The sequence below is a fragment of the Dama dama genome, chromosome 28 (assembly GCF_033118175.1).
Source record: "Dama dama isolate Ldn47 chromosome 28, ASM3311817v1, whole genome shotgun sequence".
In the NCBI taxonomy this organism is placed as follows: Eukaryota; Metazoa; Chordata; class Mammalia; order Artiodactyla; family Cervidae; genus Dama; species Dama dama.
The window spans coordinates 34,787,389-34,859,477 of record NC_083708.1 but is presented as its reverse complement, the minus strand read 5'-3'; positions in this window follow the sequence as shown (position 1 = coordinate 34,859,477).

Below are 72,089 nucleotides of genomic sequence, written 5' to 3'. Positions count from 1 at the left end.
AGACAAGGGATATATCTTTTCTAACTTTGCTCTTCTACATACTGGCACACCCTAAAGAGTCTCAGAAATATATAAGTTCAATAAATACACAAGTGAGTAGTAAATTTGATTTAGTTTAGGGGAAACAAAGTTTCAAGCCAGAGGAGAGTGAGAAATCTCAAGGAGATGTGGCAGAAACCAGAGGAACTAGACAGGAGCATTCCCTGAATCCTTCACCTCCTATTTTCCATCTCTGTATCGCTGTCTTATTTCTTAAATGGACCACTGGTCTAATAGTAGCTACTCAAGAAATATGTGACAGTTTACTGAAAAAAATATGTCAAATTTCCTATAAGATTATGATAGAAGGAGCAGTGTGGACAGGAAAGCCAAATATGCTGAGAACTGGGGGAGTTCTCCAGCATTTCTCCTGTAGTTTGATTAGCTCTCTTCCTTTTTTTCTGCTTTGACTTCCAAACCAAAATGAGCCTCTTGCAGGAGAAGACAATATGGAAAAATCCTCTCAAAAACAACATGTGATCTAAAGGTTAATATTAAGCTCCTAAATGTTAGTGGGTGACTTCTATCAATAAATAAAGTAATATTACTGAGACTGATTGAATTACTGTAATGTTCAAGATTCAACGTGAACTGAGTTTGACTTTTCTAGACTGGGAGCAATTGATTTTATACAGATTCTCTGCAATCAGTGGATTTATCCTCCATCCACACTTTGTTCCCCAGCTGGCTTGGTCAGTGACCATTTTTGTAGACCCTGGGCCAGCCTCACTCAGAACGAGAGAGAAATACAGCTAGTTTTGAGGCAGCCAGAGCAACAGGTGAGCCAATATTTGAACCAACAGAAAGTCCTGCATCAGTTAATTCTTTTTGCTCTTGTCCTGCTTTCCCCAAAGTAGAAAATCTCTGTTAATACTTTTAGCTTAGTTTCTAGTCCAACCTACCTATCCGACCTTTTGATACTGTGTTTATCAGTCTCTGATCTGTTCATCTGGCTTTCTTTCCTGTCTTGCCTTTACCTAAATGCTTATGTGTGTTCTTCATCAGACTGGCTAGCTTACCATTGCCCTTCAGTATGACACTGATTTAGAGTGGCACACTTCTATAGACCCTTTCTTGGTTTTGGCTCTTTAACCCATCTTTACTGCCTATAGATTCTGGTGCCAAAGTAGAAAAACAAATCATATGCATAATCTTGATTGAAAACTAAAACAATGCTACTGACATATGTTAAGATGCAAAGGAAATAAACATTTCTGGATTAGGTATTTTATTTTTTCACTAATTAGAAACAAGCTCATTTAAAAAGATAATTGTCTTTCTGTCTTGGGATTCTATTATAATGGATGACTGCCTAAGTGCTAATATAAGAGAAATATACCCCGAGGGGTGGGGGTTGTGAAAATGGATATTAGCTGATCCTGAGTCAGCAGTAAAGCCTTTTATTTTTAAAGGAAACATAATATTAAGAACTCCAGAAACTATTACAATCTGGAATTATGAAGTAATCTTTCCATTAAATGCTGAATGTTTGTGCTCTTATTAGAGCAGAGTGAACAGTTCTGGACTATTTTACTAGAAAAGTTGGGCGGTGGGAATTAAAAGGGTAAATAAACTTTCCCTGAAAAAAGAACAAGAAAAAGGTAAAAAAAATTAAAGAACATTTTCAGATTGAAGAAAATAGTCCTCAAGACCAATGACTGATTGAATCAATAGTTTAAAATGTAGAGGGTACTTATGAAGTGCTGGATACATTATGAAAGGTAGCATTAAATAAGAACTAATCTGGCTCTTAGGAATGTTGTGATTTAGCAAACTGTTGAATAAACTTGTAAGGAGAGAAAGCACTCTTGGACTGAGAATGGTTGATCAGGTCTTCATTTTCCCACTGAGGACAAATAATATCAAGGAAACCCCTAGGTATCTAGATGAGAAGGAAGATAACTGAGACTTATATCTGAATTCTTACATGTTAGAATGGTAGAGTAGGATATTGAGGTCTTTCTTTTATGAAGGTCAAGTTAAGTGTAATCTATTCTTGTGAGGTTTTGATATGACCTTGTCTGGGAAAAGTGGACAATATGAGAAATTTGATGTATTCTTGCAACCCTGTAGCCCTTTGCTTCTATTTATTAGGCATAGAGTCAAACTACATTTGTTGTGTCTAAGGTATGGATGATCCTGTGCGACAGAAACATTTTATCTTAAAAACAAATTAGTTGAAGCCCATGATCCACAACAATTTATTTTGGATTGAGACATGGAAAGTGCATAAAGATAGAAATTCTTTTTCCAGGAATAGTGCACATGTGTGTTGCTTTAGGCATGCATTTAATCCCTTTTGCATCTTAACTTCTTTCAGCTTTAAAATCTGAGGGTCATCTATAAGATCTTTTCCAATTCTGTGATTATGAATTTTTAATTACTTTTATGTCGGTGTCTGGAGACAAAAGATAATATTTGTCATGGTATTTATTATTTTTTCCTCTTCAGTATGAGGCATTAACAAAATCAAATACTATAATATCCCTATATAAAACTTTCTATTTTTAATTTTCTTTAAAATAATTAAATGATTTGGGGTGTTATAGTACAGCTGAATAGAAAATGAGATGAAATTACAAAATTTTGCCTCAATTCTTAATAATCCCTCTCTTTTGTTTCTATGCACAGGATTTTTTTTCTGAGAGTTTATTTTTTTTTTAATTTTTTTTTTTATTATTATCTTTTTTTTTTTTTTTTCTTAGTTGGAGGCTAATTACTTCACAACATTTCAGTGGGTTTTGTCATACATTGATATGAATCAGCCATAGATTTACACGTATTCCCCATCCCGATCCCCCCTCCCACCTCCCTCTCCACCTGATTCCTCTGGGTCTTCCCAGTGCACCAGGCCCGAGCACTTGTCTCATGCATCCCACCTGGGCTGGTGATCTGTTTCACCATAGATAGTATACATGCTGTTCTTTTGAAATATCCCATCCTCACCTTCTCCCACAGAGTTCAAAAGTCTGTTCTGTATATCTGTGTCTCTTTTTCTGTTTTGCATATAGGGTTATCGTTACCATCTTTCTAAATTTTCTGAGTTTATAGTAGCAATTATATGCTAGTACATTATAAAAGTTTTTAGATATGATTAATTTTGCAAAAGAGAGATGAAGTTATATTAACTATTCTTCATTATATAAATGTATTTCTATGTCCATTATTGGTTTTTAATCTCTCAGAGAATGAGAGAGATTTCTGATCTGGCAGATTGTAACAATTCTGTCAGCCCACTTGCCACATATGAACCACAATTTGCCATAAGTCATTTTCAGTTAATTGCTAATTTACCTCTAAATTATTTAGTAGTTTTGATTTTAATTCTGCAGCACCTAGAGGCAATGATCTGTGCTCGAAACTAACAGCATGTAAAAATTTTAGTTTTAATAACCATTGTTTGCTCTTAGAAGTTAAGCAATGACAATGTTATATAAATTTTGTGTAAGAAGGAAAATGTTTAAGAAGTACTCAAGAAATTTGAGTACAGAATTTGCTGAATGCAAATTAATTATAGAAGAAACTTGTTTGGCCATTATAATCCCTACCTTTTCTACAAATTAGTGAAAAAAATAATATTTGAAAAAAGGAAGATTAAAAACCTAGGAGAGTTATTTCATAATTAGAAAACATGGGACATGCATAATTTAAGTAAAAAAGAAATACTGTAGTCAATTGCCTCATAGTAGGCTTAATGTAAATTTTTAAGAATGACCGCTATATAGATAGATATTAGCTTCCTGATAAAATTATAGGATCTAAATTAAGAACATCATGTATGCATAATTATTATGAGAGCTAATAATTACTGTGTGTGCTTATGTGCCAGGCTCTGTTCTTATTAGTCTATAAATAGACTCATTTAAGCCTCACACAAACTTATGAAGTAGGTACTATTACTTATTTAATAGAAGTGACAACTGAAGCATTTAGTGCTGTTCGCCAGAGCTCACAATCTTACCTATAATCAACATTTTTATGCAGCTATGCAATATACAAATATGTACTCATTAGGAAAATATCATAAATATTAATGATCTATAAATACTCTGTGCATTGAAATATTTAATATAAGGTAAAAATAGCACATTGCTGGAAGAAAAATCAGTGATTGTAACAATGCTGTGTCTATAAGCAGGCACTGCAAAATTGGAAATCTATGGTCCATCATCTAAAATGTTTACTTTTTTCTTCTTTTATTGCTCTTGAGTATTTTAATTCACAGTGTGATTTTGAAGGTCAAATAAGATTATGGACATGGGATCATCTCACCTCCCTACCACCATGCATAACATTGCCATACACACATAAAGAAATTTTTAAAATACTATATTTTTGCATGTCCCTAACATACTCTTAATGTTATAAATGCATTATTTTCTGTATTTGCAAATATTCCCCTCATACAGAGTTTGTATTAATTTATTGATTCTCCAGATAAGTATTTACTGAGCTACTATCATTGTCAGATACTGTTAGGTAAATAAGAGTAAAATGATGGACAAAATCCAGAGACCGTCCTTAGGAAGACTTTGGTTAAGTAACTAGGTAATTATTGTGTGATACCATCAGCTCCATGTTGGGTAGCATATATTGGGAAGAAAAGGGTGTTATTAAGTTTTGTAAGCAGGAAAATGAGATGCATTTTAGGAAGACTACTCCTTCCACAGTATAAAGAATGAATTGCGTTGGAGGCAATGATGGAGAAACAGAAGCTAAGAGGGGTTGGGAGAGGGACTATTTTAGTAAATCAGGAGACAAGTGCTGGTGGCTAAGACAAGAACAGTAGAGGAGAGAATATACAAAATCTTTAGAATTTTTGAGATCTAATTAGCAGAATTTGGAAAATATTTGATATCATGGAAAAAATAATACTTTCCTGTTTTATGGGATGGGTAAGTGGCTCAGATGGTTAAGAATCCATCTGCAATGCAGGAGACTCAGGTTCAATCCATGGGTCGGGAAGATCCCCTGGAGAAGGGAATGGCTGCCTACTCCAGTATTCTTGCCTCGGAGATCTCATGGACATAAGATCCTGGCAGGCTACAGTCCATGGGATCGTAAAGGGTTGGACACAACTAAGCAACTGACACTTTCACTTTTCATGGGATGGGCAAATGGTTGAGTGACGGAGGATCAGGATCTTCCCAGGACACTTTTTGCCAGGTGAATTTTAAGGTCATTATAGAACATCCAAGCAAACAAATTTATAGTATATACTGGTTCTCATGAAACCATGAAAGGAGAGGTGTCAGAGTGAAAGGAAGCAATGACTGATGATATTAAATGTATTTGTATTACATGTATGCAACCACAAATAACCAAAATACCTAATTAAAAAGATAATTAGAAAAGGGCTTCCTGTAATAAACATACAGTATCCTGTAAGAACATCAGACTTCCCTTAATTTTATTATGTAGATGTTATGATATTCACAAATTAACTAATAATAGAAATTTCTTGATTTATTTTGAATAAATCTATGTTTCTCAAAGGCATTCTTAGCAAAGCAACATTATTACTTTATTAAATACAAATTTTGCCTACTTGAGCTTAACAAACAAATCTAATGGTATGAAAGAATTTAATTTCAGAGCTGAATGATAATTTGTTAGGCACTGTTAATTCACATAATTCAAAGTTAATTATGTTTGCAACATTAGGAGTGTGGTGATTTTGTTCTGTTGAGCTGTAGCTTTTATAAAATTTTATATTCTGATTAAGCAAATCCAATTAACAAGAATATATCACAAATTGTAATATTTGCAGGAGATATTTTGTGTGTACATATGTATGTCTAATCAAATAATATTTTAGTCTGATTCAGTCACACTTTGGACTCTACTTCATGAAGACTTATGTTTTATTTTTCAAGACATTCATTCTTCTCTGGTTATTACTGAAGCTAAAATTCTCAAGCATCATTTGTTCTTCTTGTTTTTCTTCTTCATTATATAAAAGTTTAGTGTTTTACCTTTTCCCTTGAAATTCTACTGGAGCTGCAAAAACAGTGTAATAAGTTATACTTCTAAAAAACATTAAAATTACCTTTCCCAAATATAAATTTATGGTTCATTCTCCCATAATATTGTCTCTCCTAGTGAAGTTTTAAACAATAATGGTGAGTATTACTTTTAGTATGCTGTAAACAGAGGCGTCACAGAAACTATTTCAGCTTCAGAAAACAGAGGAAAGCATATCATAACTATTACTTTTTCAAAGATGATCTTATGACAAGGGTTTCAGATTTGTTAACATATCACTATATCTTAAGTGATCAAAGCCACCTTAATATGTGTTAAGTATGGAAGGCAGGCAAAACAAAAGGACACATCCTATAGAGTAAGTTTATCATAGCTACAAAATTTTGCATGTTATTATCTTGAACCTTTAGTAGAATTTAGAGAATGAGTTAGAAATTTCAAGTTAATTTTTCAGTCTCTTTGTTTATCCTCACATCATTTATCGCTATGAACTGAATTATCAGTTTTCAAAGCAGTTAGATCCTTTCATTAATTTCTTTCTAATCATTACACCTTCTCTAGATGTCTACCTGTCCCATTTCAAAACTTCCATAGTTAGCAACTTTCTAAAAGAGTACTTTTAGCTGAATAATGAAAGTGGTCATTAAGTAGCTTTGTCAACAGAATAGAATAAATATATAGATTTATATACTTTTAAAAAAAACTATAAACTGACTATATTTTAAAATTTAATGTTTATTAAATTCTTTGATTTCTTAATGCTTATTTTTTTTTCTGTCTTAACAAGATAAACCAAACTTGTTTCATAAACACTAAAATTTTTCTTGATGAAATTCTTATATTTTGGTTTATTAAGACTTTTCTGCTTTTAATCAAATCTTCTGGTTAATTACATTATAGATTTTAATTTGCATCCTTTTCCATCAGTTAGTTTTGAAGGTTGGAGAGGGATGGTTAAAGCTAAGTACATGGACCTCTTGTTTTCACTGATGAGTATTAAATTTTTTTACAGGCCCTCCTAGCATGCATTCATTTCTTACTGAATAGTTAAACTTCTCCAATTCAAACTCTAATGTTACTGCTCATAAAATACCAGAACTCTCCTACCTGGGATACTCCACAACTGAAGTTGTCCCTTTGAATTGAAATGAAGGTTCTGGAAGTATTTAAAATTTAAATCCAGAAATGGCTGCTGGCCAGAAAGGAGGTTGAAGCAATAAAGGGTATAAAAAATTCAAATATAAGCTAGTAAAAGAAAATTTCTTTGGGTAAAAAGGACTATCACTTGAATTATAGGATAAGAGAAGTAGAATGAACCTTATAATTTAATTCAATTTGCACTTTTACAGATGAGGAAACTGAAGCCCTGAGAGGTGATAGGGCATGATTATGGATTTTATATTATTTCTGGAGTCTATACAGAAATGGAATTCTGGGAAATGAGACTGTCACTTTGCCTCTCTATTCCCAGGACCCTCAGTCTAGGAACTGTCAAACAAGTATTTTTACTTCTCATTTTGGAAATGTATCTGACTTCTTCATTTTTATTTTGTAAAATATTATTGATGAATCTTTGGGATAACTGTATGAAGCAGAAAGCAGTAGAAGTCAATACTGCCTTGCCTCTTTTTTCCTTGCTAAAATACTGGACATTTTTTTGGGTGTTAGTTCCAGAAGGTTTGTATTTCTTCCTAGAACCATTCAACTTCTGCTTCTTCAGCATTACTGGTCGGGGCATAGGCTTGAATTACTGTGATATTGAATGGTCTGCCTTGGAAATGAACAGAGATCATTCTGTTGTTTTTCAGATTGCATCCAAGTACTGCATTTCCAACACTTTTGTTGATGATGATAGTTACTCCATTTCTTCTAAGGGATTCTTGCCCACAGTAGTAGATATAATGGTCGTCTGAGTTAAATTCACCCATTCCAGTCCATTTTAGTTCACTGATTCCTAAAATGTCAATGTTCACGCTTGCCATCTCCTATTTGACCACTTCCAGTTTGCCTTGATTTCATGGACCTAACATTCCAGGTTCATGTGCAATATCCCTCTTTACAGCATCAAACTTTACTTCCATCAGCAGTCACATTCACAACTGGGTGTTGTGTTTGCTTTGGCTCCGTCTCTTCATTCCTTCTGGAGTTATTTCTCTACTGATCTCCAGTAGCATATTGGGCACCTACCGACCTGGGGAGTTCATCTTTCAGTGTCCTATCATTTTGCCTTTTCATACTGTTCATGGGGTTCTCAAGACAAGAATACTGAAGTGGTTTGCCATTCCCTTCTCCAGGGGAACAAGTTTTTTCAGAACTCTCCACCATGACTGTTCCTTCTTGGGTGGCCCTACATGGCGTGACTCATAGTTTCGTTGAGTTACACAAGGCTGTGGTCCATGTGATCAGATTGGTTAGTTTTCTGTGATTGTGGTTTTTAGTCTGTCCACCCTCTGATAGAGAATGATAAGAGGCTTATGGAAGCTTCCTGATGGGAGAGACTGACTGAGGGGAAAACTGGGTCTTGTTCTGATGAGCAGGGCCATGCTCAGTAAATCTTTCATCCAATTTTCTGCTGATGGGTGGGGCTGTATTCCTTCCCTGTTATTTAACATACAATTACAATATTAATTGAAGGCAGGCGGAGAAGGGAACAATAGAGGATGAGATGGTTGTATGGCATCACCAACTCAATGGACATGAGTTTGAGTAAACTCCAGGAGTTGTTGATGGACAGGGAGGCCTTCCATGCTGCAGTGTGTGGGGTTGCAAAGAATCTGACATGACTGAGCGAGTGGACTGAACTGAAAATACTGGAATATAGATAGTTACTGCCCCAGTAAGACCATTGGAGGGGAAAAATCAAATTTAGAATCAAGCCCCATAACCTACAGAGACACTGGAAGGGCTCAAACAAAATCTTGTGCACACCAGGACCCAGGAGAAAGGAGCAGTGACCACACAAGAGGCTGACTCAGACAGGCCTATGACTGTCCAAGTGAGTGAGTGAAGTCGCCCAGTCGTCTCCGACTCTTTGTGACCCCATGGACACCAGGCTTCTCTGTCCATGGGATTTTCTAGGCATGAGTACTGGAGTGGGTTGTCATTTCCTTCTCCAGGGAATCTTCCCGACCCAGGGACTGAACCCAGGTCTCCCGCATTGTAGACAGACACGTTACCGTCTGAGCCACCAGGGAAGATTAAGTCTAGGTTGGTCATAGCTTTTCTTCCAAATAGCAACCATCTTTTAATTTCATGGCTGTAGTCACCATCGGCTGTCATTTTGGAGCCCCAAAAATAAAGTGTGTCACTGTTTCCATTGTTTCCCCACTCATTTGCCTTGAAGTGATGGGGCCAGATGCCGTATTCTTAGTTTTTTAAATGTTGAGTTTTAGGCCAGCTTTTTCACTCTCTTCTTTCACTTTCATCAAGAGACTCTTCAGTTCCTCTTCACTTTCTGCCATAAAGGTGTTGTCATCTGTGTATCTGAGGTTATTGACATTTCTCCTGGCAATCTTGATTCCAGCTTGTACTTCATCCAGCCATCATTTCCAATGATGTACTCTGCATAGAAGTTAAATAAGCAGGGTGACAGAATACAACCTTGATGTATTCCTTTTCCAGTTTGGAACCAGTCTTTTGTTCCATGTCTGGTTCTAACAGTTGCTTCTTGACCTGCATACAGATTTCTCAGGAGGCAGGTCAAGTGATCTGTTATTCCCATCTCTTGAAGAATTTTCCAGTTTGTTGTGATCCACACAGTCAAAGGCTTTTGCATAGTCAATCAGGCAGATGTTTTTCTGGAACTCTCTTGCTTTTCTATAATCTAATGCTGCTGCTGCTGCTAAATCACTTCAGTCATGTCCGAGTCTGTGCGACCCCATGGACTGTAGCCCATCAGGCTCCTCCGTCCATGTGACTCTCCAGGCAAGAGTACTGGAGTGGATTGCCATTGCCTTCTCTGAGAAGAAGGTACAGAGTAGTTGGTTTAACACAATGAGGTGCCAGCGAACTTTTAGGATCTAATACATAGGGTAAAGGAGTGACCTAATGATATGCAAGTTAAAAAGTTCACTCTTAAAAAAAAAAAAAGTTCACTCTTAAAGTCTGAGAAATTGACAGAAGCAGCTTGTATGTGTATCTGCTGCTGCTGCTGCTGCCGCCAAGTCACGTCACTCGTGTCCGACTCTGTGAGACCCCATACATAGACAGCAGCCCACCGGGCTCCTCCATCCCTGGGATTCGCCAGGCAAGAATACTGGAGTGGGTTGCCATTTCCATCTCCAATGGATATTGTCAATTTATCTCTGGTTCCTCTGCATTTTCTAAATCCAGCTTGAACCTTTCGAAGTAGTTAGTTTGGGTACTGTTGACACCTAGCTGGGAGAATTTTGAGCCTTACTTTGCTAGCATGGGAGATGAGTGCAATTGTGCAGTAGTTTGAACATTCTCTGATATTGCCTTCCTTTGGGATTGGAGTGAAAACTGACCTTTTTGAGTTGTGGCCACTGCTGAATTTTCCAAATTTGCTTGCCTATTGTGTGCAGCACACTCACCGCATCATCTTTTAGGATTTGAAATAGCTCAACTGGAATTCTATCACCTCTACTAGCTTTGTTTGTAGCTATGCTTCCTAGGGCCCACTTGACTTTGCATTCCAGGATGTCTGGCTCTACATGAGTGGTCACATCATCATGATTATCTGGGTCATGAAGATCTTTTTTGTATAGTTCTTCTGTGTATTCTTGTTGTCTCTTCTTAATCTGCTTCTGTTAGGTCCATATCATTTCTCTCCTTTATTGTGCTCATCTTTGCATGAATGTTCCCTTGGTATCTCTAATTTTCTTGAAGAGATCTCTAGTCTTTCTCATTCTATTTTTTCCCTCAATTTCTTTGCATTGATCACTGAGGAAGGTTTTCTTATCTCTCCATGCTATTCTTAGGAACTTCACATTCAAATGGGTATATCTTTCCTCTTCTCCTTTGCCTTTAGCTTCTCTTATTTTGTCAGCTATTTGTAAGACCTCCTCAGATGACCATTTTGCCTTTTTGCATTTGTTTTTCTTGGGGGTGGTCTTGATCACTGCCTCCAGTACAGTGTCACAAACCTTGCCTTTTTGCATTTGTTTTTCTTGGGGGTGGTCTTGATCACTGCCTCCAGTACAGTGTCACAAACCTTTTCAGTCACTCTATCAGATCTAACCCCTTAAACCTATTTGTCACTTCCACTGTATAATCATAAGGGATTTGATTTAGGTCATACTCAATGGTCTAGTTGTTTTCCCTACTTCAATTTTAGTCTGAATTTTGCATTAAGGAGTTCATGATCTGAGCCACAGTGAGATCCCGGTCTTGTTTTTGCTAATTGTATAGAGCTTCTCCTTCTTTGGCTGCAAAGAATAAAATCAATGTGATTCAGTTTTGACCATCTGTAGAATCTTCTACACTTCCACACTGACTATGTATAGAGTCTCTTCTTGTGTTGCTGGAAGTGGGTGTTTGCTATGACCAGTGCATTTTCTTGACAAAACTGTTAGCCTTTACCCTGCTTCATTTTGTACTCCAAGGCCAAATTTGCCTGTTACTCCAGGTACCTCTTGACTTCCTACTTTTACATTACAGTCCCTTTTGATGAAAAGGACATCTTTTTTAGGTGTTCTAGAAGATCTGGTAGGTCTTCATAGAACCGTTCAACTTCAGTTTCTTCAGCATTACTGGTGGGGCATAGACTTGGATTTTGTGATATTGAGTAGCTTGCCTTGGAAATGAACAGAAATCTTTCTGTCGTTTTTGAGATTGCATCCAAGTACTGCATTTCGGACTCTTTTGTTGACCATGATGGCTACTCCATTTCTTCTAAGGGATTCTTGCCCATAGTAGTAGATATAATGGTCATCTAAGTTAAAGTCACCCATTCCAGTCCTTTTTAGTTCACTCATTCCTAAAATGTCAATGTTCACTCTTGCCATCTCCTGTTTGACCACTTTCAATTTTCTTGACTTCAGAGCCACTTGATCAGCTAGAACAGGCCATGCAATTTCAGGGTTCTCAATCATAAACATGCCTTCCCTTGGTATTTGGATCCTTTCTCTTCTCAAGACTCAGTCATCTGTCTTCAACATTTAAACATCATTGGCTCTCAAGTCTCCTAGGACACTTTAAGCATGGCATAGCCTTTTAAAAATCAAAATGTGATTTCCAACAAACTAAACTGCTCTCAATCATCAATCTAATTATGTAGCCAGGTGTTGTGTGTACACACCAGGGAAATAATTGCCAAAGTTTTCTGTAGTTTAATCACTAAGTCACGTCTGACTCTTGCTACCCCATGGACTATAGCCCGTGAGGCTCCTTTGACCATAGGATTTCCCAAGTAATATTACTGGAGTGGGTTTCTAGTTCCTTCTCCAGGGGATCTCCCTGACTTACAGATCAAGCCCAGTTTCTCCTGCAGGCAGTCTCCTGCATTGCAGGTAGATTCTTTACCTACTGAGCCACCAGGGAAGCCCCTAAACTTGTAAAAAGTCACCTGCATCTTCCAAATTGTTTGCTTAGGATTAGAAATTTTGCACAGAGGAGTAAATATTTCTTAAAGACAAAATCAGACCATAACTTAGAGGAAAAAAGGAGATTCTTGAGTCCCTAAAATGTAACTTCAATATTGTGATAGACTCTTGTAATATATATTCCCAATATTGCAATAATTATATCAGTAAGAATTTTTAAATGTGTTACAGTTTCATATGTATGATGTAGAGAGTATATAGACATGAATTTCCCCCTTAAATAAAATTATATGCCTTATTCAATTAAAGTAAGATTTTGAAAGTTTTACTAAAATTAGCACATCTCTTGAAAATGGTTACTGGAAGGTAAACCTCTCAAATCTTATTTACTTTGTTTGTTTGCCTTATTTAGGTCTTGTCCTGCGTCATCAGTAAGCAAATTTAACCTGATCAGCCAGCTGATGAAAATTAAGTTCTACTTCACCATTGGTTTTGCAGATGGCAGTTGTTACCCTAGACGTCAATAATGAAAACAAAAAAGGATGGCATAACACTTCCTAGATCAATTATACAAGAATTCTATTTTCTTCTCTTTTACTTCAGAGTAAAAGAAATTCAGCTCCAAAGGACACCAATTTTTATTTTCCAAGATTAAATATTTAGAGCAAATTCATCCACAGAAATAGAATGTATAGATATATGGCAGTAATTCATTTCTTTAAAGCTTTTGCACACCGTGCATTGGACTTTCCTGCAAGTGTTGATTACTACTTCTATCACTACCTCTGTTGTCATTATTAAATTATTTAATTTTGGTGCATAGCATCCCACCAGAAGCCTGTTAAGACTCTACTTGTCAAGGAATTCAATCACAGAGATTGTACAAAAGGCCACAGACATCCAGAAATGTGGGGATGAAACACTCAGATATCCAAGAGCATTTTTGTTCAGGCAGCCACTGGTGTTATGAAAAGCGAAGATTGCTTATTTACTTTGGTGATACAAATGCAGCACATTCAGGGGTGTTACTCAGTCATGGGCCAATTAGGCAGCAGCTGGAAGCAGCAAAGGTTGCTTAGATGAAAGCACAGTGTATTCACTTCAGCCAGACTGTTCTAGGAGCTCTAGCAAGACACCTTCCTCAGAGAAAATCTTTCTCTTCCATTCCCGCCTGTTCTTTAAAACTGAATTGGAATTTCTGTGGAACTTCCCCCTGCAGCACAATTATGGAGTCACATACTGAAAGCATTTGACTCTGTACAGCAACAGCAGTCTCAGAAGTTAGATAATGATCTGAAATTTGAGAGCGGGAAGTGTTTTTCTAGAAATGGGGTATAATGGATAGTAAACAGTGGCTTTAGATTATGTGAGACTTCTAGGGATCAATATCCTAAAATGTTTCTTAACATCAATGCTGTTTTTATTGACAGAACATGTATTGCTGTTTATGTTAATAGCAGCATGACAGCAGACTGCAGATATGCAAAACTAATTAAGGAAATTTGAGGATCTCAAATCTCCCCAACTTTTATACTTCAACATGCATTAGGAATGTGTAAAAGACCCAGAAATTGTAAACTTTACTGAAATATTCATACTTCAAACAGGTAATTCTATAATAGATGATGAGTTAGAAACAGTGGATAAACTTAAGTTAGGTGGTAGTAGAATATTTTACTGAACTTTCAAGCTTCTGTTTATTTTGAAAACATGTGCATCATGTATGTTTCAGTTGCATCTAAAAGTTAGCTGCCTATGACTTATTTATATATATTTTTTGATATTTATGAGATCTTGTTAGAAATATGGTGAGTGATAAAGGATAGATATACATTCTCTAAGATTAAATAAGTGCCTGTGGGTTCTTATTTTGTTTGGCTTCTGGATTATCTTACAGTTGAATACAAAATAATTCCTGACCCAATTAGAGAATTTTTTTCCCTTGGTATTAAATCATTTATTATATTAGATCACTAGACTTATCAATGTATGTCATGTATTACATTTATTTATTTATTTTTTTAATACTCTGGTACTCTTAATTTTTTACTTAGTTGGGGAGTAGGGAATGGAAGTATACAATCTTTGGCAAATATAATGAGCTCAGTAAACTGAATACTATGGAAAAATACAGGAAAACACTATAAGTTATATCTTCAGACTGTTGATGAATATATACTGTTGATGAATATATTCACCTTGCCCTCACCTTCTAATTCTTTCTCCTATTTTTAAGTCTCTAAAATAAAGTGTGTAATGAAGTGTGTAATGAAGATAATTTAAGGGGTAAGAGATTCTAGTCATATAAAATCTCCCAAGAAAATGGCCATGTATGAGAATTTGGAAGGATATTTTGGAAGTCCTACTAAAGAGTCCCTTCCTGGGCATGGACCTTATGGGTGGAGCCCTGCTATGCTCATTGCTATGTAAGAGTCAGTCAGCACTTACCTGATCAAATGCAGTAGTGTTATCTCATGCTTTGAGAAACCTGAGACAGCTATTTCAGAGTTGGACCTGCTTTTTGTTTTCTCTGTGTAAATGTAACCTGTGAAGAGGAAAGAGTTAACAAAACAACCAAGTGTTTCTGAGCCCTCTAGATAGGTTTGAAGAAATTCAGTCAAGCTTATATGTTTAACTGTGTTCTGTGTGTAGCATTTAATACCATGTGTTAGAGAAGCAACAGTGTAGACGTGTTCTAGGAGATTCTAATTTTGTTCCTGCTAATGATTTAAAGATTAAACCTATTTAAAAAAAACACCACAAAAACAAATATCTCCTTGTTGGAAGTGAAAATGAGATTTCAAGGCAACTGTATGTCTGATGTTGAATTAGGAACATGAAACTTTGGAAACTAAAGCATTTAGTAGATAGTCAGTTTCTAATCAACACTTTAATTCTGGATGTAAGAAAATACAAACTACCATAATTTGTGAACTGTGATTCTTTCTCAATGTTATTATTCTAAATTGATGAGTTTACAGCTAATAGAGTCTGAAAATGGAAATAATAATAGCATCTAGCACAAACAACTTTTAGGGGTTAGATTAATTAATATATGTATAGTGTTTAGATCAATTGCCTATTGTGTTCAAAAATGGTAAATTGTTATTATGACTTATGTACTCATTATTTTACCTACAAAGGAGCTCACATGATTGATTTAATTTTATTTACTTGTGAAGAGCTCTTGATATGAATGATAAAGAATAGAATAAAATCAACTAAGAAGAGGATGGAAATAAACCACTCTTTCTTGGATTTCTTACAGAAAAGTCTTCATGGATGGGGTGATTTTTGAAGAATAGATATAAGCTTGCCTAGTAGACAGATGTTCATTGCAAGCTGAATAACATTACTGTATGTTTAGAGGCATTCTAAGTACTTCTCTCATATTTGCTAGATCAATGTTTACCAATTTTTCTGTGTATACACATCACCTGAGGACCTTGTTAAAAATGCAGATTCTGACTTAGTGAGTCTAGGTCAGGACCTGAGAGTTTGCATTTCGACCAGGTTCTCAAGTGACTTGACCCACACTTTGAGTAGGAACGTGCTGGATTATTATAATCCCTGGAGTCTTGATAGTGCCTTTAGATAACTGAAGTTATTTTTTAAATAATATAGATCCTTCAAGTTAAGGAATGAAAAGAATGCTTCTCAGAAACCATCACTACTCGTGTAGGTCTTACTGAAAAACTTGAGTAACTCTCTCTTGTTAATTTTACGTTAGCAGTTATTAACTTGTGCTCTTTGAGGAGCACATTCATAACTCAGGGGCCTCAGAGTATACCAATATGGCAGCTTCTTTGGGAAGCACCATAATCAGAGGATGAGTGGGACAATAGCAAGGGCCCTCTCCTGGCTCCAAGTCTCATTTGTGAAGACTGAAAGCGTACAGCACAAACTGCAAAGCTGAAGGTCTCTGACATCCTTGACCTGAGCCGGGCAGATGCATACGCATGGACTCTGCGTGGGTGAGGGACAGGCAGCAGCAGGCCGTGCCAGGACTGGCAGGTGGTGGCGGCTCTGTGGCTTTTGTTTGCAGCTGGCAGCTGCAGGGAGAAGCGTGTCTTGCTCTTGGAGAGGGATGCTGGCAGGAACTGGATGGCATATCAGGATTCTTCTAGTTAAGCCAAATGACCTAAGGGTTGGGGGCTGCTTCAGTTCCAACTGAGGAAACTCAAGTATAAATCAGGACCCAGGATGAATATCTGGTCATACATATTTTATACATAGGCTAGAAGTCAGGGAGAAAGTCTGCAGTTTAGTGAGCATGCAAATGAATGTTGGTTTGTTCCAGATCTACTGGATGTCAGAATGAGGGCAGTAGGTAAATCTAGACCTCCAGTGCAAAGGGGCTAGACCTGCTGATTATGACCCGACTTGTTTATGACTGAGTTGAAGCTGAGACATGGCTGCATATGATGGCTGAGGAGCTTCAGTGCATATATTTAGTTGGAGCAAGAACAAGGTAGTTGCTAAGAAGTACGTATTTCTAGAAATAGTCCCTCATGTGTATTCAGAATAAGAACATGAACACTACCCAAGTACATTCTCTGTCTTAGTTGTATTCTGCACAGTTGCAGAATTTCCATTGCCTAAAATCAATTTCTGATTCTATAATCATGTATTCACTTGACTGAGGCTTTAGATCAGTCACCTTGAGTAGGTGCTAGAATCAGAGGAGTTAAGTATCACCAGAGATGTCTGGGCTCACATGTCCTGAGACTCTCAGAACATTTGAGGATAAGTTGCTAGTTTTGATGAAAGCAGCACAGAGCCTGATGTGAAAGTGTTCAACAAGTCAGTGATGCTCATATCTTTCATTTAGTGAGAATTTATTCAGTGCTCACTATGTTTGTAACACTATCCTAAATTTTGATAATAATAAAAAGATAAAAATAAACAAGATAGGCATGACCCTGGTTTCCATGGAGGTAGACAAGACCCACATTTCCAGACAATAAATATCATGACTGTATGTTGTAATAAGTGTCATAAAGGAAACACATACCCATACACAATACTGACCAGTGAGTCATTTTTGGAAGTCATCTTCTATAAACAGGGTGGCCAAAGAAGACCTGCTGAGGAAATGACCAAAAAGCACAAAGTGGTTCCTCTCTTTGATTTACAGTGTGATTTTGCATTCTGTGACAGGACACTTGTGAATAGACCAGAGATAGTGGAATAGAAGACTCGGGTCTGGGCCAGAGGACTAGCAGATGATGAGAGCTCCAGTTCTACAAAGAAGTGCTGAGAGGACAAAAACTGAGGATGGAAACTGAGATGGGACCTCTGGTCCATAACCCAGCCTTTTGGATGGGGCCTAAATGTGGGTGAGGATGGGAAAGTCTCCTTTGGGAGTTTAGGGGCACAGAGTCCAGTTTCTCAGCCAGTGGGGAGAAAGGTTTAGGTGGCACCTATGGAGGAACAAAGAAACTCAAGTCAGATGACTGTTTCAGCAAACATTTGTACAGTCCCCTGCTTGGACAGTACACCTGAAAAATCTGAGAGGCAGGTAGATAATCAAACGTGATCTTCCACAAGTTGTTGTCACCAGCAAAACTGGCACAAATTCATTAATCTAAAAATTCACATAAATTGTGTTTCTGAATTGATCCAAAGGATCTTGGACAAAGTTATTTAAGACCATTCTGTAAGTAATAAAATTCAACCCTGTTAACAAACGTCAAAAGAGAGAGAGAAAACAATGTAATTAAGTTTGTCCTTGATGGCTATAATTAATAGAATAAATCTACTGGGATAAGTCAAACTATTCTCTCAAATTTTAGTTTTATTTTACAAATAATTTTAAAAAAACCTCCTCAAAAACTTCTGTCAGAACATCAAAACTCCAAAGTCTATGAGAAATGACAGTTATTTTAAGACTAAAGTTTGATTAGAAATGAGATAAGAGAAAGGTGGTTTCTGAAGAACAATGGGGGGAATTTGAAAGCACTCCCTCGATTCCCGAAATAGAAATGCAAATCTGAAACTGTCTCTGAATGATTTAAAGAAGTTGAACAAACTTGAAGTGATCATATTTCAGAGCAGATAATTCTGAGGTGAAGTAAAGGATGAAAATCATATATGAAAGAGGAAAAGGTCAGAGAAAGGAACAAGAGTAGGGAAATAAAAGGCCAAAGAAATGACAGTGAAAAAGAGGCTGAACAAATACCATCTTGACCTTGCACGTGACTCAGATATTCCCTCCTGACCTGTGTGCTAGGATAGGGACAAGGAACTGATCTAGGAGGCAAATATCTCCTTTCTGTTTGTCTATACCATCCAATGGATTGATTCTCCGATGCTTCTTTCAGTTTTCCTCTGCCTTCTAGTTTTTATTTTCCAGTGACCCTTATTGGCTATATGACTTTTCTCTTTCTTCAGTTCAGTGCAGAAGATATGGCTTAGACTGTCAGAGCTGGATCATAAGAGTAAAATTCCATACTTCTGTGACAGTCTACATTTTTAAGTAAACCATGAGGTTCATTCAGTTTCATAGTTCAAATCAAGTGACACCATTATATGAGAGAAACTTTATGGAGAAGCTATTGAACTTTAAGCCCAGATGTCCTCAGCTTCATTAAACTGGGGTCTCCAACATACAACCCCTAAAAGCCTCCCTCACTAAAATACCTTCTGGATTCTGACCGCAGCAGGCTCAGATAGAATGCTCGTCCTGAACTATAGAGAAAGCTAGAATAAATGGTCTGGGGTCTGCTATGTCCTTGGAGAGCCCTGGGTACTCATCTCACTTGTCACCCTTTCTGGTACTATACTTGCCATGTCTTCGTGTCCGCACTTGGTTTCTGATGAGAACTTCACCTCTCCTTGATAAAGTTGACATACTGTGGGGAAGGTCAGTGGCTTGCAGAACTCTGAGTCTCAGCATGTCTCTGGTTTCTTAGTCTTTCTACTGGGGGAATGCATAAGACACTATTCTCTGACATACTCTTGAAGTCTTGTAAAAAATGAACACTCTATTCAAAGCCCCATTTGTCATGAAGTGGAGAAATTCCAGCTCAATGACTTTCCACCTTGATTTCATTAAAGAAAAAAAAAAAAAACCACTGAGAGAGCTTATAAAGTCATATAGATATTTCAGTCCCCATACTAAGCAACTTAATCTGAGTAACTTGGGTCTCAGTAGTTTTTAAGCTCTTCAGATGATCCTACTGTAGTGCTATTGCTGAGAATGATTTATAAGCTGCTATTATCTAACAATGTTAAATTCCTCTAGGTATCACCGTATTAAGACCAACTTCACCAATTGCACCATTTCTGTAGAAATCTAGATTTGAACATCCACTTTCAGGGACTCTGTAATTAGATAAGTTCATTCAACCCTTGCTTCCCCATTCAAGCCTCCCCTGCAGCTATGTCATAGTGGAAGCCAAGTCGAGACAGGTATGATACAAGGACAGCAAGTAAGAGGAAAGGAATTGTGTGTGTTGTTGTTGAAAGGAATTTTGTGTTGTTGTTTTCTTGGCAGTCTCTGGAAGGAAATGCATATTGAGAAAGGAAGTGTGTTTAGTACATTTGCAGATTTAAGTGTATTTGTTTGTTGAATGCAAAATAGGGCAACTAGCACTCCTAGAGATGGGTTTTCCTTATGTTGCCACAAGTGTACAGCCAGGATGGTAGGTACAAAATTTCTGCCTTAGGATCAGACAACTCTCCTTTTGATTTCCTGTCCATGCTGACTTACCTTGCCCCTGATTTTGGCATTAGAAGTTCTGAAGAGGCAAAATTTTAGAATACTCTGGAACGGATGCCTTCACAAAGCAAGTAAAATGGTGGGGGATCTTCATATTACTCAACTGGGAAAAAACCCAAGGGAAATATTTGAATACAAATTCAGTTTCCAAACATAAGAGTTCCAGTGTCATCATTAGCTCAGTAGAGACATTTGACTTTGTTCAGTTCAGTTCAGTTGCTCAGTCGTGTTCGAAACTTTGCAACCCCATGAACCGCAGCACACCAGGCCTCCCTGTCCATCACCAACTCCCGGAGTTTACTCAAACTCATGTCCATTGAGTCGGTGATGCCATCCAACCATCTTATCCTCTGTCATCCCCTTCTCCTCCTGCCCTCAATCTTTCCCAGCATCAGGGTCTTTTCAAATGAGTCAGCTCTTCGCATCAGGTGGCCAAAGTATTGGAGTTTCAGCTTCAACATCAGTCCTTCCAATGAACACCCAGGACTGATCTCCTTTAGGATGGACTGGTTGGATCTCCTTGCAGTCCAAGGGACTCTCCAGAGTCTTCTCCAACACCACAGTTCAAAAGCTCAATTCTTTGGTGCTCAGCTTTCTTTATGGTCCAACTCTCACATCCATAGATGACTACTAGAAAAACCATAGCCTTGACTAGGTGGACCTTTGTGGACAAAGTAATGTGTCTGCTTTTTAATATGCTCTCTAGGTTGGCCATAACTTTCCTTCCAAGGAGTAAGTTTCTTTTAATTTCACCTCTGCAGTCACCATCCACAGTGATTTTGGAGCCCAGAAAAATAAAGTCTGCCACTGTTCCCTCATCTATTTGCCATGAAGTGATGGGACCAGATGCCCTGATCTTAGTTTTCTGAATGTTGAGCTTTAAGCCAATATTTTCACTCTCCTCTTTTACTTTCACCAACAGACTCTTTAGTTCTTCTTCACTTTCTGCCATAAGGGTGGTGTCATCTGCATATCTGAGAATATTGATATTTCTCCCAGCAATCTTGATCCCAGCTTGTGCTTCATCCAGACTTACTCTGTACAACTTATTAAATACAACCCAAAAATCCAAGAGCTGATGGAAAATGGTTCCAGTAATTTTAGTAAAGAAGTTATTCCAAATGGCATTCTTTATTGTCTTCTGGAACAACAAAAAAAAGTAGGTATGAAACATTCCAACCTGGATTGTAGTGGTGCTGGCAAAATGGGAAAATGGTTGGTGTTTTATATTGAGGGGTATAAATTTGAGCAAGTTAGGTACCATTGAGCTTCCTTTTATTCAGTTTTAATGGAGTGGGACTTGGTAAAAGAACCTGTGATAGGTCCCTATAAATGACTTTTTCAGTGTAAAGTGAAGTCACTTTTCCCGTGTGAAGTGAAATCAAGAAAACAATGTCATTTTCAAAGAGTAAAACATCATGGTACCTAGACAGCCAGCCTTCTACCCTAATACTGGAAGTATTTCCCATCATTATAACACTTCGCTTTCTACTTCCCTGCTAGCTCAGGCAGTAAAGAATCTGCCTGCATTGCAGGAACCTGGGTTGGAAAGATCCCCTGGAGAAGGTAATGGCAACCCACTCCAGTATTCTTGCTTGGAGAATTCCATGGACAGACCTCGGGATCAGGAAGAGTCAAACACGACTGAGCAACTAACACACTTTCATAACAACAGCTTTAGGATCTTCTCAGAAAGAAGTAGATCCTAATTCTACAAATGTTTATAGAATTAATAAATTTGATGAGAGAATGAATAATGAACTGAAAAGGAATCATGAGGACACTTTAACCCTGCAAGATTATCAATATTAATCAAATGTCTTAAAGTAATTCTGACACTTTGATCTAGCAATTCCACTTCAGGAATGTCTTCTGAGGAAATAATCAGAAATACATGTTCATAACAGCATACTAATAATGTTAAAAAAATTAGAATATTAGATGAAATATAAATGTCCAATAAAATAGAGGATTATGTAAGTATGTGATCATGCTTCTGAAGGCTAATCAAGGTCATTATGAAAATATCCATGGTTGACTAGGTGGAAAAAATGAAATGGAAATACACATTTTCAGATAGTTAAATACAAGGATGTGGCTTTTCTATCTCTCCATCTGTAAAAGACTGGAAAGAAATATATTAACATACCAGTAGTAGATATTCTCTGAGTACTTGGAAAATGGAGATTATTGTTATAGTCTATATTTTGTGTGTATTTTATGCTATTTTTTAACTGGGGAAAAACTGGAGATGTTAATTTTGAAAAATGGTTTTATATCTTAAGATTATAGAAGATAAAATGTAATACAAAGTGATCACCAGCCCAGGTGGGATGCATGAGACAAGTGCTCCGGCCTGGTGCACTGGGAAGACCCAGAGGAATCAGGTGGAGAGGGAGGTGGGAGGGGGGATCGGGATTGGGAATACATGTAAATCCATGGCTGATTCATATCAATGTATGACAAAACCCACTGGAAAAAAAAAAAAAGAATATAAAAGTCAGCAATAATTCCACTACCCAGATAACACTGTTAACACCAAAAAAAAAAAAAAAAATGTAATACAAAGTGAAAATGTGAGTCGCTTAGTCATGTCTGACTCTTTCTGACCCCATGGACTTTAGCCTACCAGGCTCCTCTGTCCATGGAATTCTCCAGGCAAGAGTAATGGAGCAGGTTGCCACTTACAAAGTAGCCTATTAATAAAGGTAAATCAAAATGTTCACAGTGTGGGGACATTGATGGCATTAAGGCACCTTCAGGGAGAATGTTGCGCAGAGAGCTTGCTGTCTTGTTGGAACAGTACAAAAGTGTATTTAATGTGTCTTAGACTGTAAGACCTGATTGAAGTGCTGAGACGCCACAAAGGAGAGTAATAACATGGGCTAACTGTAGACAGGATGGCTTCAAGGACATGCAGTCAGAAAAAGGTGCCGGTTATCCATGGAAAGGACAAAGTGGTTCAGGCAAGCAGTAGAGGTAGAAATGAGCATAGGGTGTTCAGGGAAAAAGGAAGAGGCATCTGAATGAAGTGGAGATGGCTTGGTGAGGCGTAATGGAAATCAAACATACTCGATTTGGGGATGTCAGATTTTGAGCAAGGTTATGAACTGACCAGAAAACTAATAGGGCCATGTGCATTGGATATGGGAATGAAATAAAGAAGGCAACTAAATCACTGCAGTTACTTAATGAACTATTCTTCATTAATTAAGGATTGGGGGAAATAAATGATAAAAATGGGATCTACTCCATCGAAGGTACAGTAATTACAAATAGCACCTTCAAATGGACTATTTGATGGTTAACATTGCCACATTAGGGGCAAACACAACCTTCTAGGTAAAAAGTGGGCAATAGAAAGGGAAAGAATGTGCCTTTCAAGGTGTGAGCCAGAGGAAAAGAAGTAAACGAAGGCATAAATGAGCAAGGCAAGCACAGGCAGAAGCGTGCTCTTGGCAAGAAGCACAGAAATTCAAAATAGCAGAGAGACTCAATCTATTCATCTGAGTGCTTACCAGGAACAATAGGGCTGCTTTAAATATGGACACTGTCTATGGCCAAACGCAACAGCACCGCATGGTGTTGCCATCTGCTGTGAAACCAAGGCCCTGAAGGTTTTACCTACAGAGAAATATTTGACATGGGATGTTTGGGGAATTTTTCTCAAAGAAAAGAATAAATTATAAAATCTCAAGAGTTCCAAAGAATGGATAGTGACATGTAAACAAGGCAAAATTTAAAAAGAAAAACAGAAAAACTTTCAAAGTTACAGGGATATGTTATTGCAATTATTGAAAAAGGAGAGGGCATATTTGTCATGGCCTGAGTGAACTGAATGGAAATATGATTTACTTGATTCTTGGTGTCCCAGAGAAAAGAGGACTTGTTAATAACATGCATAATTTTTGTGGAAAATGCAGTAAACTCAGTACCTTGAGTTGGAAGAGAAAAGTGATGCCACAGGGATCAGACACCTGCCTCCTTTGTGACTGTTCATCACACTCTTCCACCAGATATTTCCAGGGGTCTAGGGAAATCGCAGTCTGGATCAATGTTGCCATCTGCCCAGGCTTAGTTTTGGCAAGCTGTTAACTTGTTGCCTCAGGTCATACATTGATTACTAGATTAAAGGATTAGAATGTGAATGTAAATATTCTGATGCAGCTACCAGCTCCACCAGGTAAAGAAAACTGGCCTCCAATGTTCAATTATGTTGCTTGTTATGGACATTTATCTATAGGGTTCTTGTGTCACATGTAATAAGCATTTCTAAAGAATCTGATGAGGTCAAGTCCTGTGAAGAGATCTGCATTTATAAAGAAAGAAAAACTACTGAGTGTGTGTGTATATGTTTAAATTCTACTGGGACCAAGTGAGACACAGTTACTAAAGCCTAGAAATATGATTCTGGAGGAGAAATAACAAAACATTGAATAAAAAATATACAAATTAGATAATAAAAGTTCATTAAATTTAACCATCAAAATTAAGTGGAAAGATAAAGTATGCTACTTACCAAAGGAAAATAAGAAAAAAACATAGGAATTATGTAGAGAACTATTTTATTTCTCTTGGTTTTCTTAGACGATTATGATGCATAATTTAGATGTGCATAATTTCTGGATGTCCCAATAAAGCATGTGAGTCTGTTGTGATCACTAATCATAATTAATTGTTGAGGATATTGATGGTCATTGATATCAGAATTAACCTATGTGATATCTTTAAAGATAGGAGTGTGCCCAAAGAAATACTGTTATTGAACTCCTGAGAATAACTTGTTAATATGTGTGTGGGTTAACTACAAGTTTATTACCAGGTACATTTTTCGGGAGAACATTTCTACTAATAGCACTCACTCAAACTGATCAGAAGAACATCAATAGAGAATTGTAACACTTCTGCAAAATGATGCATTGATAGACTTCGAACATATGTGACCTTATTAGCTAAGACAGAAAGATGTTGCCTGGAGTGACAGGAACTAATCACAGTCCTTGTAGAAATGGAAGGAGCTTTAGAAGGAAATCTTTGCCAATCCCTTCGTTGTACAAATGAGGAGCTAGGCCTAGACAGGTTGTCACTTGCCCAAGGTTATATCATTAACTGCTGTGGTAGTTGAGTCCAGACTGGAACCCAGGTCTCCAGAGAAAAGGTATCAGAGATCTGGATTGACTTTGGTGAGCCTTCCTAATAGCTCCCTGACTCTCTTCTACCCACTGAGTCAGGATTGTATAGGCTCTTACCACAGAAAGAACAGAACCAAGAGGCTCTGGATGGGAGGTTAATAGGTGTGAGGGAATAATAGTTTAGAATGCCTGAACAGTAGCATGTACCCATAAGTTTTTTTCCTACCAAATTTAACAGTTTAAAATTAAAGACTGAGGGGTGTATTTATGGCTTATGTGGTTTATAACAAAGCTACAAGTTATTCAGGGTATGAAGGTGACAACTAAATGCTCTTTATCATCACCAACATTACCATTATCACATCGTCACCATTTACTGAGCCCTAATAATGTGCATGACACTGCATTAGACACTTTACAAATATTATATCTTTGGCTTTTGAAAAGAGAATACTGTGTTATTTTATATGTCATGAAAGCTGGTCTAAAAAAGGTGAATAAGGCTGCTTATAGTATGTGTAATTAGTAAGTTATGGAACTGTATTCTGATCACTGATTTATATCAACCCACAGTGATTCTCTCCACTGTCAAAAATATTAACAGACGGCATAATTTGCCATTCTAGCTTTACTTATAGGTAAATATTTTAATATTAGGCAGCATTCTGGGGCACCTCTCATCTTTTCCACTCCCTCTTGCAGTACTTCACTTGAAATGTGTACCTTGTGTTAGAAAAATGCAAAATGGCAAGTGATAGAGGAGCGCCTGAAGGCAGTCACAGGTGCAGTGCTCAGAGGAGGATGGTCCCAGGATGGAATATGGACTTGGTTGGCCCTGGCTGCTCTGCCTGGCTCTAGGCCTAGACAGTTCATAAATGAATACATGGTGGTTTATTTTTAGAAGTTGGGTTTTCTGGATTTTTAGAAAAAAATTTCAAAAATTATAAACACTGCTGCTAAAATGGTTTCCTTAACATGTTAGTGATGACCTATAAATGCTATATTCCTAAATGGTAGCAATTTCAGCTATACATTTTCAAGTATTTTAAAGAACTGATGGCAACTTGTGGGTGTGATGCTGGTGACAAGTTTGATGTTCATCCTCTCCTGGTAGAGAAAGCTGGAAGACCTTGTCAGAATTTCAGGCCTGGGCTCTGCTTTGGACTCCTGGCCTTTGATGAACTCTCCACCTAAGTAATGTGGGTTTCCTCACTCAGTCAGTCATGGTCTGACTCCTTTGAGATTACCATTTTGCAGTCAAGAGGTGTTTGTCCAATGGCTGTCATGTGTCATGATACAGAGGTTGATAAAAAAGACGTGGCCTATAATTGCAGTTTTCAGTCTAATGGAAGGGGCAAACATTGAACAAATAAACATAGGAATAAACACATAATTGTTGATTTTACTAAGTATTATAAAGGAAACATCAATATGGGGAATGGAAAGGAAGCCCCTGGAGGCAAAGTTATAGGTGAGGTCAGTAGAAGAGAAGTGTCCCTTAGCTGGCCCCCTGCTGGGTCTGCTTCTCTTAAAGGGCCTGTCCTGGGAAGGAGGGTGGTGGAAATGCACATACCCTACAGAGAGAAATTGAGCTAAAATAAAAGTGAGGCTGATTCAACCTGAGTGAAGGAATATGACTTGGCAAACAATTACAAACACTGTACATATTGGCTGGCTATATGAAACAGTAAAAACAGAAGGAATTAAAGCTAGTATGAGAAGATAGTAAAAAGAAATGCCAAGGCGTTGGCTGCTAATGATGTAGAAAAGCTGCTTCATCAAGGTACATCATAATAGGAAATCTAGTGATCTGATTTTCATTAATAAAGAAATTCAATTACATCACAGTTTCAGAAGACAGTTTTTAAAAGAAAGGGCTGAATAAGGCATTGCTATTTATCTCATTCATGCTTTTTCCAAACTATATGCCTATTCCTTAAACTGATAGCAGAAAGTCTTCCTGATTTTTTGGTATCTGAGGAAAGGTGAATGTTGGTGGGTGAAATCAAACTCTCTCATTGAAGCAAAACTTTATGCAGCTGCTGTATTCCAACAAAAACACTCATTTAACTTATTATTCTTGAGGCACTGGCCTGACAGTGTTATTTCAACTAGTGATCTTAAGGGAAAACGGAGGGTGGATTTAAATTAGAAGGATGAGATCACCCTGTTAGCATTATCTGGATCTCATTAGGATTCCTCTTATATAGCAGTCACTTGTTTTTCTGTCTTTACATACTAGGAAGCATCTACTATGGGTCAGCACTTCCAAATGTTATTTTAAAAAGTTAAGAGAGCTATACTTACAGTGGAGGCAGGGACTCTGGACCACAAACTTCCTTCCGGTAGCCCATTCATTCAGTCATTTATTTATTTATTCAAACATATTCCATGTAGTCAATCAACATGTATTAAATAGTACATATATTTAGGTACTTTTGTTAGGTATTAAAAACAGGATTGAAACCCAGTATATGTGCATGCATGCTAGCTTTTAAGAACTTCAAAGAGCAGAGAGGCAGACTGCCAAATAAGTTGAAACATTTTAATACTGTAAGAGAAATACTGTACTTGACAGTGTTAAATAGAGAAGGAGTACTTTATTCAAGACTACTGTAACACAGGAGAGTGATTGAATTTTCCTCAGACAATAGATGGGAGAGCTTTCAAGTACTGGGGTCAGCTAGTGAAAAATACAGGACAATATTAAAGAGGAAGTGAAAGCTGGTCAATGAAATTGGGCCTTCTGTGTTTGCTAATTGGTGCTTATCTTCGGAAAGTTGGGCTGCTATCTTCACATGGACCCTGGAAAATAAAGGTGCTATCTTTCTTGATGATTACTTTTCAAAGGGATGTCTCCTAGGTCCTTGAGAAGGACCTTTCTGGTTTGTAAAACTGGCAAGAGGCTGGGAGAATGCTTACATCTCAAAGAGACAAAGACAGAATTTACCGTTGTTTTCTAAAGTAAATTCTCTAAGAAAAGGGACGTCTGGGGCCTTTGGGCAGGAAGAAATCTGACTCAAGTTTAGTTAAGCAGAGGCAACATTAAGGGTGTCTTGGTCAATTCAGTGTGATGAATGAAGTGATGGAGTTTATCTCAAGGAAAACATAGGAAGATAAGTGTTAAATTGCATTGGAGAGATAAATTAAGGTGACCCATGGGGCCTTTAAAAGTTAGAGTAAGTGGCAAGATAGTGTGCTCAAAAGAAAACTGGACTCTAAATTATTTGGGATTTTAACCTTAACTGCTGCCTGTTATACCCATGTGATATTGGACAAGTCAAGCCTGTTTGAGCTACTATTTTTATCTTTAATGGGGAAATGACTATATACACCTGATTCATAGTGTTGTAGTGAATATCAAATACAGTAAGATTTACCTAGAACCCTATTAAATAGCACAGCAGCAAATAAATACAATGTAAAATTTTTAGAAATTATTGACTAAGCCCATGAAAACCTGGAAATAAAAAGTCAAAGAATTACTTCCTAAAGACTATAAACCCAATCAGTTTAATGAATAGATTCTTTTCAGTTTTCAAATAACTGGTAATTCTCTTTCTGTATAATCCATTCTGTTCTCCTCCCCCACCCCCTGCAATCATATTTGAAAATATATCACTTTATTTTGTTAAGCCATGATAATCTACAAACTGAAATCTTTAGAAGAAAGCACAAAAACAAAACTATAGACTGTATTTCAGATCTTTTCATCAAACATATCCAGGTGGGGCTTATTATAGCAAAAAAAAGAAAAAAAAAAAGATTTTTGTTACAAAATCTACTAATATAATAATCAACAGGTCAGAGAGAAAAAAACACCATTTTCAGAAAGGAAATTTTACAGTTTATAGCAAATTTTTATTTTAAGTCTATAGAAAGATAGTAATGTAAAAATAATTATCATTTATAATAAAGGCTGTTTACTGAAATCAACAGACAACATTATACTTAACCTTGAAACTGTACTGGCATTCCCATTAAATTGAAAACAAGACCAGGAGGCACTGACATTACTATTAGCATTGTTCTGGAAGCAGGAATCAATCAATTGCAACCATCAGCAACTATAGAAGTACTGTCAAAAAAAAAAAAAAAGAAACACAATTATAGCATTCTCAGAAAAAATAAGTATAAATCAAGAGATTCTACTAAAAATAAATTAGAAATACTGTTTTTAAAACAAAATTTTTACAAGTAAATATACAAAACAATAGAGTTCAATATAGTAGCCAAAATAGTTGCAAAAGTAATTTTAAAATATTGCATTTCCAGTAACTTAACACTTGAATTATAAAACACACAGAAGGCTTTTGTGGACATTATTACAAACAATAATGAAGGTGAAATTAAATGGCTAAACAAAGAGACATGCATAGTATGTTCTCAAATGGGAAACTGAATATTATGAAAGTAGATCATTAATCATTTTCGTATTCATTAATATATGATTCTAAACGGAATAATGGTAGGAGTATTAAACCTCATGAAGTAGTTAAAAAGTGATAAAGCAGTAGAAAAGTAAAGTTATAAAAATAATCTGTTATTAAAATTAAAACCATACATAAGTGAATGAAGAAATTTAAAAGATTACTGTCCTCCTCCACACATTCTCCCAAAGTTTCCAAACAAACAGAATAGCTAGAGACATCTGAAGAGGATCTGCCTCTTTAAATATTACAGTGAGTTATAAATAGGCAATACTTAACATGGTCCGGGCACAAGAAGTGGTATAGGATGGTATAAAAACAGGGACTATGACCAGGGTGACAACAAGGAAGAATTCAGTGCCTTGATCCGAAGCTGGCTCACTCAGCAGGGAGCCCTTACTGAATGAAAATGTGGATTCACCCTCTAGTGCTGAAACAACTGTTGCAGAATAAAGAATAAAGTCAATCTTTTTATATACTCTGCATCAAATTATTTCAGATCGATTAAATAGCAAAATATAAGAAAGCAAAACTCCAACCAAAATGGACATTTAGATAAATATTTGTATAATTTCTGAATGGAGAATTTTCTAAGCATAAAAATAGAATAAGTGGCATGTGAAAAATTAAAAAAAAGTGAATAAAGATAATTTAAACTTTGAGTTTCAAAAAATCAATAAATAGGGGGACAGTCCCAAGATGGCGGAGGAATAGGATGGGAGACCACTTTCTGCCCCACCAATTCATCAAAAGATCACTTGAATGCTGAGCAACTTCCACAAAACAACTTCTGAACACTGGCAGAGGATACCAGGCACCCAGAAAGGCAGCCCATTCTCTTCGAAAGGAGGTGGGGCAAAATATAAAAGACAAAAAGAGAGACAAAAGAGTTAGGGACAGAGACCCATCCTGGGGAGGGAGTTGTGAAGGAGAAGTTTCCAGACAGTAGGAAACCCTCTCACAGGTGGGTCTGGGGGGAAGTTTGGAATCTGCGAGGGCAACATAACCAGGAGTCGGGGGCGGGGGGAACCAACCCACAGAGTATGTGCCTAACCGCTACTGCCAGCCAAGAAGTAGCCCGGATGCTTGTGACTGCCACCAGCCAGCGGGGCTGGACAGGGAGGCACGGCTGCATGATTGGTGCTTAGGGTAAGGGCCAGGCCTGAATGCCCAGAGGACAATCTGAGGGAGCTAACATGAGAGAGCAACCCAAACTGTGGGATCACCAGAGAGATGGAAAAAAAAAAGAACTTTCCTGCGAAAAGCTCTAACGCCCAGCCTGGCCTGCTCACAGAACAAAGGATTGAGCGAATAACAGAGGAGAGCTAGCAGCTGCGTACAGGCCCCTCCCCACTGCTGGAGGCAGAGAGGCAGGTGACCAACAGCCAGAGCCAGAAGGCATGGGGCTGCTGCAATCCCAGCCACAGAGACTGGCGTCCTCCACCAAACTGTGAGCAGGCTCCCAGCTGGGATCCTGGATGGTTGACATCTGCCAGGAGGGTCACAGCCTGAGATCAGCTCCCCAGAGGAGACACACGAACACCTGAGATGGGGTTCTCACGGTGCACCCAGGAAACCGAGGGGCCAGGAGCAGGGAGGTGATTAAGATGCAGGGTCCATCTGGGACAGTGCACTCCCCAAACACCTGGTCACCTGAGCAGCTCAGACCTGGCAAGGGCCCAAAATGCATGCCCAACCGAGTCAATGCCTTTGCAGAGTACCCAAGAACCTGAGCCACCTAGACCGGGGAAGTGCATGAAACGCAAGGGCCACTTTGGACAGTGCCCCTGCAGAGACCCTGGAGCCAGAGCAGTGTAGAACCAGGAAGCACATGCTGCCTGGAGCTGGGGCAAACCCAGTGTGGTCTGTACCCTGCAAGCACTCCCTGCACACGCCAGTGGTACTTGCAGTGTCCTTCCCTCCCCACAACACAACTGAACAAGTGAGCCTAAATAAGTGACCACCTTCTCCCACTTGTGTCAGGGCGGAAATTAAGACACTGAAGAGACCTGCAAAAAGAGGAAGACAAAACAAAGAGGGGGGAACTGCTATGGAAGTGACAGGTGCAACAGAATAAAACCCTGTAGTTATCATTGACTAAGCATTGGCGGGGGCCTATAGGCCTTGAGAACAAGTATAAGCTGGAACAAGGAACTATCTGAAACTGAATTGACCCCACACTGTCCACAATAGCTTTAGAGAAATTCCTAGATATAGTTTTACTATTATCACTTAAAAAAAAAAATTAAGTTCTTTATTACTCCTTTAATTTTCATTTTTTAACCTACTATTACCTTGGAAAAAAAGAGCCCATTTTTAAAGCAAATTTCTTATGTATATACTTTATAATTTTTGTGATTGATTTTGTTTTGTATTTTTAATATTGTTTTTTTTTTTTTTTTTTTTTTTGAGAGTCTAACCTCTAGATTTTTTAATCTTTTGCTTTTTGGTATTTGTTATCAATTTTGTACCTTTAAGAATCTAACCTTCAAAAAAAAAATAATCTAACCTTCAGTATCCATTTTCACTTAAGGGTGTGATTACTGCCTTGATTGCTCTCTCCCCTTTTGACTCTCCCTTTTCTCCCCCAGGTCACTTCTATCCCCTCTCTCCCCCTTCTCTTCTCTACTTAACTGTGAATCTCTCTGGGTATTCCAGACTGTGAAGAGTACTTAGGGAATTGATTGCTGGCTAGATTGCTCTCTCCCCTTACAACTCCCCCTCTTCTCCTGGTAATCTCTGTATCTCCCTCTTCACTCTTCTCTTCTCTATGTAACTCTGTGAACCTCTCTGGGTGTCCCTCAGTGTGGAGAATAGTTTCACCATTAACCTAGATGTTTTATCATCTGTGCTGTATGGATGGAGAAGTCTTGAGATTACTGTAAGAATAAGACAGAAAGCCAGAGGCAGGAGGCTTAACTCCAAAACTTGAGAACTTCAGAGAACTCCTGATTCCAGGGAACATTAATAGATAAGAGCTCATCCAAAAGCCTCCATACCTACAATGAAACCAAGTTTCACCCAAGAGCCAAGTTCCAGAGCAAGGCATACCACTCTAATTCTTCAGCACAGCAGGAAAACAGCCCTGAGCATTAAAAGACTGGCTTCCAAAGCCATGCCAAACCCAAGATACCCCAAAACTCACTACTGGACACTTCATTGCACTCCAGAGAGATGAGATCCAGCTCCGCCCACCAGAACACAGATACAAGCTCCCCTAACCAGGAAACCTTGACAAGCCACTTAGTCCAACCCCACCCACAGGGAGCAGCTCCACAATAAAGAGGAACCATGAACTTCCTGCCTACAGAAAGGGCACCCCAAACACAGCAATCTAAACAAAATGAAAAGGCAAATAAATATTCGGCAGGTAAAGGGCCAAGATAAATGCCCACCAAATGAAACAAAAGAGGAGGAGATAGGGAGTCTACCTGAAAAACAATTGGGAATAATGATAGTAAGTTCAGTTCAGTCGCTCAGTTGTGTCTGACTCTTTGCGACCCCATGAATCGTAGCACGCCAGGCCTCCCTGTCCATCACCAACTCCCGGAGTTCAGCCAAACTCAGGTCCATTGAGTCAGTGATGCCATCCAGCCATCTCTATCCAGTATCATCCCCTTCTCCTCCTGCCCCCAACCCCTCCCAACATCAGGGTCTTTTCTAATGACTCAACTCTTCGCATGAGGTGGCCAAAGTATTGGAGCTTCAGCTTCAGCATCAGTCCTTCCAATGAACACCCAGGACTTATCTCCTTTAGAATGGACTGGTTGGATCTCCTTGCAGTCCAAGGGACTCTCAAGAGTCTTCTCCAACACCACAGTTCAAAAGCATCAATTCTTCGGCACTCAGCTTTCTTCACAGTCCAACTCTCACATCCATACATGACCACTGGAAAAAACCATAGCCTTGACCAGACGGACCTTTGTTGGCAAAGTAATATCTCTGCTTTTAAATATGCTATCTAGGTTGGTCATAAAGATGATCTCAAATCTTGAAATAAAATGAAGTTACAAATAAACAGACTAGAGACGAGGATAGATAAGATGCCAGAAATATTTGACAAGGACCTAGAAGAAATAAAGAAGAGTCAATCAATAATAAATAATGCAATCAGTTCAGTTGCTCAGTGTGTCTGACTCTTTGCGACCCCATGGACTGCAGCATGCCAAACCTCCCTGTCCATCACCAACTCCCAGAGTTTACTCAAACTCATGTCCATTGAGTCGGTGATGCCATCCAACCATCTCATCCATCCCCTTCTCCTCCTACCTTCAATCTTTCCCAGCATCAGGGTCTTTTCCAGTGAGTCAGTTCTTCGCATCAGGTGGCCAAAGTATTGGAGTTTCAGCTTCAGCATTAGTCCTTCCAATGTATTTTCAGGACTGATTTCCTTTAGGATGGACTGGTTGGATCTCCTTGCAGTCCAAGGGACTCTCCAGAGTCTTCTCCAACACCACAGTTCAAAAACATCAATTCTTCGTTGCTCAGCTTTTTTTGTAGTCCAACTCTCACATCCATACATGACTACTGGAAAAACCATAGCTTTGACTAGATGGACCTTTGTTGGCAAAGTAATGTCTCTGCTTTTTACTATATGGTGTCTATGTTGGTCACAATTTTTCTACTAAGGAGCAAATGTCTTTTAATTTCACTGCTGCAGTCACCATCTGCAGTGATTTTGGAGCCCCCCAAAATAAAGTCTGTCACTGTTTCCATTGCTTACCAATCTATTTGCAATTAAGTGATGGGACTAGATGCCATGATCTTAGTTTTTTGAATGTTGAGTTTTAAGCCAACTTTTTCACTCTCCTCTTTCACTTTCATCAAGAGGCTCTTTAGTTCTTCTAAGCTTTCTGCCATAAAAGTGGTATCATCTGCATATCTGAGGTTATTGATATTTCTCCTGGCAATCTTGATTCCAGCTTGTGCTTCATCCAGTCCAGCGTTTCTCATGATGTACTCTGTATATAAGTTAAATAAGCAGAGTGAGAATATACAGCCTTGATGTACTCCTTTCCCTATTTGGAAATAGTCTGTTGTTCCAAGTTCAGTTCTAACTGTTGCCTCTTGACCTACATAGAGATTTCTCAAGAGGCAGGTCAGGTGGTCTGGTATTCCAATCTGAATTTTCCAGTTTGTTGTGATCTGCATAGTCAAGGATTTGGCATAGTCGATAAAGCAGAAGTAGATGTTTTTCTGGAACTCTCTTGCTTTTTCAATGATTCAACAGATGTTGGCAATTTGATCTCTGGTTCCTCTGCCTTCTCTAAATCCAGCTTGTACATTTGGAAGTTCACAGTTCATGTGTTGTTGAAGCCTGGCTTGGAGAATTTTGAGCATTACTTTACTAGTGTGTGAGATGAGTGCAATTGTGTGGTAGTTTGAGCATTCTTTGGCATTGCCTTTCTTTGGGATTGAAATGAAAACTGACCTTTTCCAGTCCTGTGACCAATGCTGAGTATTCCAAATTTGCTGGCATACTGAATGCAGCACACTCACAGCATAATCTTTTAGGATTTGAAATAGCTCAACTGGAATTCCGTCACCTCCACTAGCTTTGTTCATAGTGATGCTTCCCAAGGCACACTTGACTTTGTATTCCAGGATGTCTATCTCTATGTGAGTGATCACACCATGCTGATTATCTGGGTCATGAAGATTTTTTTGTACAGGTCTTCTGTGTATTCTTGGCACCTCTTCTTAATATCTTCCACTTTTAGGTCCATACCATTTCTGTCCTTATTGTGCCCATCTTTGCATGTAATTTTCCCTTGGTATCTCTAATTTTCTTGAAGAGATCTCTAGTCTTTCCCATTCTGTTTTTTTCCTCTATTTCTTTGCATCGATAGCTGAGGAAGGCTTTCTTATCTCTCCTTGCTATTCTTTGGAACTCTGCATTTGAATGGATATATCTTTCCTTTTCTCATTTGCCTTTTGCTTCTCTCCTTTTCTCAGCTCTTTGTAAGACCTCCTCAGACAACCATTTTGCCTTTCTGAATTTATTTTTCTTGGGGATGGTTTTGATCCCTGCCTTCTGTACAATGTCGCGAACCTCTGCCCATAGTTCTTCAGGCACTCTGTCTATCAGATCTAATCCCTTGAATCTATTTCTCACTTTCATTGTGTAATCATAAGGGATTTGATTAGGTCATACCTGAATGGTCTAGTGGTTTTCCCTACTTTCTTCAATTGAAGTCTGAGTTTGGCAGTAAGGAGTTCATGATCTGAACCACAATCTACTCCTGGTCTTTCTTTTGCTGACTCTATAGAGCTTCTTCATCTTTGACTGCAAAGATTATAATCAATCTGATTTCATTATTGACCATCTGGTGATGTCCATTGTAGAGTCTTCTCATGTTGTTGGAAGAGGGTGTTCGCTATGACCAGTGCATTCTCTTGTCAAAAGTCTACTAACATTTGCCCTGCTTCATTCTATACTCCAAGGCCAAATTTGCCTGTTACTCCACGTATCTCTTGACTTCCTATTTTTGCATTTCAGTCTACTATAATGAAAAGGACATCATTTTGGGGTGTTAACTCTACAAGGTCTTGTATGTCTTCATAGAACCATTCAACTTTAGCTTCTTTAGCATTACCAGTTGGGAAATAGACTTGGACATAGACATGCTATTATATTGAATGCTTTGCCTTGGAAATGAACAGAGTTCATCTGTCATTTTTGAGATTGCCGCAAAGTACTGCGTTTCAGACTCTTCTGTTGACTATAATGGCTACTGTATTTCTTCTAAGGGATCTTGCCCACATTAGTAGATATAATGGTCATCTGAGTTAAATTCACCCATTCCAGTCCATTTTAGTTTGATGATTTCTAAAATGTCAATGTTCCCTCTTGCCATCTCCTGTTTGACCACTTCCAATTTGCCTTGGTTCATGGACCTAGCATTCTAGGTTCCTATGCAAATAGTGCTCTTTACAGCATTCGACTTTACTTCCATCACCAGTCACATCCACAACTGGGTGCTGTTTTTGCTTTGGCTCCGTCTCATTCATTCACTGATCTCCAGTAGCATATTGGGCACCTACCCACCTGGGGAGTTCATCTTTCAGTGTCCTATCTTTTTCCCTTTTCATACTGTTCATGGGGTTCTCAAGGCAAGAATACTGAAATGGTTTGCCATTCCCTTCTCCAGTGAACCACGTTTTGTCAGATCTCTACACCATGACCCATCTGTCTTGGGTGACTGTACCCATGCATGCACTGCCACACTCATTGCCCCTGACCCTGGAGATCAGGCCACTACCAACCCACGCCTCTGCCGGAGACTCCTGGACACTCAAGGGCAAGTCTGGGTCAGACCCTTTCTCCTGGGTCCTGGTGCACACAAGTTTCTGTTTGTGCCTTCCAAGAGTCTGTTTCCCCAGTCTTGTGTAAGTTCTGGTGGCTCTATGGTGTGGTTAATGGCGACCTCTTCCAAGAGGGCTTATGCCATACCCAGGGCTGCTGCACCCAAAGCTCCTGCCCCTGTGGCAGTCCACTGCTGACCTGAACCTCCACAGGAGGCACTCAAACACAGTTCTGTCTCAGTCTCTGTGGCGTCTCTGGGTCCTGATGTGCACAAGGTTTGTTTGAGCCCTCTGAGCATCTCTGCCGGGTATGGGGTTTGATTCTAAATGCAATTTCGCCCCTCTTACCGTCTTGCTGGGACTTCTCTATCCTTGGATGTAGGGTTTCTCCTCATAGCTGCTCTAGCACCATGCAGCTGCTGTTCCAGCACCCCACAGCTGCTGTTCCCAGCTGCACAGCCAAATAATGTAATAGGTGAGATCAAAAGCACTCTGGAGGGAACCAACAGTAGAGTAACTGAGGCAGAAGATAGGACAAGTGAGGTGGAATATAGAAAGGTGGAAATAAATGAAGTAGAGAAGAAAAATGAAAAAAGAATTAAAAGAAATGAGGACAATCTCAGAGACCTCTGGGAAAATGTTATATGCCCCAATATTCAAGTCATAGGAGTCCTGTAAGAAGAAGACAGAAAGAAAGGGCATGAGAAAATACCTGAGGAGATAATAGTTGAAAGTGTCCCCATCATGGAGAGGGAAATAGCCACCTAAGTCCAAGAAACCCATAGAGACCCAAACAGGATACCCAAGGCAAAACACCCTGACACACATATTAATCAAACTAACAAAGGTCAAACACAAAGAGCAGATATTAAAAACAGCAGGGGAAAACCAACAAATAACACACAAGGGGATCCCCATAAGGATAATAGGTGATCTTTCAATAGAAACTCTTCAGATCAGAAGGAAATGGCAGAACATACTTAAAATGATGAAAGAGAAAAACTTACAAACCAGATTACTATACCCAGCAAGGATATCATTCAAATATGAAGGACAAATCAAAAGCATTACAGACAAGCAGCAGCTGAGAGAATTCAGCACCACCAAACCAGCTCTTAAACGAATGCAAAGCACCTCAATACATAAGACAAATGCTAACACATATGAAAGGGGAAATTAACAGTAACACAGTAAGAGTGGGAAACTTTAATACCCCTCTCACACCTATGGAGAGATCACCCAAACAAAATTAGCAAGGAAACACAAACTTTAAGTGATACAATGGACCAGTTAGAACTAATTGATATCTATAGGACATTTCACCCCAAAACAATGAATTTCACCTTCTTCTCAAGTGCAGATGGAATATTTTACAGGATAGAACACATCCTGGGCCATTACTCTAGGCTTGGTAAATTAAAAAAAAAACTGAAATCATTTCAAGCATCTTTTCTGATCACAATGCAGTAAGATTAGATGCCTACTACAGGAAAAAATCTATTAAAAATACCAATATATGGATGCTAAACAACATGCTTCTGAAAAACCAACAAATCATGGGAGAAATTAAAAAGGAAATCAAAATATGCATATAAAAAATGAAAATGAAAACACAACAACCCAAAACCTATGGGATTCAGTAAAAGCAGTGCTAAGGGGAAGGTTCATAGCAATACAAACTTATCTCAAGAAACAAGAGAAAAGTCAAGTAAATAACCTAACTTTAGATCTAAAGAAATTAGAAAAAGATGAAATGGAGAACCTCAGGGTTAGTAGAAGGAAAGTAATCATAAAAATTAGAGCAGAAAGAAATGAAAAAGAAACAAGAAAAAGCAACAAAACTAAAAGCTGATTCTTTGAGAAGATAAGTAGACAAACCATTAGCCAGACACATCACGAAAAAAAGGGAGAACGAAATCAACAAAATCAGAAATGAAAATGGAGAAATCGCAACAGAAAACACAGAAATATAAGGGACCATAAGGGACTACTATCAGCAACTATATGCCAATACAATGGACAACTTGGAAGAAATGGATGAATTCTTAGAAAAGTATAGTTTTCCAAAACTGGACCAGGAGGACATAAAAAATCTTAACAGACTCATCACAAGCACAGAAATCAAAACTGTAATCAAAAATCTTCCAACAAACAAAAGCTAAGGACCAGATGGCTTCACAGGTGAATTCTACCAAAAATTTAGAGGAGAGCTAACACCTATCCTACTCAAACTCTTCCAGAAAATTGCAGAGGAAGGTAAACTGCCAAACTCATTCTATGAGGCCACCATCACCCTAATACCAAAACCAGACAAAGATGCCACAAAAAAAAGAAAACTACAGGCCAATATCACTGATGAACATAGATGCAAAAATCCTCAATTAAATTCTAGCAAACAGAATCCAACAAGATATTAAAAAGACCATACATCATGACCAAGTGGGCTTTACTCCAGGGATGCATGTATTCTTCAATGTTTGCAAATCAGTCAATGTGATACAACACATTAACACATTGAAAGATAAAAACCATGTGATTATTTTAATAGATACAGAGAAAGACTTTGACAAAATTCAACATCCATTCATGATAAAAAGTCTCCAGAAAACAGGCATAGAAGGAACATACCTCAACATAATAAAAGCCATATTATAAACCCACAGTAAACATTATTCTCAATGGTGAAAAATTGAAAGCATTTCCCTTAAAGTCAGGAAGAAGATAAGGGTGCCCACTCTCACCACTACTATTCAACATAGTTTTGGAAGTTTTAGCCACAGCAATCAGACACTAAAAGGAAACAAAATGAATCCAGATTGGAAATGAAGAAGTAAAACCCTCACTGTTTGCAGTGATCCTCTACATAGAAAACCCTAAAGACACCACCAGAAAATTACTAGAGCTAATCAGTGAATATATTAAAGTTGTAGGATATAAAATTAACACACAGAAATCCCTTGCATTCCTATACACAAACAATGAGAAAATAGATAAATTAAGGAAACAACCCCATTCACCATTGTGATGAAAAGAGTAAAATACTTAGGAGTAAATCTACCTGAAGAAACAAAAGACCTATATACAGAAAACTATAAAACATTGATGAAAGAAATAAGAGAGGATACAAATAGATGAAGAAATATACTACGCTCATGGATTGGAAGTATCAATATGGTCAAAATGTGTATACTACCCAAAGCAATCTATAGATTCAATGCAGTCCCTATCAAGCTACCAATGGTATTTTTCACAGAACTAGAACAAATAATTTCACAATTCGTATGGAAATACAAAAAACCTTGACTAGCCAAAGGAATCTTGAGAAAGAAGAATGGAACTGAAGGAATCAATCTGCCTGACTTCAGACTATACTACAAAGTTACTCTCATCAAGACAGTATGGCACTGGCACAAAGACAGAAATATGAATCAGTGGAGCAAGATAGAAAGCCCAGAGATAAATCCACACACCTATGGACACCTTATCTTTGACAAAGGAGTCAAGAATATACAATGGAGGGAAGACAATCTCTTCAACAAGTGGTGCTGGGAAAACTGGTCAACCACTTGTAAAAGAATGAAACTAGAACACTTTCTAACACCATACACAAAAATAAACTCAAAAAGGATTAAAGATATAGATGTAAGACCAAAAACTATAAAATTCCTGTAGGAAAATGTAGACAAAACACACTCTGACATAAATCACAACAGGATCCTCTATGGCCCACCTCCCAGAGTAATGCAAATAAAAGCAAAAATAAATGGGACCTAATTAAACTGAAAATTTTTGCACAACGAAGGAAACTATAAGAAAGGTGGAAAGACAGCCTTCAGAATGGGAGAAAATAATAGCAAATGAAGCAACTGACAAAGAATTAATCTCAAAAATATACAAGCAGCTCATGTTGCTTCATACCAGAAAATTAAATGACCCAATCAAAAAATGGGCCAAAGAACCAAACAGACATTTCTCCAACGAAGCCATACTGATGGCTAACAGCCACGTGAAAAGATGCTCAACATCACTCATTATCAGAGAAATGCAAATCAAAACCCCAATGAGGTACCATTACACGCCAGTCAGGATGGCTGCTATCAAAAAGTCTATAAACAATATATGCTGGAGAGGGTGTGGAGAAAAGGAACCCTCTTACACTGTTGGTGGGAATGAAAACTAGTATAGCCACTGTGGAGAACAGTGTGGAGATTCCTTAAAAAAGTGGAAATGGAACTGCCATATGACCCAGCAATCCCACTTCTGGGCATACACACCGAGGAAACCAGAATTGAAAGAGACACACGTACCCCGATGTTCATCACAGCACTGTTTGCAGTAGCTAGGACATAGAAGCAACCTAGATGTCCATCGGCAGATGAATGGATAAGAAAGCTGTGGTACATATACACCATGGAATATTACTCAGCCATTAAAAAGAACACATTTGAATCATTTCTAATGAGGTGGATGAAATTGGAGCCTATTTAACAGAGTGAAGTAAGTCAGAGAGAGAAACACCAATATAGTATGTTAATGCATATATATGGAATTTAGAAAGATGGTAATGATGACCCTATATGCAAGATAGCAAAAGAGACACATATATAAATAACAGACTTTTGGATTCTGTTTGAGAAGGTGAGGGTGGGATAATTTGAGAGAATAGTATTGAAATACGTTGTTATCATATGTGAAATAGATGCTCAGTTCAAGTTTGATGGATGAAACAGGGCACTCAAAGCTGGTGCACTGGGACAGCCCAGAGGGATGGGATCAGGAGAAAGGTGGGAAGGGGATTCGGGATGGGGGACACATGTATACACATGACTGATTCATGTTAATGTGTGGCAAAGCCACCACAATATTGTAAAGTAATTGGCCTCCAATTAAAATAAATTGATTAAAACAAATAAAATTTGAGTTTCAAAACATCAGAAAAAATAATAAACAAGGTAATATTCAAAACCCACATAGTAAATATAGCATTATCATCCTTAATATGTAAAGGCATATGTTCTTAAAATCAGTTAGAAAACTATGACACCAGTAGAAATTTAAGAACATATAGTATAAACTTAGTGGCTATCAATAAACACAAACATGTAAAAGCACATTAGTAGTTTATAAGGAAAATAAAAATAATATATACTACTCTTTCATCTCCCATGAAGTAACATTTAGTAGCATTATATTTAGTGTGTGTAAGACTATTTATAGTAAAAAGAGTTTTTCTTATTCAATACCAGCTGGGGCATAAAAACATTTCTGTAAGCACAGTTGGAGAACTGTATTAGGAGACTGAAATAACTTTAGGACCAGAAATTCTATGTACAGGAACTTTTCAAAATATGTTCGTTTTTCTCAGGTATAGTCTAAATATCCACAAATATGAGAAAGACTTTATAAATTACTAAGCTATATAATGGAATATTATAAAAAATGTTTAAGCCATGGTTTTAGAGAGTATTTAATGAATGGAAAAATATTTGTAACAGGGAGGTTAAGAGAAAAAATGTAGTATGCAATTCCATATTGTATGTAATATCTTGTGACAAATGTATATATCTAAGAGAAGACATGCTTAAAACCTACCAAAATATTAATCATGATTATGGGTAAACTTATTCTTTATAGTCTGTGGAATATTCTAATTTTCAAAAATTACCATTAAGTTAATTCTTTAATCAGAAAAACCATTAGTAAAGCATAAGTGATCTAAGGCCTGCTTGGGGGCTGTTTGCAAAATGTTTGCTATCACATTAATCCAACAATAATCAGAAACAACTCCAAAACATTGAGCATATATTACATAGATTTTAAGGATTATTTCTCTAAACCCATACTTAACCCTAACCCTTCCCAGGTGGCACTTGCAGTAAAGAACCTGCCTGCCATTGTAGGAGACACAAGAGATGCTGATTCGATCCCTGGATTGTGAAGATCTCCTGGAGGGAGGGCATGGCAACCCACTCCAGTATTCTTGCCTGGAGAATCCCATGGACAGAGGAAGCTGGTGGGCTACAGTCCATAGGGTAGCAAAGAGTCAAACATGACTGAAGCAACTTAGCACTCGTGCACAACCTTAACTCTAATATTAACCATATCACTTCATAAGTAATAACATCAACTGTATAGTTTAACATTTTTTTTTTTTTTTTTTTTTTTTTAGTGGAGTGCAGTTTATTACACCGGCGGACCCAAGGCAGAGTCTCCTCTTAGCCAAGGGCCCCGACCAGCATTTGTGAAAATCTTTTATACCCCATGTGTCCAAACCCACTACCCCAATTCCCTTGAGACTTACATAAACAAAGGAAGGGTAAATACAACTACAATGACCCCATCATTCACGTGTTATGTGTTCAAACAGTCAATAATCAATAAGCCCGCAGTTACATTCCAAATAGTTAATAACTGATAAGCCTGTGCTTACATTCTGATAGATAGTGTCCGGAGGCAGGGGTGATTAGTGTCTCTTCTTCAAGATTCCCCTGCCCAGAGGGGGGTCTTATCCTTCCATTGTCATTCCCACAGGCGCTAAGCACAGAGTTCAGAGTCCACTGGAGAGGTGGCCGCGCACGATCAGCACAGACAGGCCTGAGATGGAGTCCAGGCCCTATGACTTCCTTCTTCATTCCCCCCTCTTGATGCTCTTAGTTTCCATAACGAGCATTATTTATTGAGATATATTGTACCTTAGCCCTCCTGCCACCCACATGAGAGAATGCTATCAACCTCTGGGTTACAAAATTCACAAGGCATTGTAGGAAGCAGGGTCCACAAAGCAGTATGATCAAGATTACTATAACAACAGTTCATTAGACATGGCTTTCACTTGATTTTGCATATCCTCCAAGGCAGCAGATACATCTTCAGACAGGTCAGGGATGTACACACCATTCGCCAAAGTCCCTCCTTGGGCTGCTGTGAGTATGTCTAATGCCATCCTATTTTGAATTACTGCCTTCCTCATCTGAATCTGTTCTTCGTTCAAAGCTTGAATGGCTTTAGTACTGTGTAAGAGGGCCTGTTTAATGAAATTAGTTAAGGCCTCTACCTTAACCATGATATCCGTTGTCCCTACAGAGGGTATAAACAAGGCAGCAAGATAGTCATACCATTGGAACACAGATCGTGTCCATCTTGCATGCAGATAAGGCAGGTTTACTGGAGGCTGGTGTAGGCTAGGCTTAATTCTGCCATGGGCGAAAGCAAATCCTAATGTGCAACGCCCCACCCAGCCAACTGGTAACCATGGCCATAAGTTAAGCCCACAGAGCCACTGGGTCCCATTGGGGGCTACCAAGCGGATTCCAGGATTATATTTCCAGTCGGAACCGGGCCACTGAGCAGACTGATTGGGGTGATAGGTAACTTCCAAGATTTGTTTACTTTGTTCAGGGGACAAATAACAATTCTTTTGGGTCTAGGGGATGGTCTCCAAATCCAACTTTCTGTTCTTTTTGTTCCCAGCAAATAGTAGCAGGGGCAATCAACTGTCCTTTCTCAGGAGTCATCCAGAAATATTCATCCCAGACCTGGTAGTATTGCTTAAGGCACCGGGAGGCCTGTCCCCCTCTTGTAAGGGAGCCCTTTTCCTCTTTAATTCTCATATATGAGGTATAAGCCTTTGTTATCTCCGTAAGGCTGGTGTTCATGTTAAATGTAACCCTATGTCCCTGGCCCATTGATGGCTTCTTCTAACACCAGAGGGCAAAGAAAGGTTATGGTTGGTGAGAGACAGGAAAGTTCCTTTCTGTTGTTAAAGTCCCCATAACGGAGTGACGATACCCACCAGGGGAGTCTGTCTATTACTGACAGGGGCATAGCCCCACATACCCAAGTTCAAAATTGCATTGGTGAGGCCGAGTAGCAGGAGTCGTTTACCCAGCTCCATCCTGTAGAGGGCTCGTCTGGGACCTAGTTTCCTTCTTCCTCCTCAGAATGATCTTGGTTTCCCGTGGGTCGGTGGGGTCCTTCTGGGTGGTCCACTCGGTGTCCTCCGGGTCAGCGTCGTATGTCTTCTTTGCTCTGGTGTGATGGATCAAGGGACAATACCTGCAACTTTAACTGCAGTAGGGGTAGTTAGAATAACATAAGGGCCCTTTCACCAAAGGGCTAGCAAATCATGTTTCCAATCTTTGACCCATACTTGGTCACCAAGTGTAAACTCATGAATCTGTTCCCCAAGGGGGAACGGCACCCTTTCTTGTACAAACTTAGTTACCCGATTTTATTACCTTACCCAGTTCCATCTGCTGTGAAATCCTATCCCCCCTTACCTGAGGCAAATTTGTTGACACCTGTTTTCTTATGGGAGAAGGCCTCCCATACACAATTTCGTGTAGAGAATAGCCTTGGGACTGTGGGGTCATCCTGAGTCTGAGCAGAGCCATTGGGGGCAAGTCCACTCAGGAGCAGTCAGTCTCTCTGATCCACTTGGAGAGTCTCTTTAAGTGTCCGGTTGGTTCATTCCACCATCTCAGAACTCTGGGCCTCCTCTTTGTAGATCTGTGCCTTCTTCTTTGACACCCAGTAACCTGCTTCCATCAACAGCTGGAGCAGTGCATTTGTCCCTTTCCAGCATTTTTCCTTGGTCTCAGGCAGCCAGCAGCAGGTCATCCCCCTATTGTAGGAGCTGACATCCATACTCTTCCGGATGGAATGAGTCCAGATCAGAAGCCAAGGCTTCCCCAAAGATGGCTGGGAAGTTTTTAAACCCTTGTGGGGGAGTCCAGATGAGCTGTTGTTTGGTGCTCCCCACTGGATCTTCCCATTCAAAGGCAAAGATGGGCTGTGACGCTGGGGCGAGGCATATGCAGAAGGCATCTTTGAGATCTAGGCAAATGTAAACTTTAGTCCTCGGTGGGAGGAGGCTAAGTAAGGTATAGGGGTTTGGAACAGTGGCGTGTAAAGTCACAGTAGCCTGGTTGACTAGCCTGAGATCTTGTACAGGCCTATAGTCCTGTCCTCCTTCCCTTTTGACCAGCAGGATTGGCGTATTCCAAGCCGACTGGCACTCTACTAGAATGCCTGCTTGTTTTAATCTATTGATGTGGGGCAATATGCCGGTTCAGGCCTCCATCCATAGCGGGTACTGGCACCCTCTAACCGGGATGGTGCCTGGTTTGAGTTCCATTATCACTGGGGATTGATGTTTTAGCCAGCCTGGGGGGAGGGGGGGTTGTCTTCCACCCAGACCTCAGGGAATAATTGAGTTAGCTCCCTCATGCTCTTCTAGCCCACCCGGTTCTGCCTTCAGAGGCTCATGCAACCTCCACTCATCTTGGGTTGGTATTGAGAGAGAGGGCAAATAAGTCATAGAGTCCGTCCAGAAGGTGGGCCTCTCTCAGGGGAGAAAGTCACTTGTGCTCCTAGTTTGGAGAGCAAGTCTCTTCCCAACTGGGGTACTAGGCACTCAGGAATGTAGAGGAATTCATGAATCACTTGGTGCCCCCCCCCCCATCTGACATTTTCTGGGCTGGCAAAACGATTTAGTCATCTCTTCTCCCGATACCCCAGTTACAGCAGTAGTCTTTGTGGACAGAGGTGCCACAGGTTTTGTTACTACCGACAATTCTGCTCCTGTATCCACCATGAAGTCAATGTTTTGGTCCCCCACTTTTACGGTTACCATGGGCTCTCAGGGACCTGATATCTCTGAGCCCTGGCAGCCGTAGTTAATTTCCAGGTCAGCAAGCCCCACAACTGCAGGAGCTTCGTCTTCCTTCCATGCCTTAGGGCATTCATTCTTCCAGTGGCCAAAAGCTCGGCGCCAGGCACACTGGTTTGGCTGTAATGGGCCCAGGGCCTCCCTTGGGACCGGCTGAAGAACTGTCCTGTCCTTGGGGCAGATGAGGTTTTCTGGAGGGCCCGAGATAGACTTTCCCAGAGCAGCAGCTAGCACTGTAAGTCTCTTGTCTGTTCTCTTTTATTCCCTCCGGCTCTCTGGCAGAGCGCGGTCTCTGCTTAATTCCAACATCTCCCTCCCCCTCTTGTCAGTACTCACCGGGAGAGGCGGGTATAGCTTGGGCGGTTCGGTTGGAGCCGGATTCTGGAAGTGTTGGCCAGAGGCTTCTGTCACCGGGATCGGAGCCTGCCCAAACGGCGGCTCTACGAACTCCGGGAAAGCTGGCTGTTGCAGAAACTTCACCTGGCCCTGGATTAAGGCGGCCTCCGGTCCTGGTGAAGCACTGGAAGGCAGGCGTGTCATTATCCAGTATGCGGGAGGGGTCAGGTCATCCCCGTCCAAATCCTGTAGAATTTCCTTTTTTATCATCAGTCAATTTTTGTGCCATTAATATTTTTCCCTTTCCCTTCTGGATACAGAAACTTGTCCAAGTAGGAGGGTCTCGAGCTAACCCTAGCCATGAGTCAATAGATGGATATTGATCCAGGTGTCCTGGCTCTCCTGTGACTTTAAGTTCACGGTGTTCTCTGGTGGCCATCCTGCTCCCATAGGGGTCCATTCGACCTCACAGAGTATGTGGAGGCAGTTAGGCTTCATCTTCACCCCATAGTCTCCTCCTAATCCCTTCTTTAAATTTTTAATCATGCACTCCAATACAGTTGCCTTAGATTCACTTTCCCCCATCTTGCTTACCTTCTCAGACCTTCTTCTACTTTTCCTTTTCGTTCTGTCTACGAAGTTCTCAGTACCCTATGTACTTCTGATATTTCCACTCAGTGACACTTAAATTGCCATTCTGCCTCCTTCCTAATTGGGGTGAGAAGAGCCTTACCTGCCAGACCCCAGAGGGAGAAGGGGGATCGGCGTGTCTTCACCTGCCAGTCAGCATAGCTGAACCAGAACATCAACATTTTAAAACAATTTTTTTCTCATAGTCTGAGAGACTGTGTAAAATGATGTTAGTGTAATCTTAATATTTTGGACAATAGCAAAAGAGGTAATGTAAGTTTATATTAGGCACTGCAAAACAAAAATTGTGTACATTATACCAGATGCCCATTTTTTCTCATTTATTCATATTATTTAATAAAAATGTGTTGAACATTAAATAGAAGTTGTTATATATTCTAAAAAATTTGACAATCCAAGAGTCACAAATTAGAATTTTAGAAAAGTAAGAAAGATGATAGGTTTTCTGTGTCAGAGTTCTGAACTCCAGAGTTTTATTTACTGAGAAAAGGAATATTTGTTTATTAACTCTAATCTTCTCAGTGCACCTCCCTATTCCCTTTATTTTTGTACATTTATCTTCCCTCATCTTTGTATTTAGTGCTTATCCTTATCATATACTTCTGTTTTTAATCAATTTCATGATTCATAATAGCATCCTCTAGCCTGTTCTAAACATAGTGGCCACTTATTAAATAAATGAAATTAATTCCATGTTTAACTCTTGCAGTTACTGCTGAACTGGCATGTGTTCAGTTTTAGATTATTTTGCTCTGTTCATAGATAATGCCTTTACAGGTACTGTCTATTCAGTACTCTGCATGTCTAAGATTCAGTGACTTTTTCTAAATATCTAGCAATGAAATTAAACTATTGAATATTTAATAATGTTTAAATATTAATGTTCTTAGAGGGCAGGAATATATAAAAATGAGATTCATATTTTATTCCTTTAGATAATGGTAGTGAAACAACAATCATTGCATCTCTTGAGCATATAGATGGATAGTTTGCTATCAAAGGTGAAACTAAGTGGGTGTTCATCAAATAAGAGTAGCTGGAGGCCTGTGTTGGCTGTGAGATATCAATACTTCTTGTATATTAGTGTTTGATTTCAAGATTTCCTAAATTAAACTTATCTTGATTCATTAATACTGAATATAGTAATTAAACAGTCATAGCAAAAGGTAAAAATAAAAAACTGCCTTTTTTACATAAAAAAAGTTGTGGATTTTTTAAGATCTTAGTGAGGTGTAGTTAGATATATAGACTAAGAAAAGGAAGAGGTATAATGTTTTACTTAATTGTGTTTAAAATAAATACATATTATTGGTGGGAAGAGATCTTGTCTGCAGTGTTAAAATATCAAGAAGATAGGATGAACAGGAATTATGGTTTAAGCACTCATGTGTAAATCAACTGTCTTTAAATTGGGATGAGTGCACCATTAATTCATGGATAGCCCATTGAAGAGTTGAGAAGAAACTATTAGCAATGACATTTATATTTTTTCCTGAAGATGAAATAAAAATTGTCTTGATGTTTAAAATATGAATAGGTACTAGAGTCTTCACTAGGTCATTATGTCATATTTCCTATTTCTTTGAAGAATCCGTAAGGTATTTGGCGGAAGAGAGTAGTTTGCACAAAACCAAGTGGATGTTTGCATTCAGCATTTTGTAAGGCTGTATAGTTTACATGTGTCACACTAATTTATTACATGGATTATATTATGAAGTTTTTGCTACACTAAACTTGTGAAAATTAATACTTGGCTCAAAATGAACCTTACAGAATAATCCTGGGTTGAGGATAATATTAATATTTTTAAGCAGAAGCAAGCAAGCAAGCCTCCTTTCCACTCCCTAAAAATGTTAGAGCTGAAGTTTTTGCTACTAGTATGTGTGGATTTTTGGCCAGCCACATTGCAAGGTAAGATCAATGAAATCTAATCAGGTCTGATTAAAAAAATTAGCTTAATTCCTTGAAATTGCTAAGAAAGCTATTTGAAATATAAATTTATATACATTATTTTTAGCAATAAACTTCATTTTAAGCATATTTTGTGCCTTAAATTATTGGCTTGTAATAGTAGTACACACAGGAATCATTTTTAGAGAAATGGAATGCGTATGTAGATTTTGATTATGCATGACTATTTTATTTTTATATTTTAAATTAATTAGTTGTTAATTATATGAATCATTCATTATGTGAATAGTTGATCAAATAAGTTTGTAGCCTACTATTAGAGATAGTCAATTTGGAATTATCCTGGACAAATTGGACTAAGGCCTGTTTAGGCAAAATAGTAGGTGCTAATGGAAAGTGAATACTTATTAATATACATACCCCAAAGTAAATCTAAGCATCAGATAAGAGATGGTGAATGTCTGACAATGATCCTGAATTATTGGCTAATAGCACTCCGGTACTGACTTCTCCTCACCCCCAAAACATTTTCATAGTAACACTGAAGTCAATTTGGAAAGCTTAGCCTACTATAGCCAAACTCTAGGGAAAAATTCCCAGGGACAGTTCCAATTAAAACCTGACAGCTAAATCTGATACCCATTTCTAAATGTAAATTTTTACTGATGAAATGGTTCACCATAGGTAATGATCAGAAGTATATCTGTGGACTCTTCTTCTAAATGTGGACTGATAACAACTCCATCCCTTTGGTTTTGACCAGTGTTAACTGGATACTACAGAGCATCTGAGAGGGGCAGCTCTCAGAGACTGTGTTCCAGGCTTTAGTTTAGGTCATGTATGCATGCTGAGTTGCTTTAGTTGTGTCCGACTCTTTGTGACCTTATGGACTGTAGTCTGCCAGTCTCCTCTGTCCATGGGATTCTCCAGGCAAGAATACTGGAGTGGGTTGCCATTTCCTCCTCCAGCAGATCTTCTTGACCCAGGGATGGAACTCATGTCTCTTATGTCTCTCTATGCTGGCAGGCGGGTTCTTTACTACCAGCACCACCTGGGAAGCCTCCTTATTTTAGGTCAGGGTTGAGCAAAAGAGATGCATTTGCTCTGTCCCACAGGTTGCATTCTCAGAATACCAGTATTCCACCTAGCAAGGGGATGTAGGACCTCTGCAACTGCAAAAAAAGATTGTTTTATCCTAAAAAGTTTAGCAAAGGTAGTATCTGGGGCTATCTGTCTGGAAACTATACCACAGTAATGATGAAACCCTAGGCTTAATGGTTGCTGACTAACGAAGTGATTTGGAGTTTCAGAGAGTGATCCTTGAAGGGAAAAACTGCATCTTGGTGGGAGAGATTATCTAATCTCCATAGGCAGGAGACTGCTGCTCTAGAAACTATATCACTTTATCATGTGATAACCTCTAGAATTTGGTTTCCCAGGTGTTTCAGTGGTAAAGAATCCACCTGCAAAGCAGGAGATGCAAATTTGATCCCTGGGTAAGGAGATCCCCTGGAGGAGGAAATGGCAACCCACTCCAGTATTCTTGCGTAATGGACAAGAGGAGCCAGGTGGGCTATAGCCCATGGGGTCACAAAGAATCACACACAACTTAGCAACTGAGCATGCACTCTATAGAATATTGTAATATTCTGGAAATAAATTATGGTAATGTTGGAGGCCCAGAGAGAAAATAGAGCTAGCTAACTCAATCTTTGCTCCTCTTATACAAGATAGGAGACAGTTTTCAGATAAAACATAAGATCTATCCCTGAGGCATGAGAAACATATTACCCATTCAGCAAGCTTCATACCAGACTCATATCTGAAAAATCATAACTAGATTTATACCTGAAAAGTAACTCAAGTTAATTTCATTGAATTTTGCCTTTAGGAACATATTATCCACATCTGAACAATAAATAGCTAGCTATAGATGATTGAACTCCCATGGCAGGTGTGTATGTCTCACTGTAGATCAGAAAATATCCACCATAGCAAGAGTGTTATGGGAACAAGTCTTCTCTTTTTATCAATTTTCTGCCAAGATTCAAACTAAGGGACAGATTTTTAATTAGATTTATTTACAGTAAGTTTCACACATTCGAAGTGTATAATTTGATAAGCTTTGCTTTGTTTTCCCATCTATGAAAGCATTACCACAATCAAGACAGCAAATACATTTGTTACTTTTTTGAGGTGAGTGTATGAACTGAATGGAATCTTTTGGAGAAATACCTTTTAAAATGAGAAGAAAATTGGACTAAATATATTTCTAAAATTAAAAAATATTAATTTTATGGAAAGGTAGGAAAAATGGGCTACCCTGGTGGCTCAGATGGCAAAGCGTCAGCCTGCAATATGGGAGACCTGGGTTCAATCCCTGGGTCGGGAAGATCCCCTGGAGAAGGAAATGGCAACCCACTCCAGTACTCTTGCCTGGAAAATCCCATGGACTGAGGAACCTGGTAGGCTACAGTCCATGGGGTCGCAAAGAGTCGGACATGACTGAGCCACTTCACAGGAAAAATATAAGAGGCAGTATCCAAAAAGTGATAAAAGATTCTTAAAGTCAAATAAATGAAGAAGTAGTCACTCATTCGGGCCATGGAGGTAATTGGTGGGAGATTTTAATAAAAGTGATGAGAATGGAAATCATAGTACTGGTGATTTCACGAAAATGGGAAGACAAGAAAGGGTGATCTTGACTGTAGATGATCACTTTCAGAAACTTGGCTCTAAAAGTTCCAGGAACTGTGGTAGTGAGGGAAGGATATGGGATTCATGGAGTGTTGGGGGTTTGCTTACTCAGGATTTATTTTTTAAGATTGTTGACAGTTGTTCACATCTACAGATTTTTCAGAAAGTAAATAAGATGGTGAAGTTTACATTTAAGTGGGGATAACTGAGAGTGTGAGGCAAATTAAGAAGAAAGGAGAATAAGGACCTAGTGTATATATAGCACATGGAACTCTGCTCAATGTTATGTGGCAGCCTGGATGGGAAGGGAGTTTGGAGGAAAATGGATACATGTATATGTATGGTTGAGTCTCTTCACTGTCCACCGGAAACTATCCCAATATTGTTTGTTAACTGGCTATACCCCAATGCAAAATGAAAAGTTTAAAAAAAAAATGAGAGAGAAGATTTAGAGAATAAGTGGAAGGATTATACTTCAGGTTAAAGACAGTTCTTCTACTAACAGAGGAAGAAAATAAGTAAATATTTATTTTGGCAATTTTATCTTCAGATTTTTTCTTCCATCTCTCCTGTTCTTATTCCTCAGTCAATTGAGTAGATTTGTTTTTCTTTACCAAGAGCCTTCTTTACTTCAGATGTCCCTATCTTAAGAAATGGTACCCCCACTAATTTCGGACAAATATCTAGAAATTACCCTTGATCTGTGCCTTTCCCTTACCTCCCACGTGCATTCCATAAATACATCCTTTAATACTACCTTCAAAATATGTCTTGAATTGAATCACTCCTTACTTTCCCAATTTAGGCCAACAGTATGTATCTTCTATGTTGTCATTATTGTTTAGTTGCTAAGGAATGTCCGACTCTGTGCGACACCGTGGACTGTAGCCCGCCAGGCTCCTCTGTCCCTGGGATTTTCCAGGCAAGAATACTGGAGTGGGTTGCCATTTCCTCCTGTAGGAAATCTTCTCTACCCAGGGTTTGAACACACATTTCCTGCATCGACAGGCAGGTTCTTTACCACCACGCCACCAGAGAAGCCCCTCTGTCTTTTATACTCCTGCTTATTATGTTATATATACTTATTTTATACACAAGTAGTTCCTTAATGATTAGAGTGACCATATGCTTAGCTTCCTAACTTAAACAAAGCATTTTTGATATTGTTAAAAGAGGTTATTCCTGCTTCGTTGGTGTTAAGTCACTCAGTCGTGTCTGACTCTTTGTGACCCTACGGACTGTAGCCTGCCAGGCTCTTCAGTCCATGGGACTTTCCAGGCAAGGATACCAGAGCTGATTGACATTTCCTCCTGCAGGGCATCTTCTTCACCTAGGGGTTGAACCTGTGTCTCCTCCATTGGCAAGCAGATTCTTTAGCCCAGAGCCACCCAGGAAGCCCATGCGTAGGTGAAGTATTAGACAAAAAATTTGACTCCATTAAAGGCACAAAATCACCTTACAAATGGATGCTCCACTTCCCACTCTTGTCAGTAAACAGTTTATTCTTCCATGTGGCTGCCAGAATGAGGAGTTATCAGATTGTGTTATGTCTCCCCACTCCACCTGCCACCTCTCCCTGCCCACCAAACACAAACTCGTTCCCAGCTTCAAACTTCCTGGAGAGTTCCACTGAATGTAAAGTTAAAAGCAAACTCCAGCCAGTGGCCTAGAAGACCATCCATGAGTTGATTTTGTTCCTCTTTCCTAACTCACCTCAGAATGTATGTTTCTCCCTTTCTTCTTCTTCTTTTATTATCTCTCAGCCAAATGAGTCTCTTGTCTTTTCTGAGTACCATGAACATACACACCTTTCTTGTCTGAGGGCTTTTATATTTTCTTTTCTTTTTGCCTAAAATATGCTTTTCCTGGCCGTCTCTGTGGTCCTAGGAACCTGTGGTTCTTCCTGAGAAGTCTAAGCTCAAATATCATTGCATCAGAATGCTCTTTCCTAACCACACAAGTAGCTTACTTTTAATCTTCCAAGCACTATAAATCTCATTACTTGTTTATGTCCTTCATAGCACTTACCACAACCTGTAATTATTTATTTCTTTACTTTTTTGTAATTTGTGTTCTCTTCAGTCGCTCAGTGAGGTCCAACTCTTTGTGACCCCATGGAATGCAGCACCTCAGGCTTCCCTGTCCATCACCAACTCCTGGAGCTTACTCAAACTCGTTTCCATCAAGTCAGTGTTGCCATCCAAACATCTCATCCTCTGTCATCCCCTTCTCCTCCTGCCTTCAGTCTTTCCCAGGATCTGGGTCTTTTCAAATGAGTCAGTTCTTCACATCAGGTGGCCAAAGTATTGGAGTTTCAGCTTCAGCATCAGTCCTTCCAATGAATATTCAGGACTGATTTCCTTTAGGATGGACTGGTTGAATCTCCTTGCAGTCCTAGGGACTCTCAAAAGTCTTCTCCAACACCACAGTTCAAAAACATCAATTCTTCAGCACTCAGCATTCTTGATAGTCCAACTCTCATATCCATACATGACTACTGGAAAAACCATAGCTTTGACTGGATGGACTTTGTTGACAAAGTAATGTCTTTGCTTTTTAATATGCTGTCTAGGTTGCTCATAGCTTTTCTTCCAAGGAGCAAGTGTCTTTTAATTTCATGGCTGCAGTCACCATCTGCTGTGATTTTTCTTTTCTTTTTGCCTAGCGTATACCTTTCCTTGTGTTCTCTTACTAAAATATAGATCATGAGGTCAAGGTCTCCATACAAGTATAGAATGGTCCACTCAATTTGAAAAGTTGTTTGGCACTTTCAGTAGAGCTGAACATAGGCCATATAATCTAATAATTCTACCCCTCTGTATCCATCCATCAGAAGTACACAAGTGTTCACCCCAAAAATGTACTAGAATTTTTATAACAGCATTATTTTTAATATCTCCAAACTAGAATCATACCAAATGTCTGCCTGTAGTATAATAGATAAACATACTATGGTATATTCAGTTAAGAAAAGAAGATGACAAGGGAAAAAGGGAAAAGGGAAATTTTTTAAAAGCAAAATAACCTGTATTGTTTGAAGTCAGGCAACTGGAGCATTAAGAACCCTAGCAAGGCTTCCAGATTACTGCTGATATTTGGTTTCCTGGTGAGGCTGCCAGCTTACACAGGTGTATGAAATTTTTGAAAATCCATCAAGATGTAAACTTATGTGCGTTTTTAGTTGTATCATTTTATGTTTTCATAAAAAATCAATTTTAAAATTCATGGGGATATGTCAGGATACAAGGATTGCGAATTCTTATCATAGCTGGTGCTTGTAAAGTGGTACTAATTGGAAAGACTGCCAGGCAATGTAAGGTGCCCAGCTGAGGTTGGAGACTTGGACTTTGTTGAGGCCTGATATGCACAGTACTATGATTGTCTCTGATCTGATTTTAGCAGTTTGGGCATGAGAGTAGGGGAAGTGGGATGTTCCAGATCCAGGTTGGGCCTTTGTTTCAGAGAAGGGCTGGCAGGAAGTTAAAGAGAAAGGAAGCTGATGTCAGCAAGAGATGCATTCACGTCAGTGTCTCTGGACTGGATAGGAAGGAATATGGAGTTTGTCCACTAATTGAGGAAAGGTAGGGAGACAGGCAACTAGAGGTCTGTGGGCTTCAGTTGTAGTTGTAGTAGGAAGAAACAAGTGAGAACATGGATGGAGAGGTATTACAACAAATGAGAATTTACAGTTGAAAACTTAAAGAGATGGAATAGTTCCTTGCGATTACAGGATCCCAGGTATAGTTTTGGGCTTCCCTGGTAGCTCAGCTGGTAAAAAATATGCCTGCAATGCAAGAGATCCAGATTTGATTCCTGGGCCAGGAAGTTTGCCTCGAGAAGGGATAGGCTACCCACTCCAGTATTCTTGGGCTTCCCTGATGGCTCAGTCAGTAGAGAATCCGCCTGCAATGTGGGAGACCTGAGTTCGATCCCTGAGTTGGGAAGATCCCCTGGAAGAGGGCATGGCAACTTACTCCAGTATTCTCGCCTGGAGACTCCCCATGGACAGAGGAGCCTGGCGGGCTGCAGTCCATGCGGTTGCAATGAGTCGGACATGATTGAGTGACTAAGCACACAGCACATGTGTAGTTTTGGGTTTGAGGGCCTGAGACAAGGTGAATGTAAAGTTCATCAGAGTCAGAAAGCTCTAGAAACTTTGAAGCAAGCACTTGAACTAGTCACCTGCATGGGAGAGTTTTGACAAGAATTTGAGTGAAGGGGAAGGCCACAAGCGTGGTGCTGAATCCTTTGATAAACATGGAAAAGTGACCCAGAGGCTGATACTTGATTCTGGATCATAGAATTGAGTGGCATGATATCAAAGGAGGCGGGCTCTCTTCATGAGGGTGGAAGAGAAAGCGTTCCAGTGTCAGGCTTTAGGTGGGGTGGAGCTGGGGACCAGCAGAATGCTGACATCCTTTCTGATTCATGAATTCCCTGACTCTGTGACTTCACTGTCTCCATTTCAGAGAGCTGGGCTTAGGGGAAAGGAGAAGACTATTTTCAGGAAAAGGGAGGAACTGAGGGGGCAGTTTGATGAAGGGCTTTTTGTTTGTTTTTTGTTCTGTGGTTTTTTTTGTTGTTGTTGTTGTTGTTGTTTTTTTGCTTTCCTTTGCTTACCTTGGAACAGGGATTTTTACAGTTTTAGGAGGAGATCAGTGATGTCTAAGTAGGACAGTAAAGCATGAAACTGTATGGAAACAAGAGTAAACAGAACACTCTGGGTTCTGATCAAGGGTGACCAGATGCTAAGTATGGTGTTTTTCTGTATCTTAAAGTGCCGTGTATCTCTGTTGTTAAGTTATTTCAGCATTTCTGTAGGGCCAGGTTCCAGGTGAAAGCGTGAAAGTGACTCAGCTGTGTCAGACTCTTTGCAATCCCATGGACTATAGCCCGCCAAGCTCCTTTGTCCATAAAATTCTCCAAGCAGGAATACTGGAATGGGTAGTCATTCCCTTCTCCAGGTGATCTTCCCAACCCAGGAATTGAACCCGGGTCTCTTGCATTGCAGGCAGACTCTTTACCATCAGAACCACCAGGGTAGAGTCATATAATCCATGATATAGGCAAATGGGCTGTCCTTCAGAGTTCCAGCAAATTGGTAGGGAAGATTCGTCACAATGCTCCTGGAAAATTCTAGACTAAAGTTGGAGAGGAAAGATAATTTAGTTCCTGGGGTATATCCCTTCTTTGTAATTGTGTCAGTGTTGGTGGATGGATAAATGTGTACTCCTTCAGAAGGAGCCAGGGAACTAAGCTAGTTTTTAGAGTAATAATCTGTGGTATTGATTCCTGATTCCCTATTGAGATGGTAACTGGTAACCAAGGAAAATAGACTTCCCTATGGCTGGAGCAAGATGTAAATAGGGAATCTTCCCTGGGGTGGACTGAAACAGTCTTCGGAAGAGCAACTTGCTGTTTCTGAGAACAGGATATGCAGTCAAAAAGGAGAGAAGGTAAATGAGGGGAAGCCAGGCTGGCTCGGAGGCAACGCCTCTGTGTATCCCAGAGGGGTGGCTTGCTTGTTTCCAGGGCTGGTGGAATATGTCCTGCTAGCACTCTGTGTGGCTGCCCATCAGTGTCTTTAAAGGACTTGACTAGCAGCTGGGGAGTGCAAGGGCATGAACTGATTCCATGGGCACAATCATTGCCTTTCTGCAGTTTAAGAGTGCTCTGAACTGGGCCTTTGAGTTCCCGTTATGTCCTCAGAGTGGATGAAAGGGCTGAATTTCCTAAATAACCAGGAACTATTAGCTTGCCATGCAGAGACCCCACAGCTGGCCAGATCTGATGCCCCATAGCAAAAGAACCACATGATTCTGGAACCACATGATTAAAATTGTGAGGTGGAAAAAAGAGTGAATTAAAGATTCAAGGAAATGATTTAAGTCTTACAAAGAGAGAGAGCCAATAACCACATACTTGAGAGTAAAGACTCTTGGGATGCTTATAAATGTTTATAAGGCTCGGGAGAAACCTCCAGAAAGTAAAACATTTAAAAAAAGTGTGAGTGTTTGTGTAAGTGAACAAAAGAAAAAAAACACTAAAGAATGACTAACGCACTGAGAATATAAAGAAAATGGTAAGCAATTATCTTTGAAAAATTCACTTCTTATTTTTTATAAGCAAAAAAGAACACAGATTGTATTAGCTTGGAACTTTAATATCTTGCTATATCCAAATTGTAGAATAAAGGTAAGAGAAATTAGGTATTTGGTTCTTAAAAAGGCATAAGAAATGAAGGGATAAATGTCTAAATGAGAGAAAAATTTAGAGTCTTCATTTTCTCTTGAGAAAAGCCATAACCCAGAAACCTGCTGAAATGACTTACATAAGAAACAAATATATTCTAAAGAATAAGTAAAATGTCTCCTCCCTTCAAGCTCTTCTTTAGGTCCTTAGCTGTACTCTGTCTCATTTTCTGTTTTGTAGGACTGAATTTAAATCAGTAAATAAAAACATAAGGATGTTAAAGCACTTCATCAATTTGAAGTATTTAATGAGATGTTCCAGGGTGCTATATCATGCTGTGGATGCTGGTTCAACTCCCACATTCAGTTTCTAAAGGCCTAATTTATATTATGGAAATAGTTTTAGTTTCAAGGTAGCTAAAATGACCTTTTCTAGCCCCATGATAATTCTATGCCTCAAATTTTCAATTTGGTGTCTTGTAAGTTTTTAAAATAACTATTGTATTTGACCTATGGTATCTCAGAATATTTTATTTCTCATGCCACAAATATTATATAATTGCTTCTTTATCTTTGCTGCTTTTAAGATCTACATGGTATCTGACTCTCTAATGGCTAAAAATTAAATACGACATTGTGTTTTGTATGTGCAAGGAGTTCAGCTATGATTAAGTGGCACGCACTAGAAAGTGCTTCCTTAGAAAAACCAATAACAAGCATTATTTGGCTTTTCAGTGTGAAAAGTGAATGTTGCATTTTATCCCTTTCCATCATCACCCTTAGAATTGCATCTTCTTGCAATGGCACCAAGAATAATGCAAGGTCATTTCTAAAGTGTTTGCTTTTCTTAGCTTTGTTCACCTTTTCTCTGAGAGAAGGAGGTTATATGTTTGAATTGTGACCCTAATGTCTCTTGTGTGTCCAGAAGCTCCCCTTTAATTACTCAGGTGGACAGATAAAAATAGATTAAGTGCACAAAAGTTTATGGTTCTCATAAATGCATCCATTGTGACGATTTTCATTATCCATACCATCTGAAGGCTATGTGTTATTTAAAGCTAGCATTTTCCAAGTCTGAAGCAAAATGGAACCATAGAAAAGTTGATTTCCAATAGAAACTGGTGAACTGCTTTCTCTATACCATTACTTTAGAGAGTTTACCTAATAATTATAGTTTTCAGTCTCCGGAATTTCCTTCCTTTGCTTTGATATGCTCTAGTATGGAGAGCATAGCCTCAGAACTCATATTCTGTCATGTTAGTAGGTTCTTTGAAAACAATATTTATTTGTAAACCTGGGTCTAGTTAAGTTTTCATTTTAATTAACCTATATAATCTATTTTTGAAAATAAAATTCATTCCTTCATTTGCATTTTAGTTACAGGGGGTACAGAATGTCAAGTTTTAATTGGATTAAGAGACCCATGTACAACAAAGCCTCATAGCGAATGTATCAGAGGGCTTTGTAGGGGACCAGCTGGCCCTCTGTTAAGATTAGGGCTACCATAAATGGAAAAGGTTTAGCCCTCTTTTAGATTCTCCAGTATCTCAAAATCAATACAGAAAAGCTTCATAGATGCCCTGATCTTACAAGAGTGTCCCAGATGATTTCTCCAGAGGGTTCTAAATATGCTGCAGTTACTAGTTATATTTCTGCACAGTTACAGTACCTACTCATCCATAAGCAGCTAATGTTGATGGGATAAATTCAGTAGCATTACTATAAATCTGGACTGAATAGTGATTGAATGAAAAATTCCTAAAATCTCCTAAATCCTTATGATTCCAAGGAGTTCTAAATCTTCTTAAGTATTTGTTATGTAAACAATATTGTTAAGCCAGAAAATTTCTAAAAGTCTTTATGCTTCAGATATAAATTCTTAACTCACTACCCCACCTTGTTCTCAGCTCTTTTTCTGTTTTCTCTTTTCATTCATTATTCTTAATAGCCAGTAGCTTTTTCAAAACTTACTGGAGTGAATCCATCTTTTTATTGGGCTCTGACAGATAGGGAGGCTTAAAAAATGCGAAGTCTTCACGATAAGACATCTGAGGAAAAAATATTGTAGATTTCCCTCTGAATGCCTTCTTCAGCATGAAGAGCTCAGAGTAAAACATTTCAAGTACAGCTTGGGAGCATGCATATATTCAGCTGAAGACAGCTCCCCTCCCCTTTGCTCTGAGAGCATTTCACTGAAGGCTTCTTAAACTGGAAGCAAATATGACATTTTGACACAAATATACTGTTTCAGTGTTTGACTCAGAATTTAGCTTGTACTCTGCCACCATTAAACATTTGAAGTATTTATGTGATGTCAAATTAAAAAAGACCATTTATTTTTAATGATCTTTAGAAATGTGGCCATTTATTTTTAATGCTCTCCCTTATTTTGGAAGACCAGATTCAAGTAAGTGCTACTTTCCTTAATCAAATTCCTTTTCAACCTGTATCTCTTTTATGTCAGAAATATTTCGTGATTTCAAAAGAAACTTCTTAAGTCATAATGATATTCAGTGAAATAGGAAATAATGTTATAGTGTCAGATGAAAGGTTTTTCCCAAGCAAGAGATCTTTGCCTACCCTGTTCCCCCACCCACTTCAGCATTCCTAGATATCGGTCCATCTTGATAGATCTTTAAATAAGCTTATAATTATTATCTTGTCACCATGCTTCTTAATGTTAACTCTTATAAAAATGGTTTGGTTTGGGGACTATAATGAGAAATTTTTTGAAATAAAGATATTGGGATAATCCCTCAAAACCACTGAATAGCTGTTGCTGCTGCTGCTAAGTCACGTCAGTTGTGTCCCAAGGTTAGGGACATCTCCTACTCCCCTAGAAATAGGTGCTGAGATGTCAGCCTACCAAAACATTAAGGAAAGAAAAATTATTAAATTAAATATCTCTCTTTTGTTAACAGTTTAAACTTAACAAGACCACCAGGGGGAGCAAGTTACTGGTCAAAGGAGGTGAGGTACAGTCCCAGTCTTTTAATAGAAAACCTAACTTGAGAAAGCAAAATTACACCAGAATCAGTGAGAATAAAAGCAAAGCATGACTCAAAATTACAAAATCCTCTAACTCTCTAGAATAATATCTTATTCAAATCCACTTGTTTTACTTAGTTTCTGAAACAAGAGGCGAGGGCAGTACTGCACGCATGCGCGTACGCAGCCGCTTCAGTCACGTCTCGCCCGTTCTGCCCCGTGGACTGTGGCTTGTGAGGCCCCTCTGTCCACGGGGTTCTCCAGGCGGAATGCTGGAGTGGGGTGCCGTGCCCTCCTCCAGGGGATCTTCCCGACCAGGGGCCAAGCTTGCACCTCCTGCTTTCCTAGGTGGGTTCTTTACCCACTGAGCCTCCTGGGAAGCCGCTGATGCTACATAGTTTTTTTTTTTTTTCTTTATAAATATTTTTCTAGGTATCCCATCTTCTGCAATCCTAATGATCTATGTGCTAAGAAAACTCTGGAAAATACAAATGATTCTACCAATTTAATGACATAACACATACCAGGCCCATATAACTATAAATACAAAAATAAATCTGGCAGTAGAGAGAGTCTGCCTGCTTAAAAATAAGCAATATAATTTACATATAGAGAGAAAAGTCCTCAAAGATTTTACATTAAATTAAGGGAAAATAACATATGTGTGTGTGTGTGTGTGTATGTGTATATGTGTGTGTGTGTGTGTGTGTATATATATATATATATAATATACATATTGTATATATGTAAATTAAATTATATATATATAAATTAAATTTTATATATATATAAATGACTTCTAAGCAATATGTGAGCCAGTACTCTTGATTCCTATGACTGGGGTTTTTCAAGAAGTCCTTCATGGAACAACAAAGATTATTTATCAAACATTTTTTAGCAGTTTACAAATTTATAAGTCATGGTGAGTTTATAAATTTAACAGAAAGCATTTTGAGGGAAACAACTTGTATCAGTGTTATGAATATTTCATATTGTAATAGAACAGAATAAAACCTAGATTTTATTTAACATGAGCTATACTGACTCCAAATGGAATATATAATATTAAACAAAACTTTTTGACTCCATTCTCCTGGGTGTAAGAGGAAAGAAAAACATAATTATTCTAATATATGATTATGTAGCATAAAATTATTCTAAGAAAGCACTATATGCAATGGGGAAGTATACTAGGGATCCTAATTTTGGTTAAGTACTCAGGGAACTATTCTCAGAGGAATATATGACATGATAGACACTAAGAGTTAGAATCATAAGACAGGAAACAAGAAGAATAATTTGGTTAGAGGAAACTGTACTTTGTGAGCGTAACAGAGACAAAACTTTCACATACTTGAGGAACTGAGAGGCACCGAATGAATTAGAGTTGAAAAATCAATGGATGCAGGTCAGTGGTGAAGATGGAAGAACTGTGGCATCAGATGAATCTGAAAAGACTTTCTATGTTGTGTTGAGGATTTTAGATATTGATCAGAATACAGTGGAGTCTGGAAGGATTTTGTGCTGAAGAGTGACATGGTCCAGGTGAAGTCTGGGGAAAGTCACATTAGTATATGCATGGGAAAGAATTAGTGTGAAAATGATGAGGAAGCAGGGAGAGCAGTTAGAAGTCCTTTGTGGTAATCCAGGTAAGAAATATGACGGAAGAATTAAGGTGGTGACAATGAAAATGAAGAGAAACATATTTATACTTTTGGAAGCAGAACCCAGAAGATTTGATAGTGAACTGAGCAGAGAATGATAAAGAGGGAACAGACTAGGCTAGGAAATACCCTTTAATAATGTGACAAAGACTGTGAAGAAAGTTTTGCAGAAAGAGATTCATAATTCATGTTTTCAAATATTTGAATATTCAAAAGTTTGAAATTCCTGTGAACCATCCAAATTATCTAAGATGCCAAATTATTCATATATTCTACCATCTCTGTCTATATATGCATTAAATAAGCAACATGATTGGAATGCCATTCATGGGAGTCATTGGCCATCAGATGGTAACAAAATTGAAGACGTAAGAATTGACAAATAATATACAGATAAAGTGTAGAGTTAGAAGAGAAGTGTCAATTATATAACACCGAGAAACCTGATTAGTTGAATAGTCTGACCGAGAAGCTTACCACAGAAGTTGAGGAGGTGTCATCAAGAAAAGGAGAAATCTAGATCTGTGCATATATGAAAGTCAGAGGAAAGGTTATTTAGGTGCTAAATTTTTGTCACATGTTTTGGAATACTTTGTTTTTAAGGAGATAGCTACATTTAAGAGGTATTGACAGTTATTGAATACTAGGACTATATTTAGAATTATTCTTTCAAATAAAGTTTATTGTTGATTTTATTCTCAGAGAAATAAGAATTTTACTAGTCTTCTTTATCTTCTTTGTGACCCCATGGACTGTAGCCTGCCAGGCCCCTCTGTCCATGGAATTCTCCAGGCAAGAATACTGGAGTGGGTAGCCATTCCCTTCTCCAGGGGTCTTCCTTACCAGGGATTGAACCTGGGTCTGGCATTGCAGACAGATTCTTTACTCTCTCAGCCACCTGTGAAGCCCTCTTTATTGCTGAATTGTGAACATGTGGACTGTAAAAGTATTTGAGGCGATATTCTGGTGTTACACATCACCTAGTTACTTAGAAAATAAGATGAATTAAATACGTGTACCTATATGCTCATGGGTTCCATACCCCCTTCAGAACTGAGTAGCTATAATGGCTTTCAGTAATGTTCAACTTTCCTCTGAATGGAAGCTGCCAGTAGTTTCTTTTTTCATTAATGCTAGGTGGTTCATATTCTCACATGGCTGACATTTCTTCCTGTTGTCTATGCTTCTGTTCTCATTTTATTTGCAACTCTAGTTATTAGCAGATTCTTGACTTCTGTTCATTTTGCTGTAACAGGTACACTTGAGTCTGGATTATTTCTCCAACTTCCCACAGGGTAGTTCTGTATAGTACCATGGCATTATATTGGAAGACCCTGAGTGACTTTCTTGTTACACATAAGAACACTGTTCACTACAGTGGGTGTCGCTCTGCTGAGGTGTGCCATGCTCTTTCATATGAAGTTGGGATATGTGTCTATCTGTTTAACTCTTACACACACTTATCCTCTTTATTTAGCTATCTGAATCTCTTGCAGCTCAGAGTATAAACATCTTACCCAAAGTTTTCTGTGTCTTTATTTTTTCTAATAGCTTAAGGAGGCCTGTTGTACCCTCTTAAGATATGAAGTCCATAAGAGAACTCTGCAGATAATTCGGTCACCACATATTTCTGAATAAACTCTGTGATGTAGTTAGTATACCACAAAACCAACAACCCAAAACATGATGTGTTTACTGTTTGTGTCTGTAAAGCTTCATCATGGTAAACTGTGGCAGCAAGTAATAACTAAAAAAAAAAAAAAAAAAAAAACTAAAAAAACCTGGGAAACATCATTACCGATACAAGATTTCCTTCAAATCAATAGTAGGTAGGTCCAGTATCCTATCCAATCATTGAAATCCTTAAATCTGGAATTTAATTTTGAGCTTATTTTAGTGTCAGTTGGACATATTGATTTGATTTGGTTTTTCATTTTGAAATATTATCTTTTGTGCTGATTATCTTATGTGCTACATATAGCTTTTAGCTACATATAAAAACTCTTGGTAGAAAAGTATTTTCTTTTTTCAATTGGAGAAATTTTCCTCTTACAGGTAATTTTTTTCTTTTCTTTAAACGTAAAGTTACTTCAGACATCATCTTTGGTATCAGGCAAAACACTGTAGGGAAAAAAAAGGTTGTGCCAGGCTTATCCACAAGACTTTCTAGATAGGAGCCTTTTGTCCTGATAGACTGGGAATCTTAAAAATGAGTTCACAGCAGATGCAAAGCTTATAAAAAAAATTTGTGTAACATTGAATCTGATGTAAAGTTCTATGAAGCCATTAGGATTTACCTATTTAACCTAACATATTTATTATTTTTTTCCATTTATTTTTATTAGTTGGAGGCTAATTACTTTGCAATATTGTAGTGGTTTTTGCCATACGTTGACATGAATCAGCCATGGATTTACATGTGTTCCCCATCCTGAACCCCCCTCCCACCTCCCCCCCCTTCCCTAACCTAGCATATTTAAAGTTGCTTCTTTCACCTCATTGTTGTTCAGTCACTAAGCCTTGTCTGGTTCTTTGTGACCCCCATGGACTGCAGCATGCCACACTTCCCTATCCTTTACCATCTCCTGTAGTTTGCTCAAACTGATGTCCATTGAGTCAGTGATGCTATCCAGCTATCTCATCTTCTGTCAGCCCCTTCTCCTCCTGCCCTCAGTGTTTCCCAGCATCAGTGTCTCTCCCAATGAATTGGCTCTTTGCATCAGGCGGCCAAAGTATTGGAGCTTCAGCTTCAGCATCAATCCTTCCAAAGAATATTCAGGGTTGATTTCCTTTAGGATTGACTGGTTTGATCTGCCTGCTGTCCAAGGGACTCTCAAGAGTCTTCTCCAGCACCACAATTTAAAAGCATCAATTCTTCAGCACTCAGGCTTCTTTATGGTCCAGCTCTCACATCTGTACATGACTACTGGAAAAACCACAGCTTTGGCTATATGGATCTTTGTCAGCAAAATGATGTCTCTGGTTTTTAATATGCTGTCTAGTTTTTCTTCCAAGGAGCAAGCATCTTTTAATTTTTTGGCTGCTGTCACCATCCACAGTGATTTCGTAGCCCAACCAAATAAAATCTGTCACTGTTTCCACTTTTTCCCTATCTATTTGCCATGAAGTGATGAGACTGGTTGCCATGATTTTGGTTTTTTGAATGTTGAGTTTTAAACATCCATTTCTATGATAAGGCTAGATTGTAATTAAACTTCCAGATGTACTGCCTTGTTTGTAAAGCCTAGATTATTTGTGGTTTTAATGATACGGTGATCTTCTGTATCTTTAGTATCCAAAGTGTCTTCTTATTAGTGTATCTAAAAGGGGTTGATGGGGAGACACCTGAATTAAGACCTGATTCACTAGCTTAATTACAAGAAAATTTTCTATGAATGGGTAAATGTCCAATTATTTTATATTCCATAAGCAACTTTGTGTAATGATGACACTTAAGAAAGAGGTCAGTCCACTGGATATTGATACTAGTCAATATAATGAAGAAGACACATAAGACAATGTATTAATATTAGTAAAGGTTCTTCAGAAAAATAGAACTAATAGCGTGTGTGACTGTATGTGTGGGATATGTGTATATCAGAGAAAGAGAGAGAAATTTATTTCAAGAGAGAGAAAAAGAGAGAGATTTGTTTTAAGGAATTATCTCACATGATTGTGGATACCAGCAAGTCCAAAACAGGCAGAGTAGATCAGCAGGCTAGAGAAGCAGGGAAGCGTTGCATAACAAAGCCAAAGGTAGTCTGCTGGCAGAGCTCTCTGTGGAGGGTGATAAGTCCTTTTCTCAAGTCCTTCAACTGATTGCCTGAGTTACACTCATAATGGAGGGAAACTGGCCTTACTCAAAGTTACTGATTTAAGTATTATTCCACCCCAGAAATACTTACCGGAATGTGTAGAGTGCTGTTTGACCACATATTTGGTACCATAGCCTAATCAAATTGACATGTACAATCAACCATCACAGATCATCTTCACAGTTTCTAACATGGGAGGAGAATATTTAGAAGAAAACACACATTTTGATTACATTAATTATTCCATAGTGCACTCTTTCTCCTATCATTGTCCTGTGGCCAGACAATTCAGATACATTCGGCAAAAGATTTAGGAGTCCTGCTGAGAGAAACTTATGTATGTAACTATGTAGGAACTTCACTTGGTTTGGAATTAATGCAGCCAGCCGCTGAGTCAACCTCTGAAATTTTTTACTTTGGACATAAAAATTAATATCAGTCAAAAAGGTTTTTGTTTTTTTTTTTTTCTGTAGGCTAAGCTAGCTTTCCACTTGTGCTGTTATTGAAGTTACAAGCAAGAATCTGAAGAAACAACACTGAGATGCGCTGTGAGAAATGCCTTGAGTTTAGATCCAATTTACTGATACCCTAAAACTAATCTGTTATACAGTACATTTTCAAAGACTGGGAGCCCTCTGGCCTGGTTATCATTGATATTGAAGTAGAAAATAACTAAAGTAGACAAGCTCTGTTATGCATAAAGAGAAGAGAGAACTGAATAAGACAGTGCATTTTTTATATACATAAAAGCCTACAGAGTGTATTTTAATTCCTTTGTCACTAATTTATATAAGTCAGGGTTTTCAAGCTCTACTTATTCCTTAAATTTTTAAAGTTTTCTTTGTAAAAGTCAGTGTATGCATAATAAATATACAGAAAATTGGAAGCTAAACATTAATGTTTTACAGTTACTAACTTTCCCTATGATATTTTTATATTCATAATTTTTCTTGTGATATTAAAAAAGTTTCAATAATATACAATTTCTAATTGCATATTACATGCTGCTTTAAAAAACTTATGATCATATAAGTACTTCATTATTCAATGTCTAGCACATGCTAAAGACACTTGCTAAATATATGAATAAATTAATGAATATGGTTATTGTAAGACGGTGTATGTTGAAATTCACCATAAAATTATTTTTAAGTTTTGGCTTATTTAATCAGGCAAATATTCCATAATTATGTAATTATTTGCATATTAACCAACATTTAGGTTATTTTCAGTGTTTTCTTTTATAAATAATAATATAATGAGCATCTTCAAATGTAAAGATTTTTCTGCTTTCAGTATACTTTCTTAGATATATTTGTCCAAATGATAATACATGGTCAAACAATTTTTTTAATATAAAACTTCAATTTACCTTTAGGTCATTAGAGAAGTGATAGATTCATCATAAAGTTTCAGGTTAAAGATATTTTATTGCATAAAATGAATAATGTTTGGCATGAGAAAAGATGTGCATGCAGGAATAGAAAAAAGCAGTGGAAAATAGAAATACAGATTATATTCCTTTCTTTATGATTTTACTCAGATAACTCATAGTCCCAGCATTCCCTGTACCTAACTTGTGGGGTTTGGGAACTCAAGCAAACAAAAACCATAGAATTTTATAAAATATTTCAAAACCAAATATTTAGTTTTAACTGTTACTTTGGATTACCCAAATCACAGCTTTTCTTCATTGAGAAACTTAATAGTTGGTAATATTGAAAATAAGTTGGAGATGGACTATGGAGTATGGTAGGTATAAGTTGAATAAAATTGATTGGCTTGAATTTAAAAGATATAATTTATATTTACTCAACCAGAAATTCACAATAAAGGTAACAGTGTTCTGGGCATCTATTATTATTCTTTCTTTGTCTGTATTCACAACAGGATATTGTCCAGGGAGACAGTAAATGCTAATACAACTAGTGATGCATCCTCCAGGCCCCAAATAGATGTACATAATAAGAGAAAAGTGCCGCCTTAAGAAGTTCATATTATATAACACAGAAAATATGAAAATAGAAATAAATTGGTCCAACCACTAATAGTCTTGGAGAAACAATTTAAGGGCAAGCCTTAAAAATAAGCTTGTCAAGAGAAAGAAAATAAGTAAAATACTTTTTTTTGTTTATTTGCCATATTAAGAGTTGGCAGGAGCTGCCCTGGTGGCTAATACAGTAAAGGATCTGCCCGCAATGCTGAAGGCCTGGGTTCGATCCCTGAGTGGGGAAGATCCCCCGGAGAAAGAAATGACTATCCACTCTAGTGTTCTTGCTGGAGAATTCCATGGACAGGAGAGTCTGATGGACTACAGTCCATGGAGTCACAAAGAGTAGGACACGACTGAGTGACAAACACACGTTCACAAGAGTTGGCAACAGACTGAGTCCTCTGTCCATCCTTTCTTGGTTGGCCATCTGTGCACCTTTTTCCATAGGAATTTATTTGGTGTTCTTTTCCTTTTAAATATTTTTCTTCTTTATTTCCTGAGACTGGATGATGATTCCCCCATGATGCGGGATCTCCATTTTTCTGTTGATCAAGATAATCCCCATACTTTTGACTAATTTCTCTCTGGAAAATAAAAGATAATACAAATATGACATTTAAGGACAGAGCCATTGCAAAGGTGTGAGGAATCTAATAAAATTTTTAGTTATTGGAATAAAATTCTTACTATTATTAGATAGTGCTATAAGCATCCTACTTTCTCAATTTCTTCTTAAAATGAGATAGATGTAAGACTAGAACAAATATTTGTTTTTAACAAAGTACAGACAGATATGTAACAGTGGTCCTCAAAATGTGCTGTGTGTAAGAACCAGAAGCATCCTAGGATCCTGCTCTAGGTATTGTGCTTCATGGACCAGCAGCTTCAGCATCATTTGAGAACTTGTTAGACCTGCAGATTTTAAGGTTTTATTCTGCTGCTGCTGCTGCTAAGTTACTTCAATCGTGTCCGACTGTGCGACCCCATAGACGGCAGCCCACCAGGCTCCCCCGTCCCTGGGATTCTCCAGGCAAGAACGTTGGAGTGGGTTGCCATTTCCTTCCCCGAAGGCTTTACTCTAGACCTGCTCAATCTGCATTTTAACAAGATTCCCAGGTGATTTCTATGCATGTTAAAGTTTGAGACATGCTGTGTGATTCCATTTAAATGAAATGTCCAGAAAAGGCAAATCGATAGAGACAGAGAGTAGATTAATGGTTGTCTGAGGCAGGGTGGGCATGGAGATTAACAGTAAAAAGATGCAAGGGATCTTTCTGGGGTGATGAAAATGCTGTAAAAATGATTTATGGTGATGGTGTCACAAGTTGATAAAATTTTTAAAAATCATTGCATCGTACCATCGTACAGTTGAAATGAATGAATCATATGATGTGTAAAATAGAAAATACGCTTAATAAAATCTTTAAAAAATGAACAGAATGTCAAAATGCAGATTCCTGGATCCTACCCTTGATCCCATGTAATTCTATCTGGTTTGTTTTTGGACTTTCAGTGAGAAACACTGATCTTAATAATAATACCCCAAACCCAAAACTTACCCCAGTGATCAGCTCAACCTCACTGCTTCTCCTTCTTCTTCACATGTTCTAAAGAATTCCAGTGTCAGTTTTTTAATTGATAGGTAGTATTTCATAGTATCCTGGTACCCTTTAACTATATCCATATTAATGGAGATTTGTTTCCCTGTATTACAATGTTTCAGTTGCATTTTTTATACATGTCTTGCACATGTGTACATGTGCAAGTATTTCTTTAGGATAGTTACATAGAAATGGAAATTGAATCTAATTGTTTGAAAAATTAAGTTTGTAATAAATACTGTTGAAATGATTTCCAAAAAGTTGAACCAATTTAACCTTGTCTAATATATCCTCTTATAGCGTATAAGAATGGTATTGCCCTAAGATAAATAATTCACAAATGCAGTCAATTTTTTCCCTTTTGTGCAAGGACTGGACAGAAGAATATAATTCATTATTTAAATTTGTATTTCTTTTAATGTGAGATTAACCAAGCTTTTAATATTTTTCTTATTCTACTTATCCTATTTATTTTTCTTGCCTGTGTTCTTTTCGGTTATATGTTCTTTTGTCATTCAGATAAACTATTAAATGTGCTTAACTAATCCTATGTTTTTCTAAAAACTAATACCAAAAATTCTCTCCCCGGTACTTTATTCACATTTTTACTACGTAAATGTTGTTTTTAATTTTTCAGTTGAAAATGTTTATATAATTTTTCAGTCTTTATTTGTATGTTAGGGATATATAGAGAGAAATAATAAGAAATTTATAATATCATCTAATAAAGCAAGAATTTTAGTCCAGTAACTGAAAACTTTATTGGGTTCCTGAAACCTTTGCAACTCTTCTGTCCTTAAATGTCGTATTTGTATGTTAGCTGTGTGTGTGTATGGATTTATATCTGTCTGGGCTTGTTATTTTGTTCTGCTAATTTATGTGTTCTCTCATCTGTTCCAGTGGTTTCTCATATTTCATAATACATTTTAATGTCAGATAGGACTGATTCTTCCTCACTACTATTTTTCTACAAATTTTTCCTTTCTAGTAAACGGCATTCTGTTCAAACTGCCTTTCAAGAATAAACAAATGATAATCTCTCAATTCCAATCTTTCTTCCTTTTCATTTTCCTTTTTTTTTTTAATGAAAACTTGCTGTCAATGAGGTAGAGGGTGTCATTAAATACATTTGTATTCCCAACTTTGTGCAAATGGAAATTATGCTATATGAAAAAAAGAACAAAATATTTTTAGAAACTTCTATGTGTCAGGAACCTTAACAATATATACTTACAAACTGATAAAGAAAAAAGCGGGGAACAAACAAAATGATGGAAAACTACACTAAACTCTTGGTATCTCAAATCTTATTCTATGATTTTTGTAAGTAACTGTGGAATTACTTGTAATTTGTAAAAAAAAAAAAAAAAAAAAGTGGGGGGGATACCCCTACTATTGAGAAAAATAAGAGGTATTTTCTTTATTTAGTAAATTAAATATAAATGAGAATAAACA